This window comes from Cryptomeria japonica, chromosome 9, assembly GCF_030272615.1.
Source record: "Cryptomeria japonica chromosome 9, Sugi_1.0, whole genome shotgun sequence".
Lineage (NCBI taxonomy): Eukaryota > Viridiplantae > Streptophyta > Pinopsida > Cupressales > Cupressaceae > Cryptomeria > Cryptomeria japonica.
In genome coordinates, this window is record NC_081413.1 from 422,355,799 (window position 1) to 422,427,887 (window position 72,089).

The following is a 72,089-nucleotide window of genomic DNA, read 5'->3' on the forward strand; positions in this document are numbered from 1 at the left end:
CAGGCCGTCATATATCGCTATCTTCCTCCCTTTTTTTTTTTATCCCCCTCATCATATTACAAAAATCATTCTCATATATATATGAGGATGAAGACTTTTCATGAAGAGACATGACTTTTCGAAACATTAATCGTTAGTTTGAGTGTTTCTAACAAATTTAAGCAAAAAGAGATTTAGAAGTCCTAAATGATGAATGTAGTCATCGTCCTTGAAGGTTTTGATTCAAGCACTCTGTTTCTTCAATTCATCTCCCTGCGACAAATACTTGAATATCACTTGGTTGACAGTAGGGGCCATATCCTTACTTCGATCTATTTCTGACAAGGCCCAATCCTTGACGCTGATGAGCTCTTTTCGCAAATCTTCCAGGGATATCACTTCTCCTTCTTTGTAAATAGAGGGCATTCCAACAGGTTTCTCATCGTCCAATTCCTTCAGATCTCTTCTCAGCGTATCTTCAAGTTTAACATGATTCTCCATATACGCAGTCCCCTCAGTTTTTTCCTCTGGAGTCATGGCATCTACATTATTCAGTACTTCATGCAGTCGTGCCTTTAACCTCTCATGCTCTGTTAACGCCTTTATTGTTCCACTATATACTTTCCAATATGGTTCAACCTACAAGAGCATGGTGTTAAACCGATGTCCTATGATATCATTGACCAGTTTGTCCATCCTTTGTTGGATACCTTATGCGCATTTATTGGCTTTTTCTGCTTGATATTTCCAGTACAGAGCGTCAGAGACATCGTCCAAGCTACGTCCCGTGGGGTATGAGGTGTACTCGCTTATAGGAGTCCCTGTCTCTAGTTGCAATATTTTTGCTTGCAACTTTTGATTCTCCTCTTTAGACTTTTCATACAACCCCTTATATGTGACGTTCTCTCTGACCAAAAATTCTGTCTGGTCCAGGTTCAATCTAGCAACATCCAAGTTGAGTTTAGCAGTGACCCTAGGGTCAGTTTTTCCAACCTGATGAACCATGAGGTGTCCAAAGGTTTCTTCAATGTCTACAATGATAGGCCTCTTCCCCTTTGGATATAATGCCCATTGTAGGAGAGCTTTCTTGTCTGGATCATATCCAGAGCCTAGGAACAATTTATCTATCTCCCGAGGCAACACCTGTTGATTCAAGTCTTGTTTCTTCAGGAACCCGTCGAATAAAAGTGTTGAGTTTATATCCCAACCAGAAAAGATGATCACACCGGCCTCTTTTAGTAATTTCCTCCCTTTCTCAGGAGTCATATCTTTCATGAGGACATCAATCTCATCCTGCAATTTCTTCATCTGTTCCTCCTCTGGTCTTCCAGCCATGCTTCGTTTTACATGAGCTCCTTTGTATTGGTATAAAAATGAGAGGAATTCCCTAGAGGAGGCGAATCCATCATCAGCAACAAAATCTTCATGCTCAGTCATCCTTATATCGACGACATCCTTGATATTAATTTCACCAGTGTCCATATTCATCTCTGCTTTGAAACCAGGAGGATAATCTTCTCTAGGAGAATCAGCAGGGATACTACTAGCGGTTGATTTTGGTGACATGTGAGCTAGGGGCTGACTATCCTTCTCAGTATTAATGAAATGAAGGAATTGCGAAGGCACTCTATGCATGATCTCTGCTTCATGTTGAAGCAGCCTTTTAGCCACTTCCAAAGGATCTTGGAGATTTCCAATTAAGTCTCCATCTATCATTCCCCTTACCCTTTTCCATTTGTAGGCCTCCCAAACTAACTCACTCTTTTCTCTCAAAGCTTTGGCCTCTTCTCTTTCAAGATTCTTAATTAGGTCATCTGGCATTTTGGCCACATGTATTCCAGCTTTGAGTTTTTGTGATGCTCTGACAGCTCTTATATATCCTTCAGGATCGAAGTTCTCTCTAGGTTCACCCAGAGTCATGCCATAGTAGTCTAACTTGTTCTGCAGTAAATGATAACTTTTTGAACTTTTAACAATGAAATCAAAGAAAACCAATAATCCTAGAACGATGGATTGTTTACCGAAATCTGTTAAGTGTTTAGCACTGACAATAGACAATTGTCTTATAATCTCCAGGCTAGCCACCCTGTTTGGCACCGTAATTGGAAGCATGTGGGGTTTCCCTTCATATCCAAATATCCTGATTTCTGTGTGATTATCATGGCAATACCGATCACCCCAATTATGATCAATCTGTGACTCTGGAGAGAAGTCCTTTGGTCTGAGGAATCTCTTGATTTCAGGGGACAAAGTGTAATCCCTGTGTTGCCCAAAAGTTGCACTAAGAGGTTTCACAAAATATTCTTGAAAGTGCCAGTACTAGTTGTTCATGAACCTCTGGTCCCATGCAGAAACCCATAGCTAAACTGGCTTCTTCAGACCATTCTTATCATAATATCTAATGCAAAAATCATCTGACCAGAAGTTAATCTCTTGTCCACAATAAAGAATGATGTGCATTAACAAGGAGTACAATGAAAAATGAACGTTCACAAGGTCCCCTTTCAATTTTTCCAACCCATGATTTAAGGCATCTGCAACATAAGTGGAAAAATCAAATGACCTAGGGTCTTTTGATTGTAAGTCAGCACACAGAACCATAACCCCAATATCCATGAGTGGATGAGCCTCTAGGCCCAGTACTTGGGCTGCAGCATAATATGTATATTTGAAATATGGATGAAAGTGGTTTACATCAAACGGCACCTTGTCATCTTTGCTGAATGGAACAAATGACCCACCCACTTTTGGCCGGTGAATAGGTAGTCTCCAAGTCCTGTAGATGTTTTCCAAACTAAAGAATTCTTGTGAAAGTTTCTTCATATCAATACTCTCCTCCACCTCCCAGTCTAAATCAAAGACCATATCAATAGTTTGTTTGTTAATCACCACTAATGTATTCCCTCTGTAATCGCATATGGTTTTGGTTCTTGGATTGTAACAATCTACCAGAGCTTTCATTAATTCTACATCTACAAACACATTCGGGACTACCAATTTGCCTAAGTTCTTCTTCCATAGATTACTTATGGGTTCAGGAGCATCCCTTCTTTTGTAGCTAAATAAGAATAACTCATGTCCCCTGATTTCAGTCCAAATGTCTCCTAGATTTTCAAATCTATCCTCCAATCCTTCTTCTTCACTTTTGATCTTTTTGGACCTTACACTAGATGAGGGACACTGGTCTAACAAATCCTGAGTCAGAGCTCTCCCTTCCTTCTTTTGTCTCTTGGGCTTCTCTTCAGGGTTTAGCTCTTTTCCTTTCCTACTCTTTTTAGAAGAAGAAGACGAAGGTTCCATGATTAAAGTAAATACGAGAGACAACACTTACTTGGAGAAATGCTCAGCTCTTCTCATTGTCGTTCGCAAGTTTCCGCAAGTTCTTCGCAATTTTCAGTCTTTTAGCATTGATCTGGTTCTTATGAAAGTTCAATCAGTTCAACTGTAATCGTATGGGCAACTTGTGCATAGTTAATGTTCTGCATCTACAATGGCTACTCAAGTGTTTAAACTTAATTGCAGATGTGACATTCTTGACTTGGGCCTTTAACTCTTTCGCGGGAAGTATAGTTCGACCAAAGTGATCATATTTCAAGTTGTCGATGAAACCCTTGTCTTTGGCCGAGTGTTTAAATCTGTCATCGAAAGCCCATTCTCTTCGACATTATTGTTTCGGTGAATAGCCCATGTCGAGAAGCCGCTTTCGAGACTCATCGAAATCATTCTTTCATCGATAGACCTTTTTTTTGATAAGTCACTCGCAAGTTTCATCAAAATCATTCTTTCGATGAGTTCCTTTCTTCAGTGAAGGCTCATGTATGTTCATCGACAGTCCTTTTTCATCGATATTCTCCTTTATCGATGAAACACCTTTGCTTTTTTTTGACATTATGTCATCGATGAGATCTTGCATTTTGATGAATGCTTTATGAGTTTCTTCGGTAGTTATATTCCTTCGAAATCACCTTTTGCCTTTTTGCCTTTTGCTTTTTACCTTTTCGATGAAACTTGGAGTATCGATGAGCGGTTTTCTGTATTCATCGAAGGTAACTTTTTGCCGAAGTACTTTTTCTTGGTGCTTTACATACCTCATTTCGATGAAAATACTCTTTCGATGAAACTTCTTTTGAAGTGCTCGATACAATTTGCTGGCTGAAACATCTTTTAGTCTTTACACCTATGGAAATATACATTTTTTTATATATATTTTTATTTTCAAATATAGTGTTCAATAGCGGCTCTGACTGAGGATGGAGGCATATTGAATATGTCTTCAAGAATTCAGAATCTCTGGTTAGCGCAGATATATGATGGTATTTACAGTGGAAATGGATCCTAATCTACTGTACATGTGATATAGAATGTTCAAGAAAAGAAGTTTTTTAAGAATTGCCCATGTACTGGCAATTCTTGGACTTCCCCTGTTGCGTTTTGAAGCAAATAGGAATCCTCCCCTTTTTTATCTATGATCACATATGGGCCGATCCACAAGGCTTCAAATTTACCATGCTTGCCTTTGTCTTGACTCCTGACATTCCACATTAAAACCCAATCACCTACACAAAATTTTCTGTTTGATGTCCTCTTGTCATACAACCTCTTCATTTGATTTTGAATCCTGATGTTCTACCTTTGAGCTTCTGCCCTGACTTCATCAAGTTCTACTAACTGCATTATCCTTTCTTGTGATGGATCTTCAACATCTATCTCCTCTTGAATCATAAATCTATGTACAGGCAAGAGATTATCCAAAGGTAGTCTGGCCCTTTTGCCAAAAACCAATTCAAATGGAGACTTTCCTATAGATTTCTTCACAGTTATCTTGTCTGCCCATAGTGCGAGATTCAACTTTGAATCCCATGCCTTTTTGTTCTGTCCCAACATCCTTTTAATGATCTTTAGGATATTCTTGTTGCTTGATTCAGCTTGCCCATTTCCCTGGGGATGGTAAGGAGAAGAATGTGATATCTTAATGCCATTTTCTCCACAAAAAGTGTTGAATTCTTCTGATCTAAAAGACATGCCATTGTCTAAGATGATCCTTGCAGGAACACCGAATCTAGTAATAATGTTCTCCATTAAGAATTTTATCACCACTTTGCTAGTGGCCTGTCTGGTAGGTATTGCCTCCACCCATTTGGTAAAATAGTCTATAGCGACTAATATCCATCTGTGTCCTCCACTGGACTTTTCTGATATTTCCCCTATAAAGTCTACTCCCCATTGTTGAAATGGTTCCTCAGCCAACATTGGTCTCAATGGGAGTGATCCTTGATACTTTTTTTTGTTTGAAAACTTCTGACAAGCTTCACACTTTCTGACATATCTATAAGAATCATTGAAGACACATGGCCAATAATATCCAGCTCTCAATATTTTATGTTCTGTAGTCTTGGCCAAGAAATGACCACCACAAACCCCATCATGCATTTCATGAAGAAATTTGTCTGCCTGATAGTTGTCTAGACATAATAACAATATCCCATCTCTATTTTTCCAATATAAGTCCCCATTGATAATTACATATCTTGCTGACTTTAGCTTCAAAGCTCTCTTCTGGTTATCAGTCATACCATCTGGACATTTCAAGTGCTTAAGGTAATATATGATATCAGTGTACCATGCTGTTCTCTCAATACTGAAGTTAGCTTCTTCCCATCCAACCTGATTCACACCAGATTCCTCAATTTCAGTTCCTGTCATGAGTTTGGCCAACCCTTGTCCTTTGATAACCTATGAAATTTTGAGCTCAATGTTAAATTCTTGTATCTGATTTATCCATTTGCATCTTTTGCCTGTGACCTCAGTCTATTTGAAGACATCTTTTACTGCTGCATTGGGGACATAAGCTATAACTTCAGCCCCTACTAAGTACGGTCTAAATTGTTTCACTGCTTTGACCAAAGCATAGGCTTGCTTTTCATTCAGTTCATATTTTACCTCTGAAGGGCTCAAAGACTTGCTAAAGTATGCAATGGGCTGTTCATATCCCTCTGAATTCTTTTGTAACAACACTGCTGCTATAGTGTGACAAGAGGCGAATGAGAATATCATAAAAGGTTTGCCAAAATCTGGGGAAATTAGTACTGGTGCCTCAGAAATTGCCCTCTTGATCGCCACAAAGGAATCAATTGCTTCTTCAGTCCAGTCAATTTGGGCCTCTTTCTTCAACATTCTTACTATAGGTTTTACTATGTCTACAAAATTCAAAATGAACCTTCTCACAAAATTAATTTGTCCCAAGAATGATTGAATGGCTTTGACAGTTCGAGGGATGGGAACCTCATTGATAGCTGCTACCCTTTCAGGGTCAATTCTTACCCCCTCCTTGGATACTATGTGTCCAAGTAATTTTCCCTCTTCAACACCAAAGTGGCACTTCTTAGGATTCAAGGAAATCCCATATTCTAAGGCCCTTTCAAATATCTTTTCAAGGTGTTCACAATGATCATCAGCTTTCTTTGAGTATGCAGTCAGATTGTCTTGGTATACTACCATGATTACATCAATCAATTCTGCAAAAGCCACATCCATTGCCCTTTGAAAAGTAGCTCCAGCATTGGTCAGTCCAAATGGCATTCGTGCATAGACATAAGTGCCCCATGGAGTTGTGAAGGCTGTCTTATATTTCTCAGTTTCTCTAACTTTCACCTGATTGTAACCTGAAAATCCATCCATCATAGATAGCAACTCACACCCTGTTACCCTCTGCAGCATGTTATCCATATTTGGCAATGGATAGTTATCCTTTAGAGATGATATATTCAAATTTCTAAAGTCTACACATAATCTAATATCCCCATTTTTCTTCCTGACTGGTACCAAGTTAGAAACCCATGTGGAATATCTGCATGGTTCAATTATTCCTGCGTCTTTCATCTTTATAATTTCTTCCCTCATTTTTGGTAACAATGTTGGATTAATAGGTCTCTGCTTTTGTCTGAATGGTTTAGCTTCTGGTTTAAGTGGTATCTCATGTTGAAAGAGATCCTCCCTGTAAGCTTTGAGATCTTCATAAGACCATGCAAACACATGTTTGTATCTTTTAGCAACAGTATCAGTTGTTGCCTCATAGTAGGAGTTAATTTTTTTCCAATAAAAACATTCTTGGGGGCTTCTTTGCTTCCTAGATTGATTTGTTCAACATCACTCTCTTTAACAGCTGATCCTTTGGTTTCAATCACATCTTGAGCATTAAAAGTTCTTTCTAATGCTACTAGGCCTCTTGGTAATTTATTTGATTTTAGTTGTATAATTTCATGTCCAAATAGAAATTCCTTACCTTCAGTTTTCTCCACAAAGTCATTAAAATTTATAGCTTGAGTCTGATAATGATCAATACACTATAAGAAGTTCAACAGATCTGCATCATCTTGAAACACTTGCCAATTATACAAGTTGTCAGGAACAGATGGCCTTACTTTTATTTCTACTTCAGATATCCCAGTTAATGTTATATCATTGCCTTTTAATGCAATATTTGCTAAAAAATCTGCCATGATGTTCTTCGACCTATCTATCTAGGTTATTTGAAAAGCATCAAAAAGCTCCATGGTATCCCACATAGCATTCTTGTATTGTTTCAGTCTTAAATGTTTTGAGGCATATCTTTCCTTTACTTGTGAGACTATTAATTCTGAATCACCAAAGACACTTAGCAATTTGATTCCATGTTTGATTGCTATGTTAAGACCAGTGAGTAGAGCTTCATATTCAGCAATGTTATTTGTACATTCAAATAACAACTTGAAAGAATATTTGTAAGTTTCCCCTGTGGGTGAGATAAAAAGGATTCCAGCCCCACTCCCTTCTTTGCTACAAGACCCATCAAAGAACATTTTCCATATCTGACCATCCTTTTTAGTTAGACATGACTCAATGGGGATCCACTCTTTAAATTTAGGTTTTGTTAACTGTACCTGGAAGTTGTCCATGTCAGTTTGTAAAAAACATACTTGGTTCACTGTTTCTTCCATGTCTTCTATGATATATGTGGACCAAGGTTCCCTGTCAATTTTTATTTCCTGTCCATTTATTGGAATTGTAGCATATGACAAATCCAGCTGCACATATCCACCAATCATATTCGACCATTGTCTAGACAACAACATTCCATAGTTTGGAGGAACATCTACTACTGTAATATCTATTTTATATGATGCTTCTGGACAGGCTGCTAATCTGAACTCTACATCCTTCATGATACCAACCACTGGGACTGATCTATTGTCCATGACATAGCATTTCCCAAAGGTAGTATCAACTTCCAATCCTAGTTCTTTCATCACCCCAACAGGCATGACATTTATGGCCGCTCCTGAATCGATCATACAATTCTTTACCTTTTTGTTGTTTATCACCAAAGTGAGATAAAATGGGTCTACTTGTGTTGGGTTTTTAGTTATAGTGGACCCTAAATATATAACTGGAGCCATTTGTTCATTATTGTCACCTGTTGGGACCTCTTGTTTCTGTTCATTAACTTTTTCTTCTTGGACACCTGAAATCATCTCCAAAGTTTTTTCTCTATACTCAGGAAACCTCATTATTTCCATCAATGGAACAGAAACTTTTAATTGTGTTAATGCAGCTGAGATATCAAATGAGGTAGAGTGTTGTGATGAAGGAATTTTTACTATTTCTTTCTTTTGAACATCAGGACCCTTATTACTATCCTGCTTAGTCTTAGTTGCCTTATTTATTCGCTTGAGTGTCTCATCAGTTTCTTTCATAAAAAGACTAGTAGGTTTACCCTGCTCTGGATTCACCATTCTATTTCTTAAATCATAAGTCCTTTTTGCTTGTGCAACAGCATAAGCTGTAATTTTTCTTTTCTCTTCTTCAGTAGGGACTCTGAGCTTGACACTTTCATTCTTGCTGGTAGTCACAGGTAAGACAGAGCATTGATCAATGTTCATGGAATCTGACCTTCCTTCTTGAGCAAATGATACCATGTTAACAGTTGAATCAGCCATATGTTCTTCATAACTATCCTCCTCCTCTTGCAATCCTTTTGCTACTACACACAAAGAAGAAGCATGTGGCATATTGCAAGCATAACACCACATATCATCATCTTGAGTATAATTTACTGTTCTTTTCAAAGGATCTGGAATTTGTTGATTATCTCTGTGGTTCTTGTCTACTGGTTTTCCATCCTTCCATGTAGTGTTATAAGGCATGTCATGTAGTCTAGGTCTCTCAGGACGGTAGTATTGTTGTTTCTCTATTTTGTTTACTCTTACAGATAAATCTTTCAGGGCATTTAAAACTTTGTCAAGCTTATCTTCATCCCTATTAGCCTTGGGTGCTTTAGGATTGTACAACCTTGCATCCTCTCTTTTTCCCACTTTACCAGCAGCCTTTCTATTGTTTTCTATAACAATGGCATCTTTCATAACATCCCGGAGATCTCTAGGATTTCTGGTTCTCAACTCATAGTTTGTTTTACTATCATAAGCATTGATGTAATACAGAATGCTCACTTCAGGTACTGGTTTCATCCTATTAGGGATTTTGTTTAGAACCCTATTAAATCTTTTGTTAAAATCTATCACTAATTCATTTTGCTCCTTCTTTATGCTAATGATTTCATGCAAAGAAAACTCAGGGCTGTTATGGTCTCCATACTGCTCAAGGAACAATTCTTTGAATTCTGCAAGATTTCTAATGGATGCATCAGGCAACGTTCTAAACCAATCTCTCGCATCTTCTATTAATGACTACATAAACAACCTGATCTTGACATCTTCATATGGTAAACCAAAATCCTCAATTACTGCATCAAAGGCTTTACAATGAGCCTCACCTGAAACTGCATTACTTCCTGTGAACCTTGGTATTGCTGTCCTAATTTCATTTGGGATAGGATATGGGTACACCATCATTCCTGAAAAATCAAACTGCCTCATTTGTTCCATATTTATTAGTCCATGCCCTCCATGAGGATTCACAAAGTTCTGGTTCATATTACCATATAAGGGCATTTGATTTTGATAAGGAAGAGGGTATTGATTCTGGTGTTGATACTGAAACTGATTAGGGGGTGGATGTTGGTTATAAAATTGACCAGGGGGTGGGTACTGATTATGAGTAGTGAAGCTTGTATGTGAATTTTGCTGGACTGGTGGTGCACTTGATTGCACATGATCATCCCTTTTTTTACCAAACAAGGGATTCTCATAAGCTTTGAAATCATTACCCTTTGTTTTACCCACTCCTTGAGCATATTTTTTCTTGTAGTTGTTTACATCTTTATTAAAATCATCCTCACCAACATTTATGCCCAACTTAGCACACAGCTCCAAACATTCCTGAGTCCTTCCTGAATCTCTCATCTCAGCAGCTGCCTCCATCATTTGTCTAGTTAAATCTGTAAATCTATCTGCAGGATCTGCCATACTTGATCCTGATGGAGGTGGTGTGTATTGTCTGGACCGTGTTTCATGATTTTCAAACCCAGGGGGAGTTTGATATCGCCCCTTCTGGGCTTTATATGCTGCAACCAAATCTTCATTCACCGGGCTTGAAGTTGTTGTTCTATCTTGTTCTCTTAAGGGCGAATGTTGGTTACTTTCATGTTTATACTGGTTGTATCTCTCTCTCATGGAATCATTCATGGGTTCTTTATTTTTGTTCTTTCGTTGAGAGAAATCTAATTGGGATAAAGATTGTCCTTTTGTAACCGATCTTGTCCCGTGCATTGATATTCTTATTTCAGAGTCGCCACCTCTTTCCTAGAGGATATAAGTTGTCTATTTTTTTCAGAGTTCTCTCCCACAACAGAGTCTTAATTCTCCCCAGCAGAGTCGCCACTCTGTTGGGTCTCAAATCAACAGATTGGATAGGTTCTAAGGAAATGCCAACTCCTATGATCAAACCCTCCAATTGATTTGGCCAACTTATGGAGTGAACCTGTTTGGTTACTAACTCTCTCACTTTAGGCTCTGCAGGACCTAGGCGGGTATACCTATTCACTGAATGTCTCCAATAACCAGTGCCTTTTATAGCAGATTTATTATCCTAATCTGATATCTCCTGATCTTGGAATGGCATGAGTTCCTCGAATGGAGATATAGCAGATGAGTTCAAGATTGTTGTTGTAATGACTGTTTGTTTTATGTTTCTTAATTACTTTTGTTGTTGTTAAAATAATCAATGATGAATGAAATGATGAGTGTAATCTGTAATTTAGCCAGTGCCTTCTTCGCTGTTTGGGCTAAAGAGTCATTGCACTTTTCTTCAGGACTTATGGTGCGAACCTGTGAGACAGTTTTTTAATTCATCCCTTTATGAACCTGTTAGTTATTATTTCTTTTGGAACCAAATAAATGCTTATATCATATGTTGATTGAGTGAATTTAACCCTACCCTTAAGGGACCAATCAATTAAGCTCTGCAAGGAAAAATTACAATCCGCAAGCAAAACTTTTGTTTCAACATTATAACACAAAGCATAGATTTGATCTTAAGAACATGAATAACCTTATCCGATCAGACAATATCACAGACGATTGCCAAAAGAAAATGAAATGATCCGTAACACATGTACAGAGAAATAATCGATCAAAATTTGTATTCCATTATGGTTTGTATACAGAAGACTTACAGGCCATCATATATCGCTATCTTCCTCTCTTTTTTTTTTTATCCCCCTCCTCATATTACAAAAATCATTCTCATATATATATGAGGATGAAGACTTTTCATGAAGAGACATGACTTTTCGAAACATTAATCGTTAGTTTGAGTGTTTCTAACAAATTTAAGCAAAAAGAGATTTAGAAGTCCTAAATGATGAATGTAGTCATCGTCCTTGAAGGTTTTGATTCGAGCACTCTGTTTCTTCAATTCATCTCCCTGCGACAAATACTTGAATATCACTTGGTTGACAGTAGGGGCCATATCCTTACTTCGATCTATTTCTGACAAGGCCCAATCCTTGATGCTGATGAGCTCTTTTCGCAAATCTTCCAGGGATATCACTTCTGCTTCTTTGTAAACAGAGGGCATTCCAACAGGTTTCTCATCATCCAATTCCTTCAGATCTCTTCTCAGCGTATCTTCAAGTTTAACATGATTCTCCATATATGCAGTCCCCTCAGCTTTTTCCTCTAGAGTCATGGCATCTACATTATTCAGTACTTCATGCAGTCGTGCCTTTAACCTCTCATGCTCTGTTAACGCCTTTATTGTTCCACTATATACTTTCCAATATGGTTCAACCTGCAAGAGCATGGTGTTAAACCGATGTCCTATGATATCGTTGACCAGTTTGTCCATCCTTTGTTGGATACCTTATGCACATTTATTGGCTTTTTCTGCTTGATATTTCCAGTACAGAGTGTCAGAGACATCGTCCAAGCTACGTCCCGTGGGGTATGAGGTGTACTCGCTTATAGAAGTCCCTGTCTCTAGTTGCAATATTTTTGCTTGCAACTTTTGATTCTCCTCTTTAGACTTTTCATACAACCCCTTATATGTGACGTTCTCTCTGACCAAAAATTCTGTCTGGTCCTGGTTCAATCTAGCAACATCCAAGTTGAGTTTAGCAGTGACCCTAGGGTCAGTTTTTCCAACCTGATGAACCATGAGGTGTCCAAAGGTTTCTTCAATGTCTACAATGATAGGCCTCTTCCCCTTTGGATATAATGCCCATTGTAGGAGAGCTTTCTTGTCTGGATCATATCCAGAGCCTAGGAACAATTTATCTATCTCCTGAGGCAACACCTGTTGATTCAAGTCTTGTTTCTTCAGGAACCCGTCGAATAAAAGTGTTGAGTTTATATCCCAACCAGAAAAGATGATCACACCGGCCTCTTTTAGTAATTTCCTCCCTTTCTCAGGAGTCATATCTTTCATGAGGACATCAATCTCATCCTGCAATTTCTTCATCTGTTCCTCCTCTGGTCTTCCAGCCATGCTTCGTTTTACATGAGCTCCTTTGTATTGGTATAAAAATGAGAGGAATTCCCTAGAGGAGGCGAATCCATCATCAGCAACAAAATCTTCATGCTCAGTCATCCTTATATCGACGACATCCTTGATATTAATTTCACCAGTGTCCATATTCATCTCTGCTTTGAAACCAGGAGGATAATCTTCTCTAGGAGAATCAGCAGGGATACTACTAGCGGTCGATTTTGGTGACATGTGAGCTAGGGGCTGACTATCCTTCTCAGTATTAATGAAATGAAGGAATTGCGAAGGCACTCTATGCATGATCTCTGCTTCATGTTGAAGCAGCCTTTTAGCCACTTCCAAAGGATCTTGGAGATTTCCAATTAAGTCTCCATCTATCATTCCCCTTACCCTTTTCCATTTGTAGGCCTCCCAAACTAACTCACTCTTTTCTCTCAAAGCTTTGGCCTCTTCTCTTTCAAGATTCTTAATTAGGTCATCTGGCATTTTGGCCACATGTATTCCAGCTTTGAGTTTTTGTGATGCTCTGGCAGCTCTTATATATCCTTCAGGATCGAAGTTCTCTCTAGGTTCACCCAGAGTCATGCCATAGTAGTCTAACTTGTTCTGCAGTAAATGATAACTTTTTGAACTTTTAACAATGAAATCAAAGAAAACCAATAATCCTAGAACGATGGATTGTTTACCGAAATCTGTTAAGTGTTTAGCACTGACAATAGACAATTGTCTTATAATCTCCAGGCTAGCCACCCTGTTTGGCACCGTAATTGGAAGCATGTGGGGTTTCCCTTCATATCCAAATATCCTGATTTCTGTGTGATTATCATGGCAATACCGATCACCCCAATTATGATCAATCTGTGACTCTAGAGAGAAGTCCTTTGGTCTGAGGAATCTCTTGATTTCAGGGGACAAAGTGTAATCCCTGTGTTGCCCAAAAGCTGCACTAAGAGGTTTCACAAAATATTCTTGAAAGTGCCAGTACTGGTTGTTCATGAACCTCTAGTCCCATGCAGAAACCCATAGCTAAACTGGCTTCTTCAGACCATTCTTATCATAATATCTAATGCAGAAATCATCTGACCAGAAGTTAATCTCTTGTCCACAATAAAGAATGATGTGCATTAACAAGGAGTACAATGAAAAATGAACGTTCACAAGGTCCCCTTTCAATTTTTCCAACCCATGATTTAAGGCATCTGCAACATAAGTGGAAAAATCAAATGACCTAGGGTCTTTTGATTGTAAGTCAGCACACAGAACCATAACCCCAATATCCATGAGTGGATGAGCCTCTAGGCCCAGTACTTGGGCTGCAGCATAATATGTATATTTGAAATATGGATGAAAGTGGTTTACATCAAATGGCACCTTGTCATCTTTGCTGAACGGAACAAATGACCCACCCACTTTTGGCCGGTGAATAGGTAGTCTCCAAGTCCTGTAGATGTTTTCCAAACTAAAGAATTCTTGTGAAAGTTTCTTCATATCAATACTCTCCTCCACCTCCCAGTCTAAATCAAAGACCATATCAATAGTTTGTTTGTTAATCACCACTAATGTATTCCCTCTATAATCGCATATGGTTTTGGTTCTTGGATTGTAACAATCTACCAGAGCTTTCATTAATTCTACATCTACAAACACATTCGGGACTACCAATTTGCCTAAGTTCTTCTTCCATAGATTACTTATGGGTTCAGGAGCATCCCTTCTTTTGTAGCTAAATAAGAATAACTCATGTCCCCTGATTTTAGTCCAAATGTCTCCTAGATTTTCAAATCTATCCTCCAATCCTTCTTCTTCACTTTTGATCTTTTTGGACCTTACACTAGATGAGGGACACTGGTCTAACAAATCCTGAGTCAGAGCTCTCCCTTCCTTCTTTTGTCTCTTGGGCTTCTCTTCAGGGTTTAGCTCTTTTCCTTTCCTACTCTTTTTAGAAGAAGAAGATGAAGGTTCCATGATTACAGTAAATACGAGAGACAACACTTACTTGGAGAAATGCTCAGCTCTTCTGATTGTCGTTCGCAAGTTTCCGCAAGTTCTTCGCAATTTTTAGTCTTTTAGCATTGATCTGGTTCTTATGAAAGTTCAATCAGTTCAACTGTAATCGTATGGGCAACTTGTGCACAGTTAATGTTCTGCATCTACAATGGCTACTCAAGTGTTTAAACTTAATTGCAGATGTGACATTCTTGACTTGGGCCTTTAACTCTTTCGCGGGAAGTACAGTTCGACCAAAGTGATCATATTTCAAGTTGTCGATGAAACCCTTGTCTTCGGCCGAGTGTTTAAATATTTCATCGAAAGCCCATTCTCTTCGATATTATTGTTTTGGTGAATAGCCCATGTCGAGAAGCCGCTTTCGAGACTCATCAAAATCATTCTTTCATCAATAGACCTTTTTTTCGATAAGTCACTCGCAAGTTTCATCGAAATCATTCTTTCGATGAGTTCCTTTCTTCGGTGAAGGCTCATGTATGTTCATCGACAGTCCTTTTTCATCGATATTCTCCTTTATCGATGAATTACCTTTGCTTTTGTTCCACATTATGTCATCGATGAGATCTTGCATTTCGATGAATGCTTTATGAGTTTCTTCGGTAGTTATATTCCTTCGAAATCACCTTTTGCCTTTTTGCCTTTTGCTTTTTACCTTTTCAATGAAACTTGGAGTATCGATGAGCGGTTTTCTGTATTCATCGAAGGTAACTTTTTGCCGAAGTAATTTTGCTTGGTGCTTTACATACCTCATTTCGATGAAAATACTCTTTCGATGAAACTTCTTTTGAAGTGCTCGATACAATTTGCTGGCCGAAACATCTTTTAGTCTTTACACCTATGGAAATATACATTTTTTTATATATATTTTTATTTTCAAATATAGTGTTCAATAGAATGGATTGTATGGCATGTATCCAAGGTCTTCCTAACAATAAATTGTATGGCAGAGGAAGGTCTAGAACTTGATAGATGATGTGTTTCACCACAGGGCCCACTCGGATTGGTAGCACTACAACACCTTTGGATGAACACTCTGCATCATCATAGGCTTTGATTGTGATCTTCTTGTGGGGATCCATTGATTTAATTGCATATCCCAAAGCTGTGACTAATTGTAGAGTATAGATATTTAGGCCTGCTCCATTGTCGATCAATACTTGCTTGATCCTATGCTGGTTGATAAACCCTTCAATATGGAGTGAGGCGTTATGAGGTTGCTGGAAGGAGGAGTTGTCACTTTCCAAGAAAGTGAGACAAGGTGATGATCTTAGATTTCTGACCATGGCTTGGAACAGATCTGTATTTAGGTTTGCAAGGACTGCTGCCTCTTGGAGAGCTTGATCCAAGATTATTTTATGGGATGGAGATAGGCACAATAGTTCTAAGATAGATATCAGTGTGGGCATTTTGTCTAACTATTCCACAAGGTTATACTACTTTGGGATAGATGGGGTGCCTTGTGGAGATGTTTTTATGGTAATCTTGTTGCGACGTGTAACAACATTGCAAGTGGAGTTGGGATTTTTGATGGTTATAGTTGCAATCTTTTCATTGGCATCATATAGGTGATTCATAGTATAATTATACATGGCTTGTGTATAATTGGTGGTATCTATGTTTCTCCCTGAAGTGGAAGGACCCCTTTGATCTTGTGATGGAAGTGGATTTTTAAACATGAGATGATCATTGTTTGTTGTCTTTGGGTCATGTCCTTCGATTTCAATTTAACCTCGGTCAATAAGATCCTGAATAAGATCTTTCAATCTGTGACAATTGCTTGTCTTATGTCCTTTCCCTTGATGTAAATCACAATGTTCAGTACCCCTCCACCATGAAGGTTTGAATTGAGGTTCATAATTTGATGTTTTGGGTAAGGTTACCAGATTTTGAGAAACTAGCTGACGTAACACTGTTTCGATGGGTTCCCCTAAGGGAGTGTATGTTCGCTTTGGTTTTTGTTGACACTATCTGGGTTCATCTTGAGATGTGATGTGACCTTGATTTGGAGGAGCAACTGTGTTAGTCTTAGGTGGGGAATTCTGTCCTGCAAATTGAACCACCGGTTGTGCACTTTTGATAGTTCTTGCATCCACAACTCCATCATTGACGACATTTTTGTTCTTGTTCCAGAAGTTTGGTTTGTCACTATTGAAGTGTGGGCGAGGGCCATCCTTTGGCTCATTATATATCTTGATAAGTCCTTTTTTTATGAGATCCCGCTCACATTTTAAGCCTTTGGTGATCATGTCATTGAAAGAGTCTGTGTCTTTTACGTCGAGGTGAAATTCCATTTCGTCATTTAAGTTGGAAATAAATATTTTCACTAGTTCTTGTTCAGGTAACTGAAGAGAACGTTTGCTAGACATTTGAAGCCATCATTGTAGAAAGACTGAAAATAGCTCACCCGATTTTTGTTTAGTGTTACATAGATCAGCCATGGTGATATCATGTTCAATGTTGTGTGAGTAATGAGCTAAGAATTTCTAGACTAACTCTTCAAATGTCCTAATGCCACCTGGTAATTGAGAAAACCATGATGTGGTTGTTCCTCCCAAGCTTTGGGGAAAAAGGCACATTAGGTATGTATCCTCGTATGCCACTTCAAGGCAAGCTGAATGGAATTCTCTAACATGATCACGAGGATCTCCTTTTCCTCTATACTTTTCAAACTTGGGTGTTTCAAACCCTTGCGGAAAAGGTGGCATATGAAGATTCCTATCAAAGGGATAGGGACAAATGTCATTAAGTAAAAACTGATTAGTTTTCACACCACTATGAAGTTGTTGGGCGAGATTCTCAACTTGTTGCTGCAACATTTCTATGTCATCTAGAGGAGGAGGAGGTGGGAGGTTACCTTGATGAAAGTTGTATCTATTGTGTTCTCGACCTCTTTCATCCTCATTATGACTTTGGCATTCTGATGCTTGTCTTAGTTGTGCAAGATCAAAGTCAGAGGGGAGTTTGGCTCCTTCTTGAGAAAGTTTTAAAAAGTGAGCATTAGTATTACTCTTGAGTATCTCATCAAAAAGCCTATTAAAGAAAGGGTTGTGTTGCGCCCTTTCTATTGCCGCAGGAGTAGGAGTGCCTAGATTTTCATCATTTACATTTCCTCCAAGGGATTCATGGAACTCATTGATATTTTCTTCCTCTTCTTCTTCAATTTCTTGTTGTCTAGATCATGATCTGGTATGAGCCATTTTGTTTATAAGTTTTTGTTGAATTTGGGTGAAAATGATGATGAGTTGTTGATGAAATGAGAGATTTATGGTTGGTGTGGTGTGTTTCATATGGATATCTAGCATTTTAAAGGTAGATGTGACCAAAGTTTTCTTCTTGAATTGCTTGTTTATTTTTGATAAGGTTTGATGTGATAAGGTTTAGAGAAATCTGAGATGTGTTACAGACTTAACTACCTAGTAATGAGAGGATTCACTCACAGACTAGTTTTAACCTGCGTAGAAATGCCTTGTAGGATGAGTTTATCCTAGATGTAGAGAATATCTAAAAGTGATTTGTTTCACGTTTGATTCAAGCAATATTATAATAGAACTTAGGACAAAAACCTTTGGGTGTTTTGAGAGTTGGAATGGAGTTGATGAGATATGGATATGATAATGGATGAAATGTTTTAACTTCAGTAAAAGCTTTGTGTCACATATGGAACAAATTCTTCCTCTTCTCTTTCAGGAGTTGGTGGTTCTTCTCGAGCTACGTTATATGTGATGCAAATGTCTGGAAAGAAGTCAGGATTGATCTTGCCTCCTCTATTTTTGTGATAACTCAAAGCTCGATATTGTGTAAAAGCTCTGTGGTTCAATGACTCTAGATCAAATTCATTTGATTTCCCTTGAAGATAAAGATGCATGTGACGTAAGAAGGATCTATGAGAGACAAATATTTGTCTATTAAGATAGAAGAATTTCCTTCTTTTGATAAGAGTCTTTGAGCTCAATGGTCTTTTATTTAAGTTGATGTTTTGATGAAGATTCTTCTTTCTTAAGATGTGAAGAATGATCATATAGTTTGATACTTTGATTGCTGCTCTTTGGTTTTGATCTTTTTCTTGGTGTTTGGAAATGTTTATGTTGGATGAATACTTGTTCTTGGAATTTGATTTTTGATTTTTATTTGACAAGAAAACAAAGCAAGCACACAAACACAAGAATGTTGCCTCAAAAGGCACAAATAAGTATGGGTCTAGATCAACCCTATCCTTGGACTTTTTATGACCCTTTTCCTTTAAATGTATTTTAGGTGTTTTCCAAAGCTTGAAGTCGGCTCAATTTGCACTTGGTCTTTGACTAAAATGAAAACACTTCAAACACTCTTTATCCCTAAGGTCAAATGGCCAGTTGTGATAAATTCAACCCACATCTTAATATTTCTTTGACTTTGGTACTACATACCTTATGAATCCTGCCGTGGCAGGTAAGGATGTGATATACTAAGTCTTGCACGAGCATAAAAAATAGATGATCCCTATGATGGGGGACTCATCACTTTTATCAAGCCACAAGTGACTTTTCAAAAAGATATGTTTCTACTCAAGGAAATATGTATGGTGAGTATCTTGGGAGCAAAACCATCTATGCTCTTGCACTGAATTGTATCACAAATATCCTCAATCAATAGAATGGGTGGGCTACTACTTAAAGGTGTTTAGTAATGTTTGATGTTTTTGGACATAAGTTCATTCTGTAGTGACTCACTTAAGAGCCTTGTAACTTGTGGTGGGGCCCATTTGTCCTTTCCGCAAGTTACACTGTAGGAATAGCTATACCCAAGGCTACAACTTTTGCTCTCACCTGATTTCTATAACAGCTTGAAGGATTTACCGCGTGAGGTCATTCCCAAGAGTGATGTGTCTCTTGGCAGGCCTCTCTTAAAAAGATAAAACTTGAGTGTTACTAACACTTTTCTCTTGCACCTAGGACCATGAAAGCCAAGGGAGAGGATAGTGTGTGTTAGAAGTAGGACCACTCAACAAACTCTTTTGCACAAGTGTGCCAAACACAAAATACACTTGTTCTTTTTAACTTGTCATTGCAATGATGTTTTATCTATTTGGAGATGTTGCTCCAACAACCATGATGTTCTTTTTAACTTCCAAAGCAATGTGTTTGAGTAAACTAGAATTTGAAATCCTGGTCAACTGAAATAAGAGCACATATGCATGAAGTAAATCATTTGGAAAAATAAGACAAGTTGATTGTTCTTTTTAGTTGCCCAAAAGTAGAATTGTGGATTGTGAATTCTTAGTTTGATGTGAGAAATAAAATTTTGTCTTGTCTTGTTTCAAACACCAAAAAGAGTGTATCCTAACTTGCAAGAAATAAAATTTGTGTTGTTCAGTTTTAGAGCACCAAAACAAAATTCATCCTAACTTGCAAGAAATGAAATTTGTGTTGTTCAGTTTTAGAGCACTAAATGAAAAATTTTAACTTTTAAACAACCAAAGGAGTTAGTTTAAACTTGCACAAGAAACAAATAGTTAGGAAAATCTGAACCTATGGTGAGCTTCTACAAGCCTAAGAAAACTTATTTTCTCGGTTACATGGCCTTTTTTACAACGTTCTGTTACAATAGTGCTACTCTGTGTGCAAACAGAAGCGCTACTTAACACAAATGAGCTAAAAAGAAGACAAAAGCACTAAAATCAAAATTTTAACAACAAAAATAGAAGCGCTAAAATATTTACAAATGCACTACTTAAGCCTCAAAAGCGCTAATATACAGGCAATAGCGCTAAATTTGAGACAATAGCGCTATTGTGAATACAATAGCGCTAGAATATCAAATTGCAATAGCACTAAAACACGATCAAAAGCGCCAGAGCACGACCTGTGTGTCAAGCTAAACATTCAAACAAGTTAGTTTCTTTTTTAAAAGATTGTTTTTGGGTGATTGGATTCACGTCGGGTTCACCAAATGACGCTCTGCAAAATGGACAAGTGCTAGATTAAAGCCTGTGGTGGAATAACACACAAAAAACCAAGAAATTGTTAGTGTTAATCAACCAAAAACTAATCTGAGGAGGCATATCAAAAGAGACACCAAAAACATAAAAGAATATTTAACTAGGAAAACAAATATAATGAGACATCTCCAAATACCTCCTAACATGCTCTTAGCTCCTTCTCCTTTGTTCCTCTCCTCTCCAAGTTCCAAACTAGTGTAGCTCTCAGTAGCTTTTTGCACTATGCATGCTTATGGAGGTTCAAGATTGTAGATGATTACTCTAAAATGCTATGAAAATGTGAAGAAAAGCTAATATTAGATGCTATGATGCTAAAATAATTTATTTTAGGCCAAAATAAAAAGATATTAGTGATTTATGCTAAATGCTCTCTAAAATTCTCTATAACTTAGATGCATACAAGTTTTTTAGGATCTGGATTATGAAGAAATGGGCTCTATTTATAGGAAAAATGGAGCAATGGATGGTTGAGATTGAGTAATCTCAACAAGGGTCAGGATTGAATGATATTCAATCCATGTGAGGACTTTCAACCCAATCCCAAGATAACAAGTGTCAATATGAGATAGGTTGAGAGGAGAGGGAATAAGCATTAAATGCTTGACACGACCTGAGAGTTAACTTTGGAGTTAAGGTCAAGGTTAGGTTGAATGAATAAATTCTTTATTCAAAGAATAAAGCTTTTATCCAATGGATAAACTCTTGTGCAAAGGCAAAAGGGATAACCATGGTTAAAGCAATAAATGCTTGAGGAGACACATGAGTGCAAGTTGAATTAACCATAAATAGTTATGTAAGAGTCATTAATGGTCATGTAAGAGCCATTAGTGGTTTTGGAAGACTTTAGAGGTTAGATTGTTGAACACACAAAGCATTAAATGCTTTTCAAAGACTTTGAAGTCTTTGAGAAGTGACTCCAAGTTGCTTAGGAATGTGACAATAATTAGGGGATGGATTAGGTTAATTAGGAAGGGTTTAGAAGAATCGAGAAGGGGGCTTAGGAGTGCAAGTGGATTTGGTGGGTGAGGGAAAATAGGATTTTTAATTAAAATAAAATTAATTTATTTCAATAAATGCGTGCAAGTTGCATTTGTAGGAAAATGAAGTGGGGGGGTAAATGATTTAACTAAATGTTTTATTTAATTTATTTAAAAGAGGAAAAGGGGATTAAATGAAATAAATATGATTTATTCATTTAATTGATTTGTGAATTTGTTTGAATGAATTAATTAAAATAAATTGAATAATTTATTTAATTAATAGGAGAATGTTTGAAGATGAATTAATTAAATATTAATTTAATTAACTGATGGCTAGTGGATTTTTAATCAAATAAATACGAAATATTCATTTAATTAGAATGGATAGATTTATGTGACTACATAGGTCAACCGGGTGTGAGATACAAAATTCCAAAAAGGGCATTGAACTGCTATTTTACACTATCTGATTTGCAGAAAACAACAAATTACAAATGATTTGGCTTTGGCAAACAGATCAAATGAAATCATAGGAGTTTGAAAATAAGCAGGGTAGTACATAATTTTTTATGGAACATAGGGGAACAAGAATTTCTTCATGAAAACCAACTGGGCATTAATTACACATATGAAAAGTGGTGCTTTGACTAGCTGTTAAAACAGGGACTTATGCAAACAACACAAATTGCAAATGGATTGGGCTTGCCTAACTGAGAAAATGGATTCATAGGGACTTGAAATTTGGCATATGGACACACCTATATGTCTAAAATTTAGGGGTATACTTTATTTAACATGATGATCAACTAGTCATAAAATGCAAAGCCTCAGAGTAGGCCACTTGGTAAAATCTGAAAAATGTGCATAGAACAACTTTCAGTCCACCCCTTGAAATGGGTACTTGACAAACTTATCTAAACTTAAATCTGAAAGTTGTAACACACTGAATAGACCAAATGAAAGGTGTAAAACAAGTTTCCAAAGCGTTACTTCTTGAGAGTCAACTGGCTCCATTTTATAATTCTTCAAACTAGGCCGCTTAGGTTGATGAGTCAAGTGCCATTCTGAAAGTGCAGGAGCAAAATTTTGAAATGGGCCCCTCAAAATACTCAAATTTTATGAGTCTCAATAGTGGCTCTAACTGGGGATGGTTAATTGCAAGATCAACACAAGAATCTAGAATATTTGGTTATGCAGACCACCCAAAAACAAATCATTTCTCTTCTTCTCAAAAATAGGGGTTCATAATTCTACCCGAACAACAGGGTATTTATTGAAAACCACACAACTAAAAATAAAGTGACTGTACAATATAGATATTATTTACAAATGGCCCCGGTCCATCAAAATTGAAATCAATGCTTACCTCTATCAAATATTTGATTCTCATTTCCATGAATCAAGGGTAAGCTGAAATCATCATTTACATTTGCCTGATCACAAACACTGTCTCTTTCCATCAGCTCATCACATAAAAATAATCATCATGGTGACAATCATCAAACAGTTGAAAACCAAACAAATGCTGAAAGTGTTGATCACTATGTGACATAAGAGTGTCATACTCTTTACAATTATTTCTTAGCTGAAAAGAAAAGTAATCCAACTCCCTCTGAAACCTGGGAACATTAGGTACATGCTGATCACTAGTTTGCACAAGAGGAAAACACTCATCCATAATAATGGCTTGCAAACTAGAGAGGAATATTTCTTCATAAAATGACTGCAATTCAACATCTTGCTGATCACAATATTCATCAGCATTATGCACAAGTAAAAACACATGATCATCATTTGTCAATGGTTCATTTACCACTTGCAAATCTGGGAAAATTACTTTAGATTTGTCATTCCTTTTAAAAGAAAGATCCACACAATGCATATCAAATTCTGAATTCATATCAACATATGAATCCACATTATCACATCTATCAACCTTATATGAATTTTTATCTTGTCTGCTACTCAAATAAAATGTAGGGAAAGAATCAATATCATTTGTATCATACTTCACACCCTCAAAAATATCACCAGTATTAAAATGCATACTGGTTGGGTATCAGATATTGGGGACATTTCTGGATGCATACCTCTTAAGATCAACAACTAAGAGTTCTGAGATTTGTTCACTACTTAGTGAACCTTCTTCTTCATTTTCATTTTCCTTGGCTTTACCTTCTATGTTGTAAACATTGTTCCAATCTGATGCAGACATTAGATCTTTCGTGCTCATGTCTTTATGCACATTTATTTTATCATTACAACAACTTGCATCTGCATCATAACCTTTATCATGCTGATCATAAAGTGTTTCTATATGTTGCAACATAGTTTCATAACCTTGGTTGCAAACACTTTGTGGATTGAAATTAACAACAAGATGATCTATATTATTCAAAACTAAAACTCAATATGCTCATAATTACTTGAACAACAACTTCTGTTCTCACAATTTTCTTCTTGCTCTGAATACACATCTGCACTGTCAAGGTGAGAATAAGAGTAATCTTCAACATCATAAGAGATATCTCCACTCATGGATTCATCTCCACCACTATACTCAATAATATGTGCATTTTTAGATTTAGTCACTTCAATCTCATCTATCCATTCTTTAATATGTGCAATACTTTCTTCTCTCAAGGTTGTAGACCAATTAATTGAGTCGGGCTCATCAGCTCTAAGAATAACTCAATCCAAACAGACTCACATGGTCTAACATCAGTTGGAAGCTTATTTAATGCAGCACTAATTCTTTCATAAAATAAATATGATGATTCTTCCTTCCTCTTCCCTACTTTATTTCTTAAAAGCAAGTTGAATTTATCTTGGATTCTTTGAAGATATTTTTCAATCTCCCTATCAATTTCTTTCAAATTTGATAAAGGATTTTTATATCTAGGAACCACATCTAGATCCATCAAATTTGAAACATCTATTGAACCATTGCTTGGACAATGCATCTTACTGTTTCACAAATACTTTGCAAAACACATGCAGTCATTAACTTCATAACCTGACATACTTCTCACAATATTTCTGATGGAAATTTATTTCAATGAAGGATGTAACCCTAAAACCAACATTCCTTTTCCTGGTGACTTATTTCACCCTATAAGGAACAAAGTTATCCCATAAATTTTTTGAGGAATACGTGGATATATTTGTTGTTGCTGTTCACTTTACTTCTGACTGAAGATATGAAGGGGATATCTACATCTCAGGTTTGTTCTTAAAGAGTCACCACTTCCCTGAGGAGGAATAACATTTCAACTACTGGTCTTCACTCTTGAAACAATTTCAGATTTCTAGTTCATTCCATGCAGCAGAGTCACATAATATTTTCAAATTTTACTGCAACAAAAACTTTCCAGGATACACTTTCAAATATGAAAATGACTTTTAGATTTCTAAACTTCTAAGACTCTTCCCCAAAATAATTTTGGTCAGACTCATGGGTTTAACTGCAATCAACAAGGTGAATACAACTCCTCTCAACCTTACTAAAAAATGCAATTACAAGACACTGTTAGTCCCCATTAGAGTCACCATTTTTTTTGTTCTCAAAAAATGAGTAACCCAATTTCACCTGCAATTTATCTATGAAATAGCCAATTTCAATCAATGAAATACTTCAGGGGTTGGAACAACCTAACAAGGATAAAATCCTTCTACTCTTCAGGCTCTGCAAAACCTAGGTGGGTGTACCTTTGATGCATAGAATTAGACCAATTACATAAATATGACAACATCAATAGAAAGAAAATAGATCTCATTAAAGGTTCAAATACAAGGAGGGTACTGTAGAGGGGCTAGATCTATACTTACAACTCAACAATGTTTGAGCATGAGATAAGTGAAACATCACCACAAAACAAAAAAGAAAGATATTCCGATTTGATTTTAAAATTGATGTTCTAACAATCCTTCAACATTATAAAAGACCAGTGCCTTATCCTGGCCACAGAGTCATGCATAAAACTGGAAGAGAAATCTCAGCTACAAGCTACTTTCAACATTAAATTTTCATGTATTAGATTAATACAATCCTCTACTATGTCACAAAATCATACTTACATATCCAATATACACATTCAAAATCATTAATACTAGGTTTTAGGATTTAAATCCTTCCTAGAAGAACACCCAAAAAACAAACATTACACTTTCAAAGAAGACTGAAAGAGACACCTCAAATTATCCTTAACAATCTGAAACTGTATAAATTCAAATGCCATTTGGAGACAATTTTGTGGAAGCTCACACATGCCTTGCATATGTATAAACTTACAAACTGAAACAAAACCTATGACAAAGATAGCACTAGAAACCCAAAAGAAACACACTGTCATTTGCAAAAAATGAAAAATGCCATCACTGGAACCTACAATTTTGGATTTCTCTTTTTTGGAGAACTTTTTTAGAACTTGGGGCCCCCTCTCTATTGGGCAGAACTGAGAACATAAAGAAGATGGAAAAAACCTGATTTGCATCACAAATTGCCAAGTGTCCTCTTTCCCCAATTGAAAATATTTTTTGCATCATTCCCATGGAAACTTCTCTCAAAATATTTGACATGTTGAAACTGACCATAGAAACAAACTTCTCATTCTGACAGCTTTCTAACAACATATAATATGCCTATATTTGGGTAAACAATACTCCTCTAGTGAATTAATCTTGGAAATTTGTGAATTTTAACACTATAGTCTGACTATATATTTAATCTTGATTTTCTACCCTCTAGTCTGCCACATGTCAGCCTCTGGTTTTCTTGCGGATCCACCTATTTGCCACCTTATCCGCCACTTTAGCACTGCCGGACCCACCACTAGACTTGGGCCCGCCTTGTCGTTGATCCACGATGGGTAACTGGCGAGCAAGTTCCCTTCTCGGATCAACGACCACCGTTAGATCATCTAACTTGCACACCCGCTAACCTCTATTTCTATCACAAAATTTCATTGCCTCAAGATGCGTGTTCATGTGTGCATGGGGTCCACTAGGCGTTGAGCCTTCTTACTTGCGAAAAACCTCTTTTCTTTTGGACACTATGGATGTGACTGGTTTTGTATTTAAATAATACAAAGTTCCATCTCACCACCAATGTGGGATAAAGTCTTTATGCCTGTGCCTTTTATACCTGCGCATGCCTCCACATTTTGTGCATATGTCTGCCATGGCATGCACATTTGCTTGGTAATTTCTAGGTCTCTTTTTTTTAGCCTGCGCATGGTTTTGCATTTATTTGGCAATTTTTTAAAACTTCTCACTTGGTAAAATAATTGCCCTGCTGGAAATATTTATTCTGATTAAATACACCGGTTGTTGGGTTATTTTTTATCTTCGACAATAATTTGCTAAAAGATCATTTTCACTTTCAATTGTACAATACCCTTTGATAGGAAATTTTACCCATACCAGTAAAATCATTAACCCTTCTTACTGTAGCGATTCATCTTTCACTTTAAAATTTATGCAGATATTTCACAAGCCTTTTATCTCTTATCCATTTTTTTATATGTGAAAGTTTTCCTCTACTGTGGGTAAAACATCTTTGCACCAATAATTTCTTATTGGAAAAACCTACATTTTATCTTGCCAATTTTTTAAAAGAAAATCCTCTTCATTGCAATGCCGCAATGAGTAATGCCCCTCCTTTTTCCAATCATGCCATCACGAGATTTCAGAGATGTAAATAAAATTGCAAGGGAGATAACATTTGATTTTAATGTTTTAACATTCCCGAGCCTACCAAATTCTATACAAACTTTCATTTAAAATCATTATAAAATGACTTAAATGATATTTCCAGTACCAAATAGTATGTTTAATAATGTTATCTCAAAACATTATTAAAAAATTTCCTGAACCATTTTTTCAATTTACTCCATCTATAATTATTATTTAAATCATAATAATGATTAAAATAATAATGTATTACCACTGATCTGGAACCATTACAATATCTATTTGGATCAATCATCTGCAAAAATTTAATCATTGAAACTTGATTTTTTATTGTGTTGCAAAATGATCAAACCACCTTTGTAACCCCGAAAACCGCCTTCAAAAACCCCTCAAATGGCCACATGAGATCATGCCATTTGACAAGAATATAGATTGATATATTGTTAATCACCCTGCAAAATATATTTCCTTAACGCTTACTAAGTTGCAATATTTTATTCACCAAAGTTCACTACTTAGCTATTTCTACACTGAAAACTACCAAAAACCTCTTCAAACCCAGTTGTAAAACAATTTTGAAAACATATTAGATAAAATCATGAAGAGATGGAAACTGGCACACATACTCATTTCACTACAAGGAATCTCATGGACCAATTGGTTTGAGAAAATAATCATCCGAGTGAAAGATATTAATGCTCAAAGTGGCCCATTTACATGCTGTTTCTGAAACACTGAAAAAGTCCATATGGAATGAGCCTTGAAAACTGACCAAACGAAGAGATGGGGGGTTATAAATTGGGTAGATGGTAGAAAAACCTATATATATTCATGGTGTACTACCACTTTTAATTTCAGGTCAATCGAGTGTGAGATACAAAATTCCAAAATGGGTATTGAACTACTGTTTTACACTGTCTGATTTGCAGAAAATAACAAATTACAAATGATTCGGCTTTGGTAAATAGGTCAAATGAAATCATAAGAATCTGAAAGTGAGTAGGGTAGTACATAATTTTTTAGGGAACACAGGGGAACAAGGATTTTTTCATGACAATCAACTGGGAATTTATTACACATATGCAAAGTGGTGCCCTAACTAGCTGTTAAAATAGGGACTTGTGCAAACAACATAAAATGCAAATGGATTGGGCTTGCCAAACCGAGAAAATGGATTCATAGGGACTTGAAATTTGGCATGTGGACACACCTATATGTCTACAATTCAGGGGTATTCTTTATTTAAAATGACAATCAATTGGTCATAAAATGCAAAGCCTCAGAGTAGACCACTTGGTAAAATATGAAAATGTGCATAGAACAACTTTCAGTCCACCCCTTGAAATGGGTACTTGACAAACTTATCTAAATTGAAATTGTAAAGTTGTAACACACTGCATAGGCCAAATGAAAGGTGTACAACAAGTTTCCAAAGCCTTACCTCTTGAGAGTCAACTGGCTCCATTTTATAATTCTTCAAACTAGGCAGCTTAGGTTGATGAGTCAAGTGCCATTCTGAAAGTGTAGGAGAAAAATATGTAAATGGGCCTCTCAAAATACTCAAATTTTATGAGCCCCCACACCTTCAACAATAGGTGATAGGAAGACAGACAAATATGAAGATAAGAAGGAAAAATGATAGATAAAAACAATCAGATTTTTATGCTCATCAGTAGCTACTCCTTTTGGCACAACAGAAATTCAATAATATGTGAGGCAACATTGAACTTCAAATAGTTGTCAAATTTCACTTAAAACCAAAAATCAACATTTGTTTGGGAATTTCATATCATTCTACTATGACATCAATAATGTAATGAATAATATACCCTTTCTCACTTTCATTGAATTTATTTATGATTGGATGTGATAATTTACCCACATCTTTGCCCAATCTATAAAAATCACTAGCATCTTTTCTTAGCTCCGAGTCTTAATAGTGTCCTTTATTTGTATAACATCTAAATTCAAACACCATTCATATTCCTCTGCATTTTTACAAGAGTTGGAATTTCAATTTAAATGCATAGAATGCATACACTTTTTTAGAAAAATAACTTTCCTTGATATATTTGAGTTTATTTTATCTAGCAGAGGATATAAAGAATTAGATAATGGTATCAGTATATGCTATTCAAGTCCAAAAAGAGTAAACCTAAATATGAATAGAAAAATGTCACAATGCGAGTGTAGTTGATAGATGTAAGGCCCCATGCTAGTCAGATATTTATGTTCTTATATTAACAAGAATGATTGATATTAATGAGGAATTTTTCTTACACAATCTTCTATTCCTCTTAGAACTTCAAATGAAAAGGATGTGGAGGTCAAGTACCTACATGTGGACATCATGTTCAACATGGACACTGGGCAAATGTACTAGTTGAACAAGCACCATAAGAATCTCAACTGTGCATTTTTTATATAGTGAACATGACACTCTATTAACAAAAATCTTGAAAGCACATGATTTGAAAAAAATGTGGGCACATAGAATAAATGTCACCTCTTTCTTCCATAACATGAAAACACAACCTAAACACAAGCATATATGACCTAAAATTTGAGACTCCTAATTATGTTCTACATGGGAGGAAAGAATCAACCTAATAAATGAGGAAAATTCTAACAGAGCTAGTGATGTAGAGGGGTTGCTCACTCTTACCAGTTTAGCTAATTCTTGATGTCTCTCTAGGCCGTCTCTTGAATCATCCAATGGTTACACTCTTTCCAACCTTCCAAAGGTTGCAGGGCCCACCCTTAATGACCTTTCTAATTTCCTTAGACTAAAGTGACCTCCTCTTGTTTAGTGAGTGTCCAACACTCCTTAATTGAGACTTTCCTACTACACACCTTCTCACACTTTCACCAAGAGCCAACCCCCTCTACCTTAGGATCTTCTCTCACACATTCCAAAATCTCATAGGGTTTAATTTCTATTATTTCCTAACTCTATATCTTCAACTAGGACCTTGGAGATTACCACTTCCAAGCTTAAAGACCAATTTGCACTTTTAGGCCTACTAGGAGACCTAGTCCAATTACCCCTACCGGTGAGGTATTTTGCACTTATCTACCTGAATTCCTACACACCGGTATGAAATATTTATCTTTTTGGATACCCTTTAGGAAGTTTCAAACAATATCTTAGAATTGGATCTGGGTTTGGTTGCTAACTATCCTAACCCTTTTTAGGCCTAATTCCACCTATTAAGCCTACAAAATAGGGTCTTCCTCAAATGCCTTCACCATTCTGATTTCTCAAGGATTATGATGATTGTTTTAGGTTTTTACACCCATGAGGATGTCCAATCCAACTTGTAACCAAATCCATCCAATGGATTTACCCATCTAGGGCTTGTTGTCCATGTTCCCCATTGCTTGCCAACTCAACATGCGAAGCCTAGGGTATGATGGCAAATCTGGAGTTTAGCCTCCCTTGTCTTAAAAACAAAATTAAAACATACTTTACAAGTCCTCCTAGTATTCCACAAGGTTTCAGTATGTGGTTTTACCATGGAATGCTAGGTTTGAGCCACGAGGTCTTCAAAACCCTTGTTTCAAGGTCTTTGAGATCCGCTTGCAACAAAATGACAAAAATTACAAACTATGACACTTCAAAACCTAAAATCACCATGAAATGAAAGGTATTTATTTTTTATAAAAATCCATGCCTTGGTCAGGTCTTGGAATTTTGTATAGACCATACGATACCAAGGAAACTCAATGCAAATCACTGAATACACAAAAAATTGAAGGCTAAATCTTGCTCTCCTTATTCCAATTCTTTAACCCACCTTCTCATCGGTTTTCCCCAAGCCTTATATCAGATTTGGGTTGGTTATAAGTGTCTTATAACTGAAAATGACAACCAACAAGCCATTGGTGCTTGGAAAATGCAAAAGTTGCAAAGTTGCTATGAGCAATTTTTGCAACTTTTTACAACTTTTACATAATTGAGCAATTTTGGCCCAAATCAAACCTAGATCACTTCTAAAGGTCCAAATGACCTTAAAAACCATTAAACCACATAAAACAACCTATTCTAACATAAAACCAATGTATTCTACCAAGTACTCTACATGGCACCCTTAAGAGCCCATAGGCCAATATTGACCAATCAATGACTCCTAGGGTCCTTACATACATCTGAGTACTTGTTCACTAACCTATTGACCTTATAAAAAACCAAAATCTCATGATTCCTAACTCCTGGAACCTACACAACAAGATTTCTCTTGTGCTCCTACACCAACTAGCCAAGGGACAAGATGTATATCTAAAATTGGGTAAAGGAAATATGTAGGGAATAGCAAGCAACACGTTTGAATAAATGACACACAACATGTGGGGTTTACTCCATAGTATGATGGTTCAGTCATGGTGTTATTTTTGTGCCCACCAAGGTTCAAATTCCACTAGGCTATTGTGATTGTAGGCTTGTGCCTTTGTTGGTCTCCAATGTGCTTGTGATTTTGAGCCTCAACTTTGTTAAATGGGAATGAGATCCCTCGCTAGTGACCTCACCGGTTCATAGATCCGAATCAAAAACTATTTCACATCATAGTGGAGGGCATGTTGTATCAGCATCACTAGTAACATTAAAAAATTTACCTGACATTAAAAAAAGGAGGCTCACAACATGTATGGAGGCTCTGTTTTCTGAAGCACTTCTTCTATTCTCTTTTCCCAAGAAGTAAATGGTTAACATAGGCAAGGAATTTTTAATTCCTTCAATTTTTCCTATTGGGTGGACCCCAGACATAATTATTGATGGATAAATATTCCAAAATACTAATCATCTTCCTCTAAAATCACATAATTTCATAAACATAAGGAAACACCTAATAGTTTTAGTTGTGCATACTTCTCTATGAGAAAAATAACAAATTATGATATCTATTGTCTCTATTGAAGGAAAAAATTAAAAAGTACAGATCTTCTTCAATTGTCCATGAAAAGGGATAATCATTCCTAATTATAATTTATCCATAACATATAGTATATTTTATGTCAAACAATGTTTAAGCAATCAAACATAATTCCTTTTCAACTAAGAAGATGAGAAATAATTTTGTTTCTTTTTAAAATTTATGTGATCGTTTAATTGCAAAAGCTTCTAAGCCATCCATAGAAAGTTTTACAACTTTGAATAGTATATTTTAGATGGTTTACACAACCCATCAAAGAAGAAAATATTTACAATTAAATAAAACAAAAAATGAAAGCACTAAGAAAAGGAAATTGTACATATTTTCTCTCCCAATAATAGCTACTATAAAGTGTCCAAAACAAAATAGGATTATTCACACATTCCTAAATAGAAATAAGTACTAATTATATTAAAATACTAATATTATCAACATAAATGGTATTGACTTGATTAAGCTCTTTTTTTCTAAACGGATACATCTTAAGAAGGGAAAGCATCAAGGAAATTGCTAGTTATTTTACCTTCTTCCTCCAAGGTATCTTTATGGGTAAGAAAATCTTTAGGAGAAGGACAAAAATAACTCATTAATGCTTCATCACTAGTGTGAAATTCATTGAAATAAAAAATGGGTATGGTATCACTAGGAAAGGTAGCTACAATATAGTCCACTTGCACCAAATGATCCTCATAGGGAAGGTACAATTTAGGATAAACATCAATCTTCAAAGATTCATCCTTAGAGGGGAGATTGTAATACCCTAAAAATGGTCACTTAAACCATGGGCCCCTAATCTCAACAACATCACCAAGGTCCTAACCAAAGGAAATTAAATCAATCTTGAGCACAATTAATTAATTCTTCAATCATCAAATGTCACATGGCAAATCAAATGCTCAATATTAATGAAATATTTATTTAATTAATTAAATCATTGCAAGAAAATCATTTTGATCAATTGCCCTATTTAATTTATTAAACATCCTTAAATATTTAATTGATTAATAAATTTGTCATTTAATCATAAAAAATAAATTAATTTATTACAAAAGAGGAACTAATCACAAAGCAAGAGTTAAATTGAAAATAAAATAAAAGAATTGAATTGAGAGAAATCAAACTTGAGATATTCTTCTAAATTGAGAGAACTTGAAATCAAAAAAGAAAATAAAAGGAATTTAATCATTCTCTAAAATTGGAACTCAAAGCTTTTGAGAAAAAGAAGTTTAGTTGCATTGAAAAGACTCTTTTCTTGAATAAATCAAAGAATTACCTACTTTTATCACAATTGCATGGAATTAATTGAATTATATCTCTAATGCAAACTCAAAATTCTTTTCTAAATGCATTTCAATTAAACTATAATTGGAATCTATCTCAAGGTTAATTGAATCTGATTTCTCAATTATTTCAATTAATCCTAAATTGTTCTTTTTCTTGATCTCTCTTGTGATTCTCTATAAATTCAGCTTTTATCTCTCATTCAAAATACCCTAGAGATTTATTATTATACACTTTTTGCTCTGGAGTCATTGAATATATTATGCTTACTTTTTGAGATTATTTGCATCTTAGTTTAGCTTTCTCCATATTTATTTTAATTATGATTGCTTGAATCCATATTACTTGAATCTTTCATCCATCTTGCATCCATTTAGCTTATTTCATACTCATATAGATTAAATCCTTCGTCTTGGTGTAGTCTATTCACTGGTATTGATTATACTAATATGAGAGCAATCTTATACTCGCATCTTTTAGAAGGCACTTGGTCGATTTGTTATGGTTTTCATATTCATGCTTATATCTGTCTAACCATACATGTAATGACTTAATTGAAGTGTTGCGTCTTGCAGCTATCAGACTTATTCCACTTTTTCATTGTGTCTGGCGCTAAAGATGTGTGTGTGAAAAAGTGGAATAAGTTTCAAAGCTGCAAGACACAATACTTCAATTAAGTCGTTACATGTATGGTTAGATAGATAAAAGCATGAATATGAAAATCATAACAAATCGACTAATTGCCTTCTAAAAGATGCGAGTATAAGATTGCTCTCAAAATTGTATAAGCAATACAAGTGACTAGACTACACAAAGATGAAGGATTTAATCTATATGAGAATGAGATAAAACTAAATGGATGCAAGATGGATGAAAGATTCAAGCAATATGGATTCAAACAATCATAATTAAAATAAATATGCAAAAAAGCTAAACTAAGATGCAATAATCTCAAGAAGAAAGCACAATATATTAAATGAGTCTAGAGCAAAAAGTGTGTAATAAGAAATCTCCAGGGCATTTTGAATGAGAACTAAAGGCTGAATTTATAGAGAATCACAAGAGAGATCAAGAAAAGGCACAATTTAGGATTAATTGAAATAATTGAGAAATCAGATTCAGTTAACCTTGAGATAGATTCCAATTATATTTTAATTGAAATGCATTCAGAAAAGAAGTTTGAGTTTGCATTAGAGATATAATTCAATTAATTCCATGCACTTGTGATAAAAATAGGCAATTCTTTGATTTATTCAAGAAAAGAGTCTTTTCAATGCAACTGAACTTATTTTTCTCAAAAGCTTTGAGTTTCAATTTTAGAGAATGATTAAATTCCTTTAATTGCTTTTCTTGATTTCAAGTTAATCTCAATTTAGAAGAATATCTCAAGCTTGATTTCTCTCAATTCAATTCTTTTATTTTATTTTTAATTTAACTCTTACTTTGTGATTAATTCCTCTTTTGTAATAAATTAATTTATTTTTTATGAATAAATGGAAAATTTATTAATTAATTAAATATGCAAAGATATTTAATAAATTAAATAGGATAATTGATCAAAATGATTTTCTTGGAATCATTTAATTAATATTGAGTATTTGATTTGCCATGTGACATTTGATGATTGAAGAATTAATTAATTGTGCTCAAGATTGATTTAATTGCCTTTGGTTAGGACCTTGGTGATGTTGTTGAGATTAGGGGCCTATGATTTAAGTGACCATTTTTAGGGTATTACATTTGTCCCTCTTTGAATTAATGTGTGAGCAACACGTTGGTTCAAAGAGTAGTTGATGTCTAGGAGATACCAGTTCTAAACTTGATTGATCATGAACCCGATGAAGAGCGAGGTGTTTAGCTTGATTTGAAGCGATGAAGCTATACAGAGTTTAATTAAAGAGATACCGATCCCAAACTTGATTGAGCTAGGAACGATAGAGAGAAAAGATACCAAACTTGAACTTGATTGATCAAGAAGTGGATCTTATTGATCTAGAACTTGATTGATCTAGACATAGTGAGCAAAGATAAAATAGGTCTTGAACTTGATGGATCAAGACACGATGAGAGAAGATAAACTATCTAGCTTGATTTGATGCGATGAAACTGAACACCTACTTAGATTGAGCATGTGATCAAAGATACTCTTTAAACCCTTGATTGAGTTTAAATGAATAATCAGCTTGACGAAAAGCGATGAAACTGATTAATGTTAAGAGATTGATTCAGATGAAGAAAAATATCAGTTTGATTTGAAGTGATGAAACTGATATGCCCCTAGCAATTGATTCGATTCAGATGATCGAGAGATCTCAACTTGATATGAAGCGATGAAGCTGAGATACCCCTTAGTAATAAGAATTTTATTTTCTTTAATTGAAAAAGATTTTTGCTTGACTTTGAAGATGTGAGGTCATGAGGTCATCAGTATGGCCCCTTGAGAGCGAAATTGAAAGATAGCGAGGGTATATGATTTTAGGAAATTATTGGCGATGATAATGATTTGAGCACAAATGATTTAGAGGAATTTTTGAAAATTTAGGCTTGATTCATGTGAAATTGAACGCAAATTGGAGAAATAATGAGGTTTTGATGAAAAGCACTAAGTGGTCTCAAATTTTATGAAATTGACTAGCAAAATGATCTTGGATTTTGATTTCGGTCCCAAAAATGGAATCAAGATAGGTAAATTAGCTAAGGGTACAATTTTCATGTCCATTGGAGCAAGTTGAAATATTAGGGTTTTGGTTATATATGGGGTAAAAGTGTCAATTTCAATTCATTTTAACCCTACAGGTTTGAAAATTCAAAAAGCCTTCTGTGAAGAAAAATGGCGGTTCCCACTCAAGAGCATCGATTCAAGTGCCAGAGATGACATAATTGACCTTGAAACTATGAGCTAGCAGTAAGTGATCGATCTTAAGCCTGTTATTCATTTCAATTTTGTATTTTTTTGTTAGATTTTTCAATTTTTAGGCATGTTGAAGTCGGGCATTATCATTTTGTCGTGTGAGACAAGATCCTATCTAGTAAAACAAACTGATTGAATGTCTTTTATCATTTAAAGTTACTAGTTTTGTCATACTGCAACTACCCTTCTCTCGTACGAGTACCTTCAAAAGAGCCCATTTTATCGTCCTAGGGCTAGTCCTCTGTCATATCAGACTGTTTTATCATACTTGACCAATTCTTGACTCCTATGAGTTACTGTCTCTGTGATGTTTTGGCATTTGAAAAAAAGTAAGCCTTTTTGAAGGTGCAAACTTGAAATTTTGATTTTGCAATTGATGTAGTTGGATTTGCATGATGTTTTGCTTCTCTTATAGCATGATTTTGAAATGTTTCCTGATACACAGTTGTTTGATTTTTGCATGTTTGATTGCCCCATGTGTTGTTCAAATGTGTATATCCATCAACCATGACATTAGTTCGTCAGTTACCCGATGTTGATTGGGCTCATATTGATTTGTGTGGATTGACTCATCTTCTTGAGTTACCTGATATCCATGTGAATCATGATATGCTCACTGCATTAGTTGAGAGGTTCCATTCAGAGCATAATACGTTTCATTTACCAGTTGGGGAGATGACGATCACTCCTGAGGACGTATACAGGATTCTTCGTATCCCTTTTGCTGGGTTACTAGCTGGGAGACAGGTATTTCATGATGCAGATGTTCTGACATGTTCTATCAGTTGGGATGTTTTGATGACTAGGTACAGTGAGAACTTTCCACTGGCTTGCATCTTGGCAGGTTTCATTGGCTGCTTTCTTATGCCTAACAAGGGACAACATGGTTTTTTATGTGGATGGGGCAAGTTTGTTGGAGAGACTTGTGGAGCATCCCCAGAGGTTAGGCTGGGGTTCATGTATATTGGCACACGTGTATCATGACATGCATGAGATTGTTTATAGGGATGGGAAGAGTATGGCTGCAGGGGTTTTGATACTATAGATATATGCTTGGGAGCATCTCCCAGTATGCAGACTGATTATGGATGATGCTAGAGATCCACAATAGCTTATTGTTTATAGATATTCTGGATACATTATGCAGCCCCATCTAGGAAAGAATGATTATTGGAGATGGCAGCTGGACGACTTGATAGTCGTGATATGAAGAGTGTATAGGGGTCTGGAGCCTTGGGATGATTGGAGAGATGTGCATAGAGACCTATTCATGACCCGACCTCTCATAGGCAGATCATAGACTATGGTCAAGTAGTTTTTTGTCACTCGAGTGATGAGGCAGTATGGTAGACCTCAGGGGATCTCGTAGGAGTTTACTGCATATGCATGTTATGTAGATGAGGAGAGGCAGGGATGGGCATCAAGGCTATCATACACCCTAGGAATGCAGGAGCTAACTGGGTTATAGTGGCTAAGATGGGATTACCTGGATGATATTGCAGATGCAGGGGTATTGCCCCAGTATAGGGATTGGTTTTAGCAGCATCATTTCCTGAGATTTACTGATCGAGTAGAGTAGGCACCTCTAATAGAGGAGGTTGATAATGATGCCCTCATGCAGGAACAGGGATAGGGATAGAGGCAGAGACTGAGAGCCAAGGCTCTGAGGCAGACAAGTGGTGATTCTGGCACTAGAAACAATAGGGTTCTAGTTGGTGGTAGGCAACAATAGAGAGGAGAGGGTGGATCCCTAGGGGTTGTTGGGGTGAGACTTAGTGGAGTGAGGGTGATGGAGGGTGGTGGAGAGGAGGAGAGAGTAGCTCTAAGATAGGTCAGACAGAGGAGAGATGAGCAGGGTGGAGCTGGAGGTGGAGATGGAGGATGTGATGGAGGTGGAGATGGAGGCAGAGTGCTTGCAAGAGATTAAGGAGCCGACACAGCGTGATCGATGAGAGCACACCTAGCGGATTTACAATCATAGCTGATAGTGGCATAGACTCAACTGGCGGAGTGAGACCGATAGCTAGCAGAGCTTAGAGAAGAGAGAGATCGCTAGTTAAATGAGCTTAGAGCAGAGCATGATAGTTAGGTTGCAGAGATGAGGGCAGAGCGAGACGCTTTGTAGCAGAAGGTTCTCCATCAGACCAGCCAGGTAGCCTACTATGTTGCGGTTTACAACATAGCAGTTCCATTAGCACAACATGTTGTACCTTATTCTCAGTATATGGATCATTTAGAGGGATCTCAGGCACCTAGGCAGGATCCGGGTTAGCAGGCTCCACCTCCTCCACCACCTGGCGATGAGGGAGAGGCAGAGAGCTAGATCTTTCGTAGATTTTTTTGTAGACACACCCATTTTTTTGTAGCCCTTACGATCCTTTCTCTGATGGGAGTTTGTATATGTCAGTTGAAATTATTTTGTACCTCGAGACTTGATCATTAAATATACGAGATCTTGATTTGACTTCATTGTACTTGTGTTGATCGATTTATGAGATGTTTTTCTATATGCTTTATTCTATATGTATGCATATCTTTTCAGAATATATGTAATACAAATGAATATGGATTGTTTTTGTTTCTTTTCATGTGCAAATGAAATGAATGAAAATGAGTATCTAGTAATGCATTTTAAAAAAAAATTTCTATGCATTAATATGAATGAAAATGAGTGTATGAATCTATATAAAAATGCTTATGTATGCAACTAACATCTCAATACACAAGTACTCGATCAGAAAAATGGTGAAAAAGAGATCACTTAGCTAAGAAATGATGATGCTTCCAACTCTCAATTAGAAGATAAAGAAATTATTACCATACCGAAATCACTCTAAATTCACAAAATGCAGAATGAAATACAAAATGAGATGCAAAATGAAATGCAACCTAAAGCTAGTCACTGGATTTGAAATGCTTAAGTTTCATCACAGAGCATTAACAAACATAGCAGGCAAATTAGAGTTCCTTTCTTTTCATGTGCAATATTAATTATCTTGTCTGCAATGACCCTTTTTTTGTTCATATCCTTGGACAGATTTCACAGGGACCTGAATTGCATGATAAAGAAATTCCCTCAAAACAGACAAAGAAATGATGTGAACCTCCCTGTATCATATAAATAAGCAGAGTTGAGGTATGTGTGGTGATTTCACCTTAATGTAAAGGCTCTTATCATAGACACCCAATTGATTAGATGTTTCCAGATCATCAGAATCATTCCTACAAGCCGAAAACAAAAAATATTATGACCCCAATCCTTGCTCCTCTTAGTCAAGATAGACTTCCTCGAGTTACTCAAAGGGATAATAATCAAAAACAAATATAAAAGACATCACACAAAGAAAATTTTTATTCATAGCTCAAACTATTTAGTGATTGTTTTTAGTAATGTTGTTTTAGTTGTGTACTCAGTGATAAAACTCTTCAGTAGTCAGGAGATAGGTGACTGACTCAGAGTGGATGACCAGGTTTCACTGACGTAAAGTTGACTTGGTTGATACTACTTAGGACATGTAACGTGCTCTGTCGATTAACCTAAGACTAGGACATTAATCAGTTTCAAGCCATGAGGGTTCCAATAAACTAGGATGTCACAAAAGTGACTGAAACATATGTACAAGCGAAAGCAATTATGCATGAAATCAAGAATGCCAATGTTGCGTTGATAGATGGAGAGCTTGAGTACAAGAGGTGCTTGTTTTCTAGGTTTTCACCTGCTTGGCAAAGATCTTTTTTTTTTTTACCAAGGTGCCTATTTACCAGGTTTTCACCAGGGCATTTTCTATCTTTTTCTTCTTTTTTTTTCTTTTTTCTTTTTATTTTTATTTTTAATTTTTTTTAGGACTTTTTATGATTTTTATGATTTTTTTCAGGACATTTTTCAGCTATATAGGTTGTTGGAGAAGAGAATGCTAAGTAAAGAATTTCTTCAAATGGATGGTGTTAATCGGTTCATGGAGCTATTCTCCTTCTGATGTTGAGAGTTGATAGGCATGAGAGCCAAAGACTGCAGTAATGATGTAGGGACCCAACCAGTTGGATTCAAATGTCCCTTTGTTGTCTCAAAATTGTTGATTTTTAGGATTTTCTCTCAAAATTAGGTCATCAACCTGAAATTCTTATTGTCGAACCTTCTTGTTATATCCTCTAGACATTCTCTTTTGATACACTCTTAGATGATCAAATGCCACTTGTCTATGTTCATCCGGCAATTCAAGCTCTTGCAATCTAGCTATTTTGTAGTCTTCATCAGTAACAAGACCTTGCAGAGAAACTCTTAGAGATTCTATTTCCACTTCAATAGGTAATACTTCTTTGAACCCATACACCAAAGAAAAAGGTGTAGCTCCACGAGGTGTTCTAATACTTTTTTTGTAAGCCCATAATGCAGGATTGAGCTGCAGATGCCAATCCCTCCTAGATTTATTCATTGTTCTGTATGAGATAGTCAGCAAGTTTTTGTTAGATGCCTCAGCTTGTCCATTACCTTGAGGGTAATATACGGATGACCAGTGTTGTTTAATTTTAAATTTCTCACAAAGCTCATCTAGATCTTTATTCTTGAATTGTCCTCCATTGTCAGTCATGATGGATGAAGGTATCCCATACCTACAAATGATATGGTTTAGGATGAACAGAGATACTTGTTTACTGGTTGCTTTGATGTGTAGAACTTCTTCTACCCACTTAGTGAAGTACTCATTGGAAGTTATGATAAACTTGTGTCCGTTGGATGATGCAGGATATATTTGACCAATGAGATCAAAGACCCATTGTTGAAAAGGCCAATGTGTAATGAAGGGTATGAGATCCCTTGCTATAGCATGTATGATATTTCCATATAGCTGACACTTCTGACAAGTTTTAGAAAACATTATAGCATCCTTCTCCATGTCTGGCCAATAGTAGCCAGCCCGTAGTAGTTTCTGAGCTAAAGTAAAACCATTCGAATGAGATCCACAAATACCTTCATGAACTTCTAATAATGCATGTTTAGACTCTTCAGTTTATAGACACCTAAGCAATGTACTATCCAAACTTTTTCTAAAAAAATCATTAGAAATGATGATGTACCATGAAGCATTTCGGGTTAGGTTCCTTTTCTCATTACGGGTAAGATTTTTTGGGATAATTTGGTCACGCGGATAAGAGTAAATATGGCTGTAGCGAGATGAGTCATGTCCAATAATAGAATAGGCTATCTGGGACTTGGGAGAATCATAGGGAGGGTAATGTAACTCTTCCACCAAGAATTCAAAGAAAAAATTAGACTCTTGTAATTTTGGTATAGATGCCAAGGTGGCCATAGAATCTGCTGCTCTATTTGTTGATCTGGGAATCTGCTAGAATGATATAAAAGTAAAATACTTCTTGAGATCATCAACCATTCTCTTATAAGGCATCAATTTCTCATCTTGAGTTTGATATGTATCATTTATTTGATTGATGATTAGCAGAGAATCTCCATAGATGTGTAATTCAACAAACTTCCATTCGATAACCAACTTAATCTTGTTTACCAAAGATTCATACTCTGCAATGTTGTTTGTACAAGGGAAAAGAATATTATAAGCCTTCAAGATTGAATACTTTTGAGGAGTAATAAAAAGTATTCCACCACTAGAACCATTTTGAGTGAAAGAACCATCAAAGAACATCTTCCCGGATTGTTTAGTAAGGTGCATTATTGATTCATTTGGAATATTTATATGCAGCAGTTGAATGTCTTCAAGTGGAGCTTTAGGAAGTTGATATAAAATTACCTATCCTTTGATGGATTTACATTCCACATATTCAATATCAAACTCTGTAGGAACCATGACCCATTTAGCTAATCTTCCTATAAGTGTTTCTTTGTTGAGAAGATATTTGAGTGGATCAATCTTAGCTACTAGCTTTATGGAATATGCTAATATATAGTGTCTCAATTTTTGTGATGCAAAGAATAATGCCAAGCATGATTTTTCTATTATAGTATAGGTCATTTCATAAGATGCCCATGTTCTGTTGATGTAATATATAGCTCTTTCTTTTTTATTTTCATCCTGTTGCGCCAGAAGTGCCTCTAATGATGAATCGGTGGTCGATATGTATAAGATCAATGGTTTACCCTGAATTAGTGGCATCAATATTGGTGGATTGGATATGTACTCTTTTATTTGTTGAAGGTGTTGTTCACATTCTCGATCCTAGTTCTATATTACTCCTTTCCTCAATACTTTTGTGAAAAATTGAGCTTTGTCTGCTAGCTAAGAAATAAAGCATCTGATTGATTGGAGATGTTCCTGTAAACTTCTAATTTGACTGATGTTCTTCGGAGGTAGCATTTCCATTATAGCTTGAAACTTCTCAGGATCAACCTCAACTCCCTTCTTTGAAATGATGTAGCCAAGTAGTTAATTAGATGTCACTTTGAATGCATACTTTTTTGGATTTAGCCAGAGTTTGAATTTTTCTATTCTATCTAGTATAGGGCCTAGCTCTTGAATATGCGTGGATCTCTTCATAGTCTTCACTAAAGTGTCATCAACATAATCTTTCATATTCTTATGCATCATATCATGAAAGATAGTAGTTACTACTCTTTGATAAGTTGCTCCTGCATTTTTAAGCCTAAATGGCATGACATTCCAACAAAAGGTTCCCTATGCACATGTGAAAGTTGTCTTTTCTTGATCCCCAAGAGCTATTTTGATCTGATTATAGCCGAAGAATCCATCCATTAGTGAGTACATCTCATACCTAGCAGTCATATCAACTATCATATCAATGTTTGGCAATGGAAAGGCATCCTTTGGACAAGCTTTGTTGAGATCTCTAAAGTTTGTGCAAACCCTAATAGTTTTGTCTACCTTTGACATAGGTACTATGTTGGAAATCTATTCCGCATAGTCTATAGCTCTGATAAATCCAGCTTTTAGCAGTTTTTCTAGCTCAGCCTTGACTAATAGTGCCATGTGAGGGTGCATCTTACAGAGTTTGTGCTTGACTGGCTTAAATCCTAGTGTGATAGAAAGATGGTGCATGATAAGATTAGGATCCAGGCTTGGCATATTAGAGTACATCCATGCAAAATTGATCTTCTTTTCTGAAAAGAGATGAGTGAAATCTTTCAATTCTTCTGCTGATAGTGATTGAGCTACATGAATGATGTGGGGTGTCTCTTGACTCCCAATGTTTACTGGTTGAGTTGGCTCGGTCAATATAGAAGACCTCTCTTGGAAATGACTTGGCAGTATATCAAGTATCTCTCCTTCAGGTGCCTCGGAGAGGTTTTCACCCTTAGGTATGTCTTTTATTTTCTCTTTTTTAGATTCTAACACCGCCACAATGTGGTTTTTGCCATCAGATCTTTTATTTTTATTTTTCTGATTTTTGTGACTAAGATACTTGATATATGTTTCAGTCATGTTTTTACTTCATTCACTGGTGGAAGTCTCCATGGGTTCAACTGCCTTGAGGTAATAGGCTAGTGTGTAGTCATTGGAAAAAGTAGGTACATTCATGGTTGGTCTTGTAGACTACAGTCAATTAATTCAAGATGTACCAAGGATAAAGTATGGATAGGTTCGAGAGAGTTCACAGTATTGTCATCACAACTGCGAGTCGAAAAGTTGAGCTCTAGAAGACTACCTTGCATAAATGTCTCGAGACCAGGAATAGTAAGAACATGATTATTAAAGTGCACATTAATATTTAGTTGACCTAATCCAATAGACCTACTTGTAGCATCATTCTCTATGCCAGACTAGACTTCATATTGTGGTTCCACAGTAGTAAGATCAGTAGACAAATTCTCGTCATATACTTCAAAGGATTCAGAGTCTGATGCTTAGTAGATATTATCATAAGTAGGACTATTGTCAGAGTCATCAGAGTCATCGAATGAAGTTCCTGAGTCTTTTTCAAGTGATTGAGTAAATATATGTATGGTATCAACACCAAAATCTTTAATTCTGTAAGTTCCTTCAAGATTTGGCTGATTTATCATTTGTATCTGACATACATGTTGACATAACCTTGATGGTTTTGTGACTCCCTGTCGTCTACTTCATTTAGCTTCCTCTAGACTAATGATGAGTTTTGCTTCTATAGCTTCCAATTCTTCTTGTGTAGTCCCATACCTGATTTGTTCTATCTTTTTAGAGGGGTATATAATAGATTAAAAATTTTCTAGTATTCTTCCTTCTTTCAACCCTTGTTCATAGTCTTGTTGTCTTTTTAGTCTGATTTCCTGTATCTCCTTTTCTAGCTTTAAGCACATCAGCTCTTGAGTGTCATCTATGATATCACCAGACTCTTATGGAGTTTCTATAATAGATTTATTAAAGATGTGGTCTAAACCCCATTCATACTCATTTGAGTCAATCTTTGAATCTTCTAATTGTTTCCTATCAGTGTATGTGACTAGAACTTTCAGGAGTGCAAACAATTCTCTGATTCTTTCTACTTCATCTCTCATATCTTCTGGAACTTCAACTCCTTGCATTGTTGTAGTTGACACCATCAGAACTTGAGTACTGACTATTTCTTCTCTCTTGATTGGTAGTTATTCTTTTTAATTTCCACACTCTGCTTGAGTTTGTTGAGCATTGACTTCCTGTGATGTTGAAGGCGATATCCTTTTCTTCCACTTAGACTTAGAAGCATGTTTTTGGTCTGATGTCCTTTTTGTATTATATCCCAGTCCAACCTTATCATTTGTAGATTTTGTTTGTAGCTGAATTGGTTCAATAATACCCTCTTGATGTTTTCCCAGGGGACCAGTACCTGAATATCCCATGCGTTGGATCATTTTGTAGCCCAAACCATATTGGGTTGGGGAAATATCACAATGCCGCACTTCCTCATTTTGACTATCTTCCTTGAAAAGCCACTTAAGAACAACATCCTCTTCTATTTCATCTGCTAGGGAAGTAGAAGACTGTACAAAAAGACCATCATATATGATATTCAGAGTTAAAGTCTATGTTCTGATAGCTTCTGATAGTTTTCCCAATTGTTTCGACAATGGAGGAAGAGAAACTAATGAAAGTACTGGTTCTATCTTCTAGCCATCCATGCCAGTATTTGTAATCTTCAATTTCTTTTCTAAGTCCTTCATCAGAGCTTCTGGACTTTCATTTGTAGAGGCTTCCCTATTATGAGGCGCAAAGGTATCAACACCTTTTGTCAATGCATTACAGGGGAGATTTGTATCAGTAGGAATACTGACTTCCACTCCGTTATAAGGAAATTTTAAGCATTGATGTTATGTAGATGGAACTACCTTCATTTCATGAATCCACAGCCCGCCCAGTAAGATATTGTATGATAAGGGAAGATCAAGTACTTGGAAAATGACATCTCTTTCTACAGGTCCCACTGTAATTCCCCGCCAGGAAACCCCGAAAGGATTAAGCTAAAACACAAGAATAGAGTGCAACAATTTTTATTTTTTTAAAGTTAAACACAACAGTAAGATACAACAAGATATCCAAGTTCAAATTACACATCGGAAGACATCAACTAACACCTAAAGAGTTTCCCAATGTGATTACTTAATTACACAATTATCTTAACACATGCTAACTAATCCAATAAGACAATTGTCTTAATAACGAGATAATTCTTAAACAAGGATAATTTCTTTCAATAAGACAAAATATAGATCACAAGATAAAGTTCATCCATTAAAATTTATTCATACCCTACATTCATACTTTTTATTAAAATTTGAATCATGCATCCAATTTAATAACACACTTGAATTTTATCATAAACTAACAAGATCTTTCCATGCATACTTAATTTCCTTAACAATAACTAAATACGTTCCATTATTCTAATCTACATTCTTTCATGATCCAATTTGCTGCATTTAAAAGATGACTGCATACATGCATTTACAATTAATTTCATCTAATTCACTTACACATTGTATCAAAATGCCATCCATACATGCTAACACTAAAACATGAAACATAAGAACAAAAGCAACACATAACACCAAAATGATCTCGGAGTTCACCCCTAGAGGGCTACATCTCCGGGTCTGCTCAATTGCAAGACCCCTCTGATAATTAAATAAGTTAAGGGTACATAAGTTTCACATCATTTACATTCCTGCCATTGAGGTGAATCATACCAATAAACAACCGACCACATCGGTCAATAATTACATAAATGATCCCTACAAAGAAACGGATCCAACTGAACATATTAAAAGCTAATACAAGGTCCACTACCCGACAATACTCTAACTAGAGACCTGACCTGCTATGGTCAACCACAAATCAACACTTGACACTCACATAAAGGATAGGACCAGTTAAAACACAATCACAAGGCAACAACCAAACTAGAAATCGAAGACATAAACAGGTACCCCAAATCATCCGAACGATAGGGTCCAAACAAAAATATCAACATAGGACACAATGACAACTCAACCAGAATTGCAATGAAATTAAGCTTGACTACAAACACCATTTACACAAGATCCTAATACAACCAATCTTTTCTTAAAAGAGCCAAAAGCATAAATAACTTGCAATCAAAGATTTTCCAGACAATAAGAAAGTACAACTATTTAATACAATGAAATCAATTTTCCATTTGTCCAGTAAGTTAAATAAGACCTCATAGAAATAATTCTCCTAATGTATTTTAACATAATTATCAATTATAAAAATTATAAGCTTTTTTGAAACATTCAAACTATAAACTGATTTTATAACTATAATATAATTATATGCATACCTATATATATACATCATATATATATGATATACTCATAATTATATTGCAAATATATATATATATATCAACTCATAATCAATATTTAAATAACAATTAAAATAATAACCACCATAAAGAAAACACATCTAATATATAAATATATATATAAACACACACACACACACACACACACACACACACACACACACACACACAGATATATATATATATATATATATATATATATATATATATATATATATATATATCTATATCTATATATATATATATATCTATATATATATATATCTATATATATATATATCTATATATATATATATATCATATAAATTAACACATAAATTATTCTGCTTACCAAACCCCTGGGCACATAACCTGAAACAGTACGTCATAGTACGCACAAGGTTAAATAAATAATAATACAACAAAAAAAATGTTAACATGCTGGCCCAGACATGGTAGCCCATGCTACCGCATGGTAGCCCATGCTACCATCGGTAGTACTGTGTACTACCGCCGGTAGCAGATGCTACCATAGGTAGCCACTACCATGGTTTATATATATATATATATATATATTTTATTTTTAAATTTTTTTTAATATATATTTATGTTTTAATTAATGAAAATAATTTCCAAATCCATAAAAACCACTTAACATAATTTACATAGAAATAAATTTTTCCTATTCAATAAAATTCATTCACAGAACTTTATTTCAATTACATTTTTAAAAAAAATTAGATAATCCAATAAATTTAATTCACAATTAAATTTATTTCTAAAGAAATCACAGAGATTTATTTAAAGGGCTATCAGAACAAATCAAACTAGACAGAATAATTTTCCCAATGTTCTCAAAATTAAATTACTCCCATACACTAGAAAATTAACATCGGGCAAAGATTTTAATTCAAAACCTAATTTAACCAGAAGAGGGTTTTGAAATTGACAAATAATTTACACACACATCATTCAGAGAAAAATAGAAATATTTTCTAAAACCCCACAATTAGAGAAGTCATCCAACCTGGTATAGCTTTCCTGGAAGAAATCTGTAGAAGAGCCATAATCTTTTCAATAAGCTTCCAATAAATTTCTTCACCTAAATTCTTGACCTGTTTCATGTGTATCTAAAATAAAGACCTATTCCCTATTTAAACTAAAATTCTAGGTTCAATAGTTTTTTCTCAAAAACCTAAATTTAGAATAAAAGTAATTTTATTTTATTTTCTAATTTTATAACAAAAGATAAGCTAACATGCAATAATTAAATATCATTATTCTTTCTTTTCTTTTCTCATGCAAATTAATTAATTTTCTAAATAAAGAATTAAAACAATACTTTAATTCCAATTAATTCTTTTATTAATTTTTTTAAATTATTTTTTTATTCTTTTATTTATTTATTTATTCTTTTATTTATTTACTTATTCTTTTATTTATTTATTTAAAATTCTAGGAACAATAAATATAATTAATCTAATTTATTTTTCCACTAAAATTTAAAAAAAAAAATATTTCTAATATCATGCAGCTTGCAACTTAATTAAATTAATTAATTAATGGAATTATCTCATAGTTGAATTGTTTATGCATTGAGATTATAAATTTAGTTAATTAAAAGAAATGATTTTCTCCCTCATTTAATTTTTAATTAACAAAGCTAATAGTTGCATTTCACAATATTAATGAGGGTAAAATATTTTTAATTAAATTAAATTCTCAAAATCAATCTTACACACTATATAAAATAAATATGAATAAAACTCACTTTTCTAATCAAAATTGATTTTCTTAAATAATTAAAATTAATCTTTCTATTCCAAAAAGCAAAAGAGATTAAATTATTTCTATTTCGAATAAATTTAAATCTTTCATTTTTAAAAATGCATAAACTGAATAAATTTGTTATTTAAAATTAACCATTAAATTAAACTTGCTACCAACATAAATAGAGCGATCTTTTTAATTAATGATTAATCACATAAAAGAAACCTATTTATTTTAACTCGTCAATTACTAATGCATAAAATAAAACATTAAATCAAAATAAATACTTAGGGTTAAATACTCCATTTACCACATGCCAAGCACGCAAACCAAGTAAGCCAACTAATTACCTGACCCACAACCCCAAATAAAAAAGGGGAACTGACGAATCACAGACGATGCTTACTTGAGCATGACTAGGGCTGAGGGTTTTATGACCATCTAACCCAAATTCTAAGGACAAAAGAGGTATACTCAACCCTATGAATCTAGGTGAAGATGAACCTCGCACCTAGGTGGTATTGTACCTGCAATCTCCTGCAACCAAGAGTCACACAAGCGTGCGCACGCGCGTGCGCACACACACACACACACATATTTAATGAAGATGTTATCTTGAGATTAATAATAAGAATCAGGAGGACAATTTAAACTTACATAAGAATCGATGTGAAAGCACATTAATAGATACACACAATAATCATAATATCTGACTACAACATTACCTCATGGTAATTCAACCATTCAAGATTGCCACATAAAAAGTCAACCAAGGTCAAACCAGTTTTACAAAGCTGACTAGGGTAGGGGTACTACACCCACCCTGATTGGTAATGATACCAGACCTTTAGAGGTCCTTTATTCTTCATCATAGGCTTTAATTGTTATTTTCTTGGACGGATCAATGAAATTTTCATAAAATCCTAGTTGTGTAAGCAGACTGTAAGTACATATATTCAACCTCTCACCTCCATCTATCAAAACATGTTTAACTTTGTGTTTATGGATCATGGCTTAAATATGAAATAGTTGGTTATGTGGATGATTTAGCGAGTTGTCATCTTCTTCAGAGAAGGTCAGATAGTGGGGCGAAGCCAGATGACCCACCATAGACTAAAACTGATCAATATCTAAATCTTTTGGAACATTAGTGGTGAGCAACGCTTTGTCCAAGATTTCTTTATGAGCAGAAAATATTTTAAGCAATTCAAAGATAGAGATTTGAGCATTTGTCCTCTTCACTTGGTCAGCAATGCTATATCTAGAGGATGATGATGAAGTTAGCTATTTAAATTTATCAAATGATGATTATTTTTGTTTGTTTGACGAGGTTGGTAGGTTTGATAGTGTTTGAGCCAAATTTGAAGAACTAGCTCCTTGGAGGGTTACTTTCTTTTGAGAACGGGTCATAGCATTTGCATGTCATGATTCATGTTGTTTGTCTTTGATTATAATCACATTGCAATATTCAGGTTGGAAAGACTCAATCATGTTGATGACCTTATCATTTCTAGTATAAGTGTAATTTACTTTGGCACCTCCTTTTATTTTTGAGGAATCACCTTGTTCATAAATAGGTAAGGGGTCCTTAAAATATTTGTGATCAACATTTGTCAGGTGATTCACGACAATAATTTTACTAGTGTCTATGAGATCTTGAATCTCATGCTTGAGCTTCATGCAGTTGTTTGTGTTATGACCTTTGTTTAGATGGTAGTCACAGTATTCATTTTCTCTCCACCATTTTGGTTTGACTTTCGGATCATATGGCCTAGAATTATTTGTTAACGTTATCAGGTTGTTTGCTAATAAAGTTTTGAAAGTGGATTCATATGATTCTTCCAAATGAGTGAATTCATGTCTAGGTTTCGAAAGTGGATTCATATGATTCTTCCAAATGAGTGAATTCATGTCTAGGTTTCGAAAGCCACAGTTTCTCTTTAAAACACTCTTTTACTTTCTTTAGAGGATTTTATGCTACGGTTTTAGCTACTTTGAGTGCTTGCATGCCACTAGCCAAGTTAAATATCATGGGCTATGAGTTGGTTTTAATAATGTCTACTACTCCATCATTAACAACGTTCTTGTTGTTGTCTTTGCCATACTTCTAATACTTGTTCTTCTCTTTAAAGCTAGATCCTAGTTGTGTTTCTTTCCAAGGTGAGATATCTCCTTTCTTTATAAGCACATCTTCCATTCGGATAGAATTATCTACCATTTTGTTGAATGATGGGTGCACTTGCATTTGGATACTATATTTCAATTCAGGGATCAGATTGTTATTGAATATATCCATTTTCTCAGAATCTAGAATAGGTCGTGAATATATAGAGAACATTTTTCTCCAACGTTGGAGGAAAGTGAGAAAAGGCTCCCCTATTTTCTATTTGGTATTGCAAAGCTTGATCATAGTAATGGGGTGTCAAATGTTATAGGAGTATTGTTGCAAAAACAATTGGATTACTTCTTCAAAAGTTTTTATTCCCATAGGTAGACTTGAGAACCATTAGATAGCTTGCCCTCTCAAACTCCTTGGAAAAAGGCGCATGAGATACGTTTGGTTGTGGATGAAATCCATACATAAAGCACAAAATTATCTGATATGATCTTGGGGATCTGAGTTACCATCATATTTGTCAAATTTTGGGATCTCAACTCATTAAGGAAATGGAGGCTTGTATAGGTTTTTGTAAAATGGAAATGGGCATATTGTTTCTAGAGAATATTGTTTTGGGGACTTATCCTTGTTTTTCAGTTTCGTGATCTCAGTCGTAAGGCTTGTAATTGTTTCCATACCATTATTATCGGTGATTCTTCCTTTTTAGTGATGAGAGTCTGAACATCATATCCAGTAGGAAGTTTGGCACCTTGTTTTGCTAGCTCTAGAAAATATTCTTCTTTTTCTCTAGCCATGATAACCTTCATCATTTTTTGGAAATATTTATCCTTTTGACATCTATGAATATCTTTTTCTGGTAGTTCAGAGGCTTCAGATTCACTTGATGAGGAATCATTGTCAGTATCATGAATACTGAGGTTGTCTTCATCATTTTGTTCTATTCTAGGTATAGTGGGAGATAAAGGTTCATCATAAACTAGTATCTCTAATGATGAAGGTTTATCAGTGAGTGGATCCTTTACATAAAATGGGTTATCCTGATATGAAAAGGATTCCCCTTTTCCTTTGGCATCTTTCTTATGAGAAATTCTCATTTGAGTAAGCATTTTTATTGATTGGTGTGACCTAAAGTTGTTTGTGATGCAGAAGTCAAGATCAAATTCAGAGCTAGTTGTTTGGTTAACGCATTGATCGAGAGAAGCAACTAAGATTTAGTTTGGTTTCAGAAAAGATCTATCCTATGTAAGATGTTTATCTAGGTTGATCTGAGAGAAGTGACTAAGACTCAGTCTGGTTTCAAGAATGATCTATCTTGTATAAGACATTATCTAAGTGACTTAAGTTTGATAAGTAGTTGATTGAACTAGCTGAAAGATGATCGACAAATCATGCAACACAAATGGAAGATGTACACTATTTTGATTTGTTTGTGCTTAAGATGATGATAACCAGTATTATGCTCATTGTAGACTATTTTAGGTAAGTTTGACTATTCTAGACTGACAAAATCATAGATTCATATGATAGGTTTTATAGGACCAGACGACAGTATGCTAGCTTCAGGATGATGACAATAGTGTTTTGTACGAGTTGCTTCCTAGTACCATACGACAGATGGGTATGTCTGGAATGATAGACTGATCAGTGAAAAGGTTTATCATATGACACAGGATTCAGGATAAAATGACAATTCTCAAAACCAGACGATAGACAATTAGAGCTCGTACGACACAGGATGACAACTCAAATGATAGATTGTTAGGACTGATGGAATTTTGTATGACATAGAATATGAAACAGGATGATAAATCAGAAGACTCATACGACTGTTTACTGGACAGAGACAAAATTCAGAGTTTTCAATGACTGAGTATGACCAGATTTGAGATGGACTGAGTTTTGATCGCTGACTGACGATGACTAGTTTTGAGATGGACTGAGTTTTTGATAGCTAAGCTAGATTAGTTTGTGACATGGACAAAGTTTCGACTAGGATAGACTAGTCTTTTTTGGACAGAGTTTCGACTAGGATAGACTAGTTTCGGACAGAGTTTCGACTAGGATGGACTAGTTTCAGACGAAGTTTTGACTAGGATGGACTAGTTTTTTTTGGACAGAGTTTTGACTAGGATGGACTAGTTTTTGGATAGAGTTTTGACTGGGATAGACTAGTTTTGACATGGATAGAGTTTCGATCACTGAGTTTGTTTCTTATTTTCTCCAGTTTTGGTATTCCATTTTTAGTTTGAGGGATGAAAATACAAAAAAAATGTAATATGAATAATAACTCCAATCACAACATGCACACCCTACGGAAATTGGTGAGAGAAGAAAACCTTTTCTTGTAGACTCAGGTACAACCCAATAGATAATCAAAATACGACCGCTGAGTCTCACTCAATGGATTCTCAACATCGTATTAGTTGACTCCAAATGCTAATGGGGGCACAAAATGACAAGTATCTTGGGAGAGTTACTATCTCTCTTGCACAAAGATTATCCCCCATTTCAGAGGTGAATCAGGTAGCTTCTAATTTTAATTGGAACTAGTAAGGGATTCATTCGGTGCGTCGAGGTATAAACTCAATTAAGAGGTCTCCCAGCCTTGAAAACCAAGTTTTAATATACTCGAGGTTATAGAGGAGAGCTATTCTCGAGCTCTGTCGTTGACTTGATTTTCATCAAATCACAGTTGTTTTATAGTGGGTTGGAGTACTTGGCATTTATCCATTCCCACTTGGGTCGTTCCCCTCTCATCGACCGTAATGGCTATAGAGTTATTAGCTCCTCGGGAGGGTAGGCCCGCTAAAGATATAAAAATCTCAAACTTAAAGAAAATGCCTCAAGGGTCTAGATTTTTGATTGTCTATAAAGACAAGAGCATACTCTCCTACCTCTTAGAATTTTCTTGAAACACAAAATACATATTTCTTCTTTAACCAGATAGTAAGTTAGGCGCCTAAAAAAATGAATTTAATGAATACACAATGTTTTCTCAAATCTCCTCAAGCAACCTGCAAAGAAAACAAATCAATAGTCATATTGTCTTTGTGCGACAAGCATAGTCTTCAACAAGCATTCTGCAAAACCTGATTAGGCTGTTGAAATTCTTCAGAGAAATAGATAACCGGCTAGGGTTAGCATCAGTGTAATCAAAATTGAATAGAAAACTTGAATAATGAAACTTTCTTTTTAACAAAGAAATACAGAATCATATGAAAATTCTCACCTAGTCGTACGATGAACTGTACTAGATCATATGACATCTGCAATTTGTTGTTCTTAAAAATAAGAAATGTCATACGATATTATGCAAAAACTATACAGAAAAAATCTGAAAAAGTCAAAAATCTGAAAAAAAAATTAATATAAAAAGTTAGTCTTGGAGGCCAAAAAAAAAGTAGCCTTCGGCCACATGGTGGGCGCCAGAGATGTGTGTGTGTGTGAAAAAATGGAATAAGTCTGGTAGCTGCAAGACACAACACTTCAATTAAGTGATTACATGTATGGTTAGATAAATATAAGCATGAATATGAAAACCATAACAAATCGACCAATTGCCTTCTAAAAGATGTGAGTATAAGATTTCTCTCAGATTAGTATAAACAATACTAGTGACTAGACTACACCAAGATGAAGGATTTAATCTATATGAGTATGAGATAAGCTAAATGGATACAAGATGGATGAAATATTCAAGCAATCATAATTGAAATAAATATAGAAAAAGCTAAACTAAGACGCAAATAGTCTCAAAACGTAAGCACAATATATTCAATGACTCGAGAGCAAAAAGTGTATAATAATAAATCTCCAAGGTATTTTGAATGAGAGCTAAAGGCTGAATTTATAGAGAATCATAAGAGAGATCAAGAAAAAATACAATTTAGGATTAAATTAAATAATTGAGATATCAGATTCAGTTAGCCTTGAGATAGATTCTAATTATAGTTTAATTGAAATGCATTTAGAAAAGAAGTTTGAGTTTGCATTAGAGATATAATTCAATTAATTCCATGCACTTGTGATAAAAATAGGTAATTCTTTGATTTATTCAAGAAAAGAGTCTTTTCAATGTAACTAAACTTCTTTTTTCTCAAAATCTTTGAGTTCCAATTCTAGAGAATGATTAAATTTCTTTAAATGTTTTTCCTGATTTCAAGTTAATCTCAATTTAGAAGAATATCTCAAGTTTGATTTCTCTCAATTCTATTCTTTTATTTTATTTTCAATTTAACTCTTGCTTTGTGATTAATTCCTCTTTTGTAATAAATTAATTCCTTTTTATGATTAAATGGAAAATTTATTAATTAATTAAATATGCAGGGATATTTAATAAATTAAATAGGATAATTGATCAAAATGATTTTCTTTTAATGATTTAATTAATTAAATAACTATTTAATTAATAATGAGTATTTGATTTGCCATGTGACATTTGATGATTGAAGAATTATTTAATTGTGCTCAAGATTGATTTAATTGCCTTTGGTTTGGACCTTGGTGATGTTGTCGAGATTAGGGGCCCATGGTTTAAGTGACCATTTTTAGGGTATTATAGAGATATTTGAAAGAAGTGCTCATAACCTCTTCTTGCACCAATGTCACCTCATTGGTAGGACCAAATTTGGTATGGGATAAATGAATGCCCATCAACACTTCTTCACTAGGAGAGGTACCTTGTATGAAAGGTAAAGTAACATTAAGGAAGGTGTTTATGATATCGTCCTCTTTCTCTATCATACTCTCATGGGAAAGGCCATTTTTTGGGGAAAGATCAACATCAATTTTCAAAACTTCATCCTTAAGAGAAAGAGTAGTAAAACAAGTTTAAATAATCTTTTTTTGCATCAAACTATCCTCATGAACAAGAGAAGGTTTAGGAGAGGAAATATCATGGTTCATTAGGGCCTCATCTCTAGAAGGGAAATCTTGATAATGAGGATTGGAAACCACATCAACTAATTTTATCACAAAGGCTTCTTCATAAATAGGATTGATATAAAGTAAAGGTTCATAAAGAGGATTATCATGAATGATAATATCCTTATGAGTTTTTTAAGATTTAGAGGATTCTTTAGAGGGAAGGATGAAGTCATCAAGAGTTTCATCCAATTGCTCAAGGTCATCACTACTAAATGGACTACATATTATGTTGATTAGCCTTTGGAAAAAGGATGGTTTAAAAGACTAAGGATAAAGGAAACCATTCAGATCCTCCTCAAGTTATTCTCTACTATATACTTCATTAAAAGGATAGTCATTATAAGAAAACAATATTTTGCTTTTGTTTTTATTTTAAATAAATTAATGAAATGAATGTATCTAAATATGAAAATTAGATCTAAAACTCAAAATTAGAAATATGCAAGTGTAAGAAGTGTGGAGTTCATCAAAATGTTTTGGGTGAAAATAAAACTAGGTAGTATTAAGACTTGACTCCATTTTCATGAAACATTGGAATATGTAAGCACCTAGAGGAGTGATCCTCTTTGACTAAATCTTATGAAAGAGAATCAAGGGATACTTATAAGGTTTCTAATACTTCATTGATATTAAAGGGAATATGTAAAATATAGGTGTAATGTAAAGTTACAATGCAAATAGAAGAAAAAATGACTAAAACAACAAGAATAGTTAACTGATTGATAACTGAGAATGGAACTCTATTGTGCACGTATAATAAAAAAAATGAGCTAGAATTAACAAGACCACGACACTATAGATCCTAGTCTTAGAAACTATGATGACATACAAATTGGAGATCTAGTGTATGAGACTGTCTGGATTGAGACCTAAAAAGTTGATGTAAAACAAAGAGGACCAATGTGTGGGGCACCCTAGTCCTATAGGACAAGGATGTGAGGTGCCCTAGTCCTCGAGGATAAAGGAATGGGCTTCCCTGGTCCCTAAAATCTAGGCCCTACTTCTAACAAAAGGACTAAAGCAACTTGCTGAGATTATCTAGAAATTGTTTGCTCCAATGGAAACCTATAACTATACCTACAATCTGAAAAATGGTCTTTTGTGGCTATATAGGGTTTTCCCCTTAGTCAACCCCCTTGTTTTGGTGATTTCCATCTCCATAAATAGCTGATATTATAACTAAAAATGTGTGTGTTCTCTTTGTGTGTGTGAAAAAGTGGAATAAGTCTGATAGCTGCAAGACACAACACTTCAATTAAGTCATTACATGTATGGTTAGATAGATATAAGCATGAATATGAAACCCATAACAAATAGACTAATTGCCTTCTAAAAGATGTGAGTATAAGATTGATCTCAGATTTGCATAAGCAATACCAGTGACTAGACTACACCAAGATGAAGGATTTAATCTATATGAGCATGAGATAAAACTAAATGGATGCAAGATGGATGAAAGATTCAAGCAAATATGGATTCAAGAAATCATAATTGAAATAATATGCAAAAAAGCTAAACTAAGATGCAATAATCTCAAGAAGAAAGCACAATATATTAATTGAGTCTAGAGCAAAAAGTGTGTAATAAGAAATCTCCAGGGCATTTTGAATGAGAACTAAAGGCTGAATTTATAGAGAATCACAAGAGAGATCAAGAAAAGGCACAATTTAGGATTAATTGAAATAATTGAGAAATCAGATTTAGTTAACCTTGAGATAGATTCCAATTATATTTTAATTGAAATGCATTCAGAAAAGAAGTTTGAGTTTGCATTAGAGATATAATTCAATTAATTCCATGCCCTTGTGATAAAAATAGGCAATTCTTTGATTTATTCAAGAAAAGAGTCTTTTCAATGCAACTGAACTTATTTTTCTCAAAAGCTTTGAGTTTCAATTTTAGAGAATGATTAAATTCCTTTTAATTGCTTTTCTGATTTCAAGTTTGATTTCTCTCAATTCAATTCTTTTATTTTATTTCCAATTTAACTCTTGCTTTGTGATTAATTCCTCTTTTGTAATAAATTAATTCCTTTTTTATGATTAAATGACAAATTTATTAATTAATTAAATATGCAAGGATATTTAATAGGTTAAATAGGATAATTGATCAAAATGATTTAATTAATTAAATAAATATTTAATTAATATTGAGTATTTGATTTTCCATGTGACCTTTGATGATTGAAGAATTAATTAATTATGCTCAAGATTGATTTAATTGCCTTTGGTTAGGACCTTGGTGATGTTGTTGAGATTAGGGGCCCATGGTTTAAGTGACCATTTTTAGGGTTTACATTTTCCCCTCTTTGAATTAATGTGCGAGCAACGCATTGGTTCAAAGAATAGTTGATGTCTAGGAGATACCAGTTTTGAACTTGATTGATCATGAACTAGATGAAGAGTGAGGTGTTTAGCTTGATTTGAAGCGATGAAGCTGAACAAAGTTTAATTAAAGTGATACCGATCCCGAACTTGATTGAACTAGGAATGATAGAGAGAAAAGATACCGAACTTGAACTTGATTGATCAAGAAGTGGATCTTATTGATCTAGACCTTGATTGATCTAGACACAGTGAGCGATGATAAAATTGCTCTTGAACTTGATGGATCAAGACATGATGAGTGAAGATAAACTGTCCAACTTGATTTGATGTGATGAAACTGAACACCTGTTTAGATTGAGTGTGTGATCAAAGATACTCTTTAAACCCTTGATTGAGTTTAAATGATTAATCAACTTGATGAAAAGCGATGAAACTGATTAATGTTAAGAGATTGATTTAGATGAAGACAAATATTAGTTTGATTTGAAGTGATGAAACTGATATGCCCCTAGCGATTGATTTGATTCAGATGTTTGGGAGATCTCAACTTGATATGAAGCAATGAAGCTGATATGCCCCTTTGCAATAAGAATTTGATTTTCTTTAATTGAAAAAGATTTTTGCTCAACTTTGAAGATGTGAGGGCATGAGGTCATCAGTATGCCCCCTCGGGAGTGAAATTGAAAGATAGCGAGGGTATATTATTTTAGGAAATTGTTGGTGATGATAATGATTTGAGCATAAATAATTCAGAGGAATATTTGAAAATTTAGCATTGATTCATGTGAAATTGAGCACAAATTGGAGAAAGAATGAGGTTTTGATGAAAAGCGCTAAGTGGTCTCAATTTTTTTTGAAATTGACTAGAAAAATTATCTCGAATTTCAATTTCAATCCCGTAAATGGAATCAAGATGGTCAAATTAGCTAAGGGTACAATTTTCATGTCCATCGGAGCAAGTTGAAAAATTAGGGTTTTGACTATATATGGGGTAAAAGTGTCAATTTCAATTTATCTTAACCCTCCAAGTTTGAAAATTCAAAAAGCCTTCTGTGAAGAAAAATGGTGGTTCCCACTCAAGAGAATTGATTCGAGTGCCAAAGATGACATAATCGACCTTGAAACTATGAGCCAATAGTAAGTGATCGATCTTAAGCCTGTTGTTCATTTCAATTTCAATTTTTTTTTTTGGATTTTTCAATTTTTTGGCATGTTGAAGTCAGATTTTATTGTCTTGTTGTGTGAGATAGGTTCCTGTCTTGTACGACAAACTGATTGAATGCCTTTTATTGTTTAAAGTTACTAGTTTTTTCATACTGCAACTACCCTTCTATCTTACGAGTACCTTCAAAAGAGCCCATTTTGTCATCGTAGGGCTATTGTTGTGTCGTATCAGACTGTTTTGTCATACTAGACCAATTCCTAATTCATACGAGTTAGTGTCTCTATGATGTTTTGTCATTTGAAAAATAGTAAGCCTTTTTTGAAGGTGCAAACTTGAAATTTTTCCAATTGATGTAGTTGGATTTGCATGATGTTTTTCTTCTCTTATAGGCTAATTTGAAATATTTCCTGATGTGCCATTGTTTGATTTTTGCAGGTTCGATTGCCTCATGGTTGTTCAGATGTGTATATCCACCGACCATGACATTAGTTTGTCAGTTATCTGATGTTGACTAGGCACATATAGATTTGTGCAGACTGACTCATCTTCTTGAGTTGCTTGATATCCATGTGAATCATGGTATGCTCACTACATTAGTTGATATGTTCCATTCAGAGCATAACACATTTCATTTACCAGTTGGGGAGATGACTATCACTCTTGAGGATGTATATAGGATTCTCCATATCCCTTTTGATGGGGGTAAGGTAGATTATGATGCAGCACAATGTCCTGGGCTACTAGCTGTGAGACAAGTATTTCATGATGCAGACATTCTAACACTATGCAAAGTTGTCATGATTTTCATCTTGCACTTGATTTCCTCTCATTTTTTGGTGCTTGATTGGTCAAGAATAGGGCGCTAACACCCTAGTACTCCCAATTAGGACCTATTTTGAGGCCCCTTAATGGTCATAACATTTTGGTGGTGACCTAGATCTAATGCTGGTTCATGTTAAGTTTTTTTTTACGGATGGGATAAGAAGATCTACCCCATAATTTTGATAGCACAAACACATAAATTCAATTCGACATCAAGCAATCAAGCATTCAAGTTCAAGCAAGAAAGCAATCAAACTTCTTTAAAGCATTGGAATAGAGATAAGGTCAAGATTCAAGCAATTGAGTTGACATTAATGTTATATGTTAATGAGGACTTAATGAAACATTAATTTCATGTGGAGAAAAACAAAACTCCATATCAAGTTATATTATCAGTGTTTCAATCATTACTCAGCATCTCCATCAATAGGAGAGAATTTCCATTAATGTAATTCAATTATATTTGATTTCTATTTCATGGTTAATTTTGAAATTAGGGTTTAACCTAAGGAAAACCCCTATTACCAACCGAATTTCCTTCTCATGTGTGCAATATAGGAATAGGTACAGAGTTGCGATCTTCAAAATTATCTTTATTTATAATGATGAATCGATCCCCCATTGGAGTGTGTGAACTAGGGAAGACCAGAGTGACCACCATCCCAGTCCTGACAAATCAGAAGCTCCTTTTGGGAATAGATGTGAGTACATTTACATTCCTCGGATCCAAGTTTTTGGCTCGATTCGACAACTATAGCTCACTGTTCATGCGTTTTTACATCAATTCTAGCACATTTACCCTAATTTCAACATTTTCACAATTCAATTTAAAGGAGGGCAGTCAATCAATTCTAATAAATCCAATAGAATTACTAGCCCCTATCCCTACAAATTTTTGGGTTTACCCCTCTTTAATGTAATTAGTCCATAAGTAAAAATGAGCAATTTTCATATATCTAATTGTCAAAACCCAAATTTTTCACCACATTACATTTTGGTGAACCCGACGTCTTACACCTTAGTTTTTAATTTATTTTCTTAGATATAAGTATTTATTTATTTCAAGTTCAAATTTAAATTTGCAAGTTTAATTTTTTATTGAATTTTAAAAATTTAGAGGTTGATTTCACAAAAACCCTAAATTTTAATTCTAAAATTGATCTCCTAGTTTGTCTAATTTGGATTTATTATTTCAGATCTGATTATTTATTTAATTTTAAATTCAAATTTGCATCCTTTGTGCATGAGTTTTACTACTATTATCCCTCTCTATAATATTCCTATGAGAAGAAGTTGTAGAATTAAGGCTTACCAAGATTGAATTTCTAAGAATATGGAGCCCAATTTGGATAACATGTTTCATGAGAATGTGGGTGGATCTTTTGTTCCAACAATTGATGTTATATATCCCCTTTCTTTATAAAATTCTCATGATGAGGGTGAATCACTAACTAGGGTTTCTGTTGACCAATTGGAGAAGATTAACAACGAGTTTTAAAATTGTTAGGTCCCAGAGACAACTGAGAGGGGGGGGGGAGGGGGTGAATCAGTTGTCCAATAAATTCAACCAAAATTAACTTAACCAAAACTTAATGATTAATACCGGTAAACCAAACTTTATGCCGGTAGATAGTTTTATCAGTTAATTGCAGTACCAGTAAAGATTAATACATGAAACGGAAAGACAATAACATCCACAACACATAACACAAATATTTGTACATGGAAACCCTGTAAGGGGAAAAACCATGGTGGGAAGCCTTCCCAACAATCAAATGATACTACTGCAGATAGTATGTGTGTACAATATGAATTCTGCACATGTAGAAAGGCTAGCTGCCTAGAGCTCACTGCTCAATCACAAAATGAGTCACACTAACTACAATTGGATGGTTAAATCCAATGATAATGTACTACTTAAAATAGCATCTTCATATGTTGGATTCAATACCAGTTTAGTTCTAATTATCTTCTTCAAAACCTTCCTTCAACCTTCAAATGATGTCTGCGTGTATAGTTCTGCTTGTTTTCGCATATATCCTATTACAACCCTTTTTCAATCGCATCTCAATCTCACAAATGAGATCTTACATTTATACCATAACCTAAGACCAATTGAATAGGTCGGCTCACTAAAGGATATTACAATAAAATCAATTACAAATGACTCAATAAGCAATGCATCATGTCATCTCAATGCATTTACAATAATAATAAATCATCTTCATAATGTGCCTTGTTGATCTGGAATAGATATGCTTGCCGGTGTATAACATGGATCTATTTTTTGGTAACAACAAATATGCAAACTCAAATGGACCAATAGCCAAATCGCCAAAACCAAGTGATCAAATAGTGTCTTTGACATAACCAAGTAGTCTCCAAGTCATTCCAAGTGCCGGTGAACAATATAACCTACCGATGAACCAAATACCGGTGATTGTGCATAAGTCATTGACTTGTCAGTGAACATAACCAAAGATTTCCAATTGCTGATAAGGTTGACAAGTGTTGACAAGTGTTGACATCAATGACAAAACCATATCAACATATCCAAAATACCAACAAAAATCTTCAACAGTGGACGAGTCGACAATACCCAAAAAAGTGAGGCTATCCCATTGATTGAAGGATTAAAAAGAATGGTTCAAAGTGATAATGTTGGTATTAATTTTTTGTGAGGCCTTTCTCATGTTTTTTATGATAATATCATGCCTATGAAAAGTTGTGTTGAAGTTCTTTTTTATACTCAACCTCCTAGTCAAGTTAATCATTCTATTCCTATGAATACTTATGTGACTAGTGTGCCTAATTTCACATCTAACACCATGGATACTTCCACACAAGATGTTAATCCTATAGATGTTAGTTAAAGGGTAAAAATTAATAATCAAAACTCTTTCATACCTCCTCCCTTGAATCTTCCATTTGTGACCAAAACATCTCCCATAACTACCTATCATAGTGTTCCACCTCCTTTTTCTCAACCTCCTCATTCATTAAATAATGTTACTCCTCCATCAAAATCCAACATGCCTAATTTCAAACCATCCACTAAAGCAACCATTAATAGCCTAGCTCAAACCGTGTCATCCTTGCAACAACAAATAGCTCTTCCATGAACCAATCCAAGTTTAATGTGCCCACATTTGATGTAGTGAGCCCATTATCTAATGAAATTGTTCATGTTGTCCCTCCTAAACATGTAGAAGTCCCAAAATTGAAGCTTTATAATGGAAAAGGTGACCCCTTGACCCATGTAAAAAAATTTCAAACTTTGTGTAGTGATTTTTCTCATGATCAAAGACTTTTGGCTAAATTGTTTACTAGAACATTTAGCGATAAAGATTTCCAATGGTATTGTTATTTGCATCCTTATTATATTATATCATTTCAACAATTGGATAATGCTTATTCTATTACATCATTTCAACAATTGGATAATGCTTTCATTCAAGAATTTCACAATAATATTGGTTCTAAGATTACTTTAACTGATTTGATTCTTTTTAAGCAAGGTGTTAAAGAAAAAGTGTTTGATTTTATTGGTAGATATAAGCATTTGTATTCTCAAATTTCTTATCCTATGCTTGATCATGATGTTCAAATAATTTTTATTTCTAATTTTCAAAAAGACATTAGGGATAAGCTTCTCTTTTTTGAGTTTACTTCCTTTACGTAGTTGTGTGTAGTACTTCATAATTATCAGCTTCGAGTGAGTCAATTTGAGCAATCTCCTTCAATGGATCCAATTAATAAGAATGAAAGTGTTAGACAATCCTTTGTGAATTTTAAATTGTACAAGGGATTTATCATTCAATGAAAAGAACAATGCCCAGATAGTAGCCATGACAACAAGTGTACCTCCTTTATCCAAATATTTTAGAAAATAATTTACTCTCCTTTTTGAATATTTGCATAGCATTAAGACACAATTGTTGAACAAGAATGTGTTGAAACTTCCTCCCATTAAACCAATTGATACATCCAAACATTTTTCACCTTATCATGATTCTAAATATTTTTCTTAATATCATCATCAACCCAATCATGACACTAAAAAGTGTTATCCTCTAAGGAGTAGGATGTAAGATCTTATTGATAATAGTACCGTACCTATGGCTAGTGTGAATGACAAAGGAAATAAATCCATAGCTCCTCCTAATCAATACATCTAAATATTTACTCATCCTTTACCTTCTCATTCTACTAATGTGATTGAGTCTGAGAATCTTTCTTTTTCTCCTAATTATCTTGGCCTTGAGTCTAATAATGTGGTGAATCTTATTGATAAACCTAGACCTCCTAAGGACCTATGCATTACTTTTGATCCTAGTGATATTATTGAAGCACATGATGGCCCACTATATATCACTATGAAGATCAAATACATACTCTCATGAGGGGTTCTCACCGATCCAACATGTATGGTGAATGTGATAACTAGAGAATTTATATTTATACTCTACAATTATATCATGTAACATATGATAAATTTTATTTAGTGATTAAAATATTTGATGATTTCTCTTGTCCTTCTATTGGTTCTATTACTCTTCTCTTTGAGGTTGGTACTAAGTTTTTAGATGTCATTTTTGCTATTATTCCTATGTCAGATCAATTTAGTGTGAAGTTGGGACACCCTTGGCTCTCTTCCATCAAAGAAATACCTTATATTGTTCATAAATACTTAAAATTCCCTCTTAATTAAAAAATCATAACATGTACCAACCCATGGTGAGACAGTGAGATATTAATCTTGACTACTTTTGGTCTAAATAGTTTGAACCTCTTAAACCTAGAAGTGATGCTCTTTTTCAATCCTATCAAAAGTGGAAGAATGAGATGATCTTATCTTTGAGTAAGCCTAGAGATCCTAGACCTATTCCTCCTCCTCATGTTAGAATTATTCCTCCTCCTCATGATGGACCTTCTCTCCTTCCTACACCCTTTATTCCTCATTTATATGCTGCAATTATACCTCCTACATCTTACAAAGTGAAGCACCCAATGTCTCCTATCTTTCAACCTAAAAAACCTTCTCTTGTGCATCCTTCTCTGAAAAAAGAGAAGAAGCATATGCCTATCGATCCTAAACCTTCACAAACCTCGACTAAAAATAAAATAAATTGTCATGCTAAGGCTCGTGAACTTTCTTGTCAACTTGTTTCCTCCTCGAAGACACTAAATGTTGATATGATTTTATTTGTCCAACTTTTATGAATTTCAACCTAAATCTCCAAGACATTAAATTCTTGAGAGAAGTGATGGTTCATGTTCTATTCCAATTAAAAATCCTATTTTTATTAATCTTGATGAAGAGATGCATGAAAATTGTGTTCATGCTAACAAAGTTGATTCAAGTGATGAATATGAATATGTTGATGTTGAAAAATTATTTATCTAAACAATTTTCACAAGCATTAATCCTAGCTCCTAATAACAGACAAAGTGATCCATCATTATTGCACGGTCCTTGTTTGGAAGTTGTGATAGCTCCATCTACCATGCTTGAAGTTGCTCTTCTTGCATATTGTTGACCTTCCCAAAAAAATATTGAGCAAGATTGGGAGGAGAATGATTTGATTTATTATCTTTATTCATGTTGGAGATTCTCTCCCTCTCTTCTCTCTTGTGTGTTTGTAACCTTCCCGTATTTGTTTCTCATTTTTTTCTATTTGATGTCTCTTGTGTTGTCTACTTAAGGAAAATGCAAAGCATTGAGATCTCATTTTGTCTCTTCAATCTTGACTCAAAAGACATGTTCCCTTGTTCCTTTTTGGTTCTATTTTCTTTGGGGGATGAGGAAAATTCAATGCAAATATATACATAATATACATTATTTATCATAAGAGAATACTAACCCTAGAGTTAAGTAGAACCCTTATGTGTTTTGTGTTTCAAGTGAACATTATCCTTTGATTTTTCCTTCTTGGGGGCACGTCATTATGATAATGTACTTGTCTCTTGGATTCATGTATACTACCTTAAATCCATTTCTCCCAATGAGGTGTACACGATAGCTTTTAAATGGGGGCATACAAACCACTCAATATTTCTCTCTTTTTCATATCTTGATACTCAAGTTACTTTGCAAAATTAGTCTTTTGTTTTGTAATTTTGGTATTTTTCTTTTCATGACTCATGGTAAGTGAACCTTTTTAGGCTAGTAGCCATGGTTCTCTTTCTTTCTTATGATGTCCCTTTTATCTTGATCTTGAAGTTGTAAGATACCTAAATTCAATTGGGGGCTTGGTGTGTCTTGCCTCTTTAGCATCTTGATGAAAGCCTTTTCAATGTGAACCTTTGTACTTTATCGAGAGTATGCTTAGTCTAATACTCCTACTAAATTCAAGGATAAATGTAGCACCTAAATTTTACTCCCTTATAATTTCATCCTCATTTGGGCCCTCACCTTGAAGTTCATGTCTTGACACCTAATTGGAGTCCTTATTCTACTCACACTATACAAACTTGTCATGATTTTCATCCTGCACTTCATTTCCCCTCATTTTCTAGTGCTTGATTTGTAAGCGCCCTCTCAAGACCATAGTGCCTAGTGTCGTGGTTCTCCCAATTAGGACCTATTTTGAGGCCCCTAAATGGTCTTAACATTTTGGTGGGGACCTAGATCATGTGTTAGCTCATATTGGAAAATTAAATTATTTTTTGATGGGTGGGTATAATCAGAGGTCTACCCCTCTCATTTTGATAGCACACACATCATTTCAATTTGACATCAATAAATCAAGAGTTCAAGTTCAAGAGAGTAAGCAATCAATCTTGTTTCAAGCATTGGAGAAGAGATAAGGTCAAGTTTCAAGAATTGGATTTGATATTCATTTTCTATGTTATTGAAGACTTCATGAAACTCTAATTATGTGTGGAGATAAATAAAACTCTATATCAAGGTATATTATCAGTTTTTTAGTCATTACTCAACATCTCCCTCAAAAGGAGAGCATTTCCATTACTACAATTCAATTATATTTCATTTCTATTTAATGGTTAATTCTAAAACTGGGGTTTGACCTAAGGCAAACCCCTATTATCAACATATTTCCCTTCTCTGGTGTGTGCAAGAATAGGTACGAAGCTTCAATATTTAGAATTGGCTTTATTTGCAGTTACGAATCAATCCTCCATTGGAGTAAAAAAAGTGTGGAGGACCAAAGTGACTACCATATCGATCCTAAAAAATAAGGAGCTCCTTATAGGAATAGATCCAAGTATAATTACATTCTTCATATCCAAGTTTGTGGATCGATTCAACAACTATAGCTCACTGTTCATAAATTTTTACATCAATTCTAACATATTTACAATAATATTAGTATTTTCACAATTCAATTTAAAAGAGGGTAGTCAAATCAAATCTAGTAAATCCAATAGAATTCTTAGCCCCTATACTTGTTGGTTTGTGGCTAGATCCATTGGGTTTACCCCTCTTTAATGAAATTGGCCCCTAAGTAAAAATTAGTGGTTTTCATATATCTAATTGTGGAAACCTTATTTTTTTACCACATTACAAATACAAATATGAACACTAATGTGATGTAAATTTGAAGCTCAATATAGAGATATGAAAACAACATAAAATCATACCAAATCCTAAAGAAGAGGTACAAGCCAATCAATAATCAGCGATTCCCTTATTATCCTTCAATATCTCCTAAAGATTCCATAATTGATGAATATTTTTTTGAAGACTTGATTAATAGATGAATTTGTAGATATTGGACATCACATTAAGTAATTATTTCACATTTCCTTTCGAATTGCTAGATTAGGGATCCTCAAATGAGGGAAAGAGTTGCAATATAATATGAAACCCTAAATTTAAATTTGATAAAAGGTTGAATTAAAATTGATGAAATTTTACACTAAGCAGGATTTGAATAGGATAAGACCACCTTAATAGTCTTCCAAAATTTAGGGTAAAAAGTTTACGACTAGGTAGTATACAAGCTAGTCTAATCAATTTTTTATTTATTTTCTAGGGATGTGAGATAGCATGATTCTAATGATAAATATATCTTGGTGGATCAAACCAAGATGTATATATGTGCAAAATATATCTTGAAGATTGAAATCAGGGCAAGATTAGGATTAAGTTAGGATAAAATAAAAAGGGGTGCACTTAGGATCAAGGGCCCAATTTTATGATATGTAAATTGATGAGAGAGGACTTACGTTTAAATAAATTAATAATTAAATACCTAAATAAGTCCTACAATGCAAAATGCAATAGGACACAGTAAGGTAGGTGCTAGCCTAAGCTTGGAATTGGACAACCTAATTAAGGGTACAGTTTATAACACTACACGTGTATTCCCATAGATTTTTAAAAACTTCCTACACAACTAAAAGCCTCCAAATAAAATATCAAAAAAAACTTGAGTGATCTAAAACATTTAATGCAAAATAATCATGATAAACACAACTACAAGATAAATATTGTATTTTATACGTGGAAAACCCAAATGGGAAAAACCACATAGAGTGTTAACTTTTAGGAGAATATAACTACTTATATTTATGCTTACAAAAGGGGTGGCTCACTACCAGATTACAAAAGTAACTTGCTACAAATATACAAGGAAATGAATAACTACCAAAATGCTCACTACAACTGAAAAGGTTGAGCTAAAAAGAATTGCATCTCCAAATGCATGAGATCAATTCTAAAGTTAAGCTCTGATTAAAATTGTCAAACTCCATAGCAGATTCAATTAGAGACCTTTGTATAACTATCCTACGACAAGTCTCGTAAAGGACTATTGCACCACTACAACACCGTCTTCTTTTTTTTGTCTGCAACTCATACTTCATACATTGTTATCTTCGTTGTTGACTCACTTTTGCACACCATACAACTTCATACACTTATCCTTGTTATCATGCTACTACATATGTATATGTCTATATACTAGAGGACACAATTACAAAATAGCGTGTCATATATCCCCATTATGATCAATATTCTCATGTCGGTCACTCCAAGACTTATACATGCTTCCTTTACATACTTCAATTGTGAATGCATATATTGAGATTACTGGAATGACAAGGCCATCTAGACATAAGAATACTAACCCACTATTACAAGATCAAGCTCAATGTCTCCAAAATGTAGACTCCACATGTACCAAGAGGACCGCAACAAAAATCTCAAAGAGATACTACTGATATTGCCCAAAGAAGCTAATAATAGGGCACATGACTAATACTGAGATATATATTATTTAACCACAATAGAAATATCTGTAAATAATAAGAGAACTACATATACTAACTATGTACAACCTTGCATACAACATCCACAACATGTACAACATCCACAACATTCATAATACCCATAACATCCACAACATCCACAACATCCACAACATCCAAACTAATATGTAGACCATATACACTGTCCTATCCAAATGGATAGCTACTTTGATATCAATGAAAGAATATTTACACAAGTCTAGCAATCTCCCCCTTTGTCATTGATGGAAAAATATTTCCAAAGCATAACTGTGCAAACTCCCCCTTACTCATGCAACTCCTCAAATCCAAGAAACCAAATTCTTTTACCCACTTTTCTTCCTCTTTTGACATCAAGGACAAGGGGTCCCTTTGATGAAAAAGGAAAAGTCAAAGACATAATATATGCAATCACAATATCACACCAGAACCTTCAATTACTCTTCTTTAGAAATATATTTTGTATTTTTCCTTAACATCCAAAAGAACTTTCCAAGAATGTATGGCTATTTAATACTAATGGAAAGACTTCTATATTATACCAGTAGATCAACTGAACACAAAAACTATCCAGAGAAGATGAATTCTACTCATACTCATCTCCATTCTCAAGCAAAACTGAAAAATGCTCCAACTTAGCTTCAATAATCTCCTTAACCTTCCAAAACATGTCTACAAAGTCTTCTTTTTACCTTTATAATAATAAGAGATAAGCTTGAAGAGTGTTAACTTTTTTCCTCTGCACACCATCCTTATCATTTAGGAAGTCAAAAGACTTGTCTAGACTTGTCAACTTATCCTCAATAATATCAATCTTACTTTTGTGCTTTGTTGTAGCTGTCGGATAAGAGATACAATACCTATAGATTTTGCTAGCACTGTAGATATAGTCTCTCAATTCCTCAATACATTTTGATAAGTTCTTTTGTTCAGCAATACATTCATTTAATAGATTTTTCTATCCAAATGTCCATATAATGTTATCTTTTATGAGAAGAGATCTCAAATAGTACATCACCAAACTTACAAGTAATGACCCAAATCAAACAACAGAATTCTTCTATTTTGTCATCTTAATATTTTCTATTATCAATTCACACAAGTTCAATGATTTGTTCTCCATCACAAGCATATGTGCCATATACACTGCAATTGTCGAGTTGTCACCTTCCCTATTTATGAAATAGATTTTATAAAAGATTTCATAGAAACATACCTAACTACGGGGTTGATGATTGTGTTAATGATTACAACTTATTGATCATGCTTCACGCTAGTTAGGGTTCCAGTTCTCTATTCAATATTGACATCCTTTCCAAAACTTCTCCCTTGATTTTCAAGTCGGTGATCATAGAAATGAATTCCTTCATGATTGGATAGGGTTTATCTAATACAATGTTGTTATCTTGCACACAACTAAGAATTATTCTGATAACCTTTGCATTATCAAACCAAGAGAATTCAATCCAAATATTCAAATCTTTTCCTTCCAAAAATTTGACCCTTTGCAACTCATCATCATTCAGACCAGCTTCAACAACTCAAATTTTCTCTAGGTTAAATTCATCCAAGAGAACTTTGTCCAAAGTCTGAAATTCTTTGCTGATAGGTTCTCTGATGATCAATTTTCCTTCCATGATTTCTTGCACTACTCACTTTGCCACTGCTCTACTATTCACAATATTCCCAAACATAAATAACCAATAGGAAAGAAATAAATTGAAAAACTGATTATTATCTTGCTAAAAATACTTCTTTGGGGTTTTTCTACCAAGATCTATCTTATCACTGATGTTAGCAAAATTCTTTTGATTACTAGATATTGATCAAAGTATTGCCATTCCAGATTAATGACATTATCCACTCAAATAGGAAGGATATAATATTTCTTTCAAAACAACACTCCCCCTAATCGAAAGCTCTATACTTAGTTACCAGAGGAAGGGGTACAATTATACATTCATTCAACTGATTCTGCATATCCAAACCTTTTTTTTCAACTGATTGCTTAGATATTCTTTCTTTTAGAACTTCATTCAAATATTATGAAAGTATATTACTGATATCTTTAGGGCTCATGTTGTTTCATATCAAATGCTTCATCAAAATGTTCTCAATTTTATTTGAGTCGAATAAAGTCATCTACATCACATCAATCTTCTTGAATCCATCTACACTGTCAACCAAATTCAGGAAATTAGACTCATCATATGAATCTCCACCTTCCTAATCTAGAACTTCTGAAACTCCACCAAATACAAGGGATTATGGATCTTCGATC